Genomic DNA, 72089 nt, shown 5'->3' on the forward strand with positions numbered 1-72089 from the left:
TGGAAATTACGATTTCAATAAATGCAAAAGCCTAAAAAGAAATCTACTTTTTGATTTTGAGAACTGTCACAAAATATTTTTCTTAAAAGATAGATTTATACGTCTTTGTTTTTACTCTCCATTTTACAAGTCAGGGGGGTGACATGAGTACAAGGCTCCCATGACAGACATTCTTCTGCTATTTATTTATGACTCTACTGGTTTTCAATAGGGTAATTATGAGTTTTAAGTGGTTGGCAAGAAAATGAGGAAAACTTACAGTTGTTTCAGTTATAATAAGTGTATTAAAAAACTATGTAAGGTATATAAAATTGAATATCTTTAAAGCGATAGAACAAATATAAATTTTTAAAACAAATTAGTTCTTGCATATTTTCATTTTTGTGATAAATTCAAATAGTATGATAACTCAAAATGCCCTATCTTCTCTTATAAACATAAATTAAATGTCTCAATCAACCAATAAAATTATATAAAATAATTTGCATTTATGTATGTTTGGATGACATAATTTAATTTAATTTAGGAAAAGAAAAGGCATATTAAAAGCATATTACTTCAGGCTTACCAATTTTTATATCCTAATAAAGGTAAGGCTACTCTGGATGTTAGAACTGAAGAGTTGTCACAAATATATATTTCACCCATAGTAAGAAAGTAATCTAACTCAATATTTAACCAAGTGTAAAGATAATGACTCAAACTGCAGAGTTAGGTAAAATTGTAATAAAACCTCTTGACAGTCTATGTACAGAATAATAACCAAATAACCGAAGAAGGGCACTGATATATAATAAAATAACACAAAGCAAGAAAAACAGGTTCTAAGGATTAAAAATGTAGAAGGCCAGCAAGCTGTAGGTGTTGGAAAAAGAGTTCATCAAGTCACTAACTACAATTACTTATAATTTGTCCTCCCAAGTAAAATACAGCCTCCTTGCAATATAACATTAACTTTGCAGTGTGCAGCTGTCCTCCTACCCAAAGGACCTTTAAATATTAGTTCATGACTTCCAAATCTAGAGGCTCTAATTATCCTAGACATGGGGGAAAATATCTTCCAATGTCCACATCTTTTGATTTAAATTCTAGGAAAGTCTGACTCATTAAAAATGTTTTCTTTCTTCTTACAGGTATTTTATAACTTTTTGCCTTGCTGAAGTTTTCATCTATGATATACACCATGATTTTTTATTCTAGTATGTGTTTTATCAATTTGCCTAGGCAGTCAAATATTTACAACAGGGAGTTAGTGATCTCTAAATTCTAAGAACTTGAATTGATGATAAAACCAAATGTAGGAAATGTTGTTTTAGTTTTAGAGCAAAATATAAGAGATGTGAGAAGTAGTCTTTGAGTCTTTATTTCAAAGATCAATAGCTCTCTTATTTTTAAAAACAATAATAAAAAGGGTGGAGGGAGGGCAGTTGGATCTCTAACAAGTAACTAAGAGCTTTTCTTCATCCTGAGTAAGCATTTTCTGGACTGAACTACTGGTTTCGGGGTAGCTGAAGGTGAAGTACAGATTAGTAGAAACCCAGAAGCAATGCTCCAGGAAAAAGTTGAGGATAAGAGTCTCAGGTTTGAGAAGCAAATTCTTTAAGCATTTTATGGGTCTCAGATTCTGGAAAATATTTTTCTGGACTGGCTAAGCACTTTGATCTGTAAGCAAGAGACTTGGAATGAAGGCAAAAATATGTAAGAGAGGGATTAAAGGAGTTATAAATCTCCAGGTTTCCATATGCAAATGTCAACATTCATACTTGTGGTATAATTTTTAAATGGTTTATATAAAATATTTTATACTGTATACTCCCAAATACTTCTGCTAAGACCTCAACTATTGCATTCCAAGTATTCATGTACATTTCTTGCTTACCTATGTGTGTTCATAAACATTTTGATTCCAAAGACTTCACTCATCTCTACACCTACGAATTTAGCACCTGTGCTTGCCTAGATCAAGCACTCAGAGAAGATAAATGAATTAACAATAAGCAAATCTTCTTCAGAAAGCAACTGCTAGAATGGAAGATGCCATAGTCTTACAGTGAATGGGCTTTTGTCCAGAACTATAAAAGCATCAAACATAGAGAGGAACCCTAATAAATTGTAGTTTTTATTATCCATCTTAAAGTAAAAGCAGAACTGCAAAGATGGAGAAAATATTTTTTTTTAATTCTTAACATCAATTTCACAGTGCATTAAATAAAGTTAGTTACCATTCACTTACTTGAACATTATTTTATGTAATAATATTAAAATAAGTATATGTGAAGTAGCTGCATACTAATAAATTTTTATGAAAATTACTCAGAACAGATTTTATTTAATGGGCAATGCTAACTGGGCTCACAATATATTAATTTATAATACCTGAAACACAAACAATGCTTAAACATTTAATTTTCTCACTCACTGATCAGGAACATATACATAAACACACATGACTATACACATGTTTATGCACACATACAAATACATATATAGTGTATGCATGTGTGTATCCATATGTGTATATATGTATACATATATGCAAAAGAAAGAAAAAGTCTGGATCAAGGCATATTGCAATCTATGAGAATCTATGAGAATTATTCATTAATGTAACAAACTATGACTGAAAAGCAGGAATAAAATCTCATTATTCATTTGGCATTCAGCACATACATTAAATCTAGTCTTTATGGTTTATAGAGTTTCTAGTATTGGTAATGTGCTGATTTAAGAAGACACATATCTTTTTCAGTATGAATTCCTGTAACCTTCTTGTCTAAGAATTCCTGATTATAGCCCTGATATTGACATTTTGTGAAGTAGCAACTTACTTTTTGGAAATACCAGTATAGTAGTTCTAGAGTCATTAAGTTGACAGAGAACACTGTAAATTATAATATAGTGATTAATTATAACCCTGATTTTCCTGATAAATTAATTAATTTTAAATATGTTATAGGTTAATGACAGACAATTACAATTATAAGGCATTTTATGTGTTACACATATTAAATTTGTCCCTACGTAAATAAATTGACCTATATATGTGTATGTTTCTATATAGATACATATTATTTTTTAATAAAGTTATTTTTAATATTATTTGCTATATTTATCTTTTAAAACTGCAACTTAATATTTAATCTAGCATGATATACTTTTACTTAATTGTCAGAAAGGCCAGAGTTTAAATCTTGGCTCTGCCATTTGCTATCAGAATCCTATAATACACTCAGTAAAACTGTTGAATCATTCTTTTCAAATCAATTAATTTTTCTGTACCTTACAAAAGGCAGGCACACATTCTTCTCATGTACACATGAAGTATATAAAAATGATGTTCACCAAAATGGCAGAGTGGAAACAATCTGGCTTCACTCTTCCTCAAAGGAAACCAAAACCAAATATCCAGTGCCAACATTATCACCAGCGATATCCATGTCTAAAAGCTGAGGATCATAGAATCCCCAGGGCCACTGAGAAGTGAAAAACTCTGAGAGGATTTTAAGAGAAATCGACTTCTATGTCTATCATGCCCCTTTCCCAAGTTGTCAGGTACCACGTAAAAAATACCTCTTGGAATCATGGTTTCTACACTGGAAAAAGATTAAAGTGAATCGTCAACTTTCTCACCATTTTGGGTTCTTTCAGAGGAAAAATGTCCCTATTTCAACTCACAGGAAGCATGATGCGTGCCTGAAAATAGAGAAACTGCTGAGGCAGCTTGATACAAAGAGAGAAGGCAAGACTTGCAACCCTTGCCTGCTAAATGTGCTGTTTTTCTCAGCCAGAGGCGATGTCAAATCAGAGTGGCTGCTCGGTGACAACACACTGTAACAGGCGCATTCTATGAGCACCTGAGCATGAACTGTAGCCAGACTTCTCACTTAACCAATGTATCTCCTTTGTAATCCTGGCCATCTGGAATGGGCAGCGCTCCAAACAAACCTGTGCTTGAAATGCCATCTAGAGCTGAATAAGAAACAGTAACCTAGGGTAAAGAGGATTCAACCTATGAATTGCAAAACAACAACAACAACAACAACAAAACTAAGGAAACATACCCCAGTGTTACAGTAGGTAGCCAGTCAAAACATGAGTAGGGCAGGAGAGGGGCCCTTGACCTCCAACAGGAATGTCAGGCATTGATCAAGTGATTGTCAGGAGACTGCTAAACTTTCTCTACAAAATAATAATTAGTTCCATCTGGTGCCAGGGAAAGACTGTCTCCCAACAGGTAGAATAAAACTGAAACTGGTGATCAGCAGCCTCTTGATAAGATCTCAGAAATTGCGCGAGTGGACTCAAACATGCACACTACCTGGCAAAATGAAAGAGTTTTAAGTGGTATATGACCTTCCTGTAGCAATGCTAGACTAGTAAGGGAAGAAAGATTCAAGTGAGCATGTATACAACTCCAGTAAATACACTGCATTTGCGGCTCCTCCCAAGTGCTGGCAGGACACGGTGCATGCAGACAGTCCACCCCAAGTGAAGAATCAGGGGAAAAGGGACTCAAGACCCCGGAATAATGGACACATATAAAACCCAGAGTCAAAGGTCCAACAGTGCACTTGATATCTCAAGTCGCCTGCTTGGCCCTCTTCCAAGGGTCCTTCATTTCCTTTCATTGCTGCTCTAAAGCTTATTAATAAACTTTCACTTTTGCTTTAAAACCTGCCTCAGTCTTTCACTCTGTCTTATGCCTCTCGGTCAAATTCTTTCTTCTGAGGAGACAAGAATTGAGGTTGCTGAAGACCCATACAGATTCCACCATTAACCCTGGAAAGACCAAAACAAGTGGACAGAGAAGACGGAAATAAATAACTAATCCCTCAATGTGATGACACAGATGTATGTCCACAAGAAAAAGATGGCAAACAGGGAAACAGGACCTCCCCAAATGAACAAAGAAAGAAGCTAGTAACTGACCCTAATGAGACACTGACACATGAGTTCTGAAATCAAAATTCAAAATAGCCTTTTTAAGTAAACTCAGTGAACTACAAGGTAACACAGAAAAGCAGTTCAGAAATGTATCAGAGAAATTTAACAAAGACATTGGAACTTAAAAAAAAAGTGAAAATCATGAAACTGAGAAATACATTTGCTGAGCTGAAAAATGCATTAGGGACTCTTAATAGCAGAATGGTTCAAGCAAAAGTAAACAGACAGACTACTTGAAAATATGGTTAGTGTGAATTTGTTCTTGTCATCATGATGCTAGCTGGTTATTTTACAGATTTGTTGATGTAGTTGCTTCATAGTGTCATTAGTGTTTATACTTCATTGTGTTTTTGTAGTGGCTAGTAAGAGTTTTTACTTTCCATATTTAGTGCTTCCTTCAGGAGCTCTTCCAAGGCAGAGCTGGTGGTGACAGATTCCCTCAGCTTTTCTGAAAAATATTTTATTTCTCCTTCACTTATGAAGCTTAGTTTGGCCAGATATGAAGTTCTAGGTTGAGAATTATTTTCTTTAAGAATGTTGAATATTGTCCCTCAATCTCTTCTGGCTTGTAGGGTTTCTGCTGATAGGTCTGCTGTTAGTCTGAAGGGGTTCCCTTTATAGGTGACCTCGCCTTTCTCTCTGGCTGCTCTTAATATTTTTTCCTTCATTTCCACCTTGGAGAATCTGATGATTATGTGTCTTGGGGTTGGCCTCCTCATGGAATATCTTACTGGGGTTCTCTGGATTTCCTGAATTTGAATGTTTCCTGAATTTGAATATTCCTGTCTTACTAGGTCAGGGAAGTTCCCCTGGATAATATTCTGAAGTATGTTTTCCAACTTAGTTCCATTCTCCCTGCTTCTTTCAGGTACCCCTATCATCATAGGTTCAATCTTTTAACATAATCCCATAGTTCTTGGAGGTTTTGTTCACTCCTTTACATTCTTTTTTTCTCTCTAATCTTGTCTACCTACCTTATTTCATCAGAATACTCTTCAAACTCTGATATGCTTTCTTCTGCTTGGTCTATTTGGCTATTGATACTTGTGTTTGCATTGTGAAGTTCTCATGTTGTGTTTTTCGGATCCATCAGGTCATTTATGTTCCTCTCTATACTGGTTATTCTGATTGATAGCTCCGGTTATGTTTATCATGGTTCTTAGCTTCTTTGCAATGAGTTAGAACATAATTTTTTAGCTCAGCCAAGTTCATTATTACCCATCTTCTGAAGCCTACTTCTGTCAATTCATCCATCTCAGCTGCAGCTCAGTTCTGTGCTCTTGCTGGAGACATGCTGTGATCATTTGGAGGAGAAGAAGCACTCTTTTTGAGTTTTGACATTTTTGTTTTGATTCTTTCTCATCTTCATGGACTTATTTACCTTTGATCTTTGAAGCTGCTGATGTTTGGATAGGGTTTCTATGGAGTCTGTTTTGTTGATGTAGCTGTTGCTTTCTGATTGTTTTTCTTTTAACAGTCAGGCCCTTCTTTTGTAGAGCTGCTGCAGTTTGCTGGGGGTCCACTCTAGACCCTGAATAATTAAAGCAATCCTAAGCAAAAAGAACAAAGCCCCATTAAAAGATGGGCAAAGGAGATTAACACACACTTCTCAAAAGAGGACATTCATATGGCCAACAAACATGAAGAAAAACTCAACATCCCTGATCATTAGAGAAATGCAAATCAAAACCACAATGAGATACCATCTCACTCCAGTCAGAATGGCAGTTATTAAAAAATCAAGAAACAGCAGATGCTGGCAAGGTTGTAAAGAAATAGAAACACTTTTACACTGTTGGTGGGAATGTATATTAGTTAAACTATTGTGGAAGATGGTGGCGATTCCTCAAAGCTCTAGAACCAGAAATACCACTTGATCTGGCAATCCCATTACTGGGTATATTCCCAGAGGAATGTAAGTCATTCTATTACAAAGATACATGCATGCATATGTTCACTGCAGCATTATTCACAATAGCAAAGACATAGAATCAACCCAAATGCCTATCAGTGATAGACTGGATCTAGCAATCCCACGACTGAGTATATATTTAAAAAGAAAAGAAACAAATATATCAGAGAGATATCTGCATTTTTGTGTTTATGGCAGCACTAGTCACAATAGTCAAAATATGGAATCAACCCTTGTGTTCATCATCACATGAATATGTAAAGAAAATGTAGTATATTTAAGTACACGATGGAATATTATTTAGCCATAAAAATGAAATCCTTTTTTTTTAGAACAATGTGGGTGAAAGTAGGGTACATCATATTTAAGTGAAATACATAATTTCATCAAGGAAAGATAAATATTGCATATGCTGACTCGTATGTGGAAGCTAAAAAGTTTATCTCATGGAGATAGAGAATAGTATAATAAACATCAGAGGCTGGGAATGATATGTGAATAAGAAAGGATAGGGAGAAGTTGGTTAAGGGACACAAAAATGTAGTTAGATAGAAAGAACAAATTCCAGTATTTGATAGTACAGTAGATAAATTACAGTTAGTAATTTATTGTACATCTCAAAATAGCTAGAAGAGAACATTTTGAATGTTCGCAATGTGAAGAAAAGATAAATGTTTCAGGCAATAAATGTCCAATTACCCTGATTTGACACTGACACATTGTATGCATGCATCAAAATATCACATGTACCCTAAAATATGTACAATAATTTTGTATCAATTACAAAGCAAAAATGCAGGAAAATTCAAATAAAAATATTAGAATCAGCAGCAAGAAACAACAAACATGGATGAATATTACTGACATAATATTATGTGTTAAATATCTGGATAGTAAGCAAAGAATGTCAACATTATTATTAAATAGTACTTGATGAAAACATTAAAATATATAAACTATAGGTGGCAGTAAGTGTGCAAATTATGACAGTGGGTCATTAATCAAGACCATTAGTAATAAGTTCTATACAATTGCGGTTCAATTAGAACAAAGAAAGAATGAGAATTTTTGGGATGTAATGGGATGCAGAGATAAGTCTAAATGAAAAACAGAGACAAAGAGAAGTCACTATGGTTTCTGAATATACATGTGGAGGTATGCAATAGGTAGTTAATTCATATGGTATCATGAAATGATAAAATAATATTATTTCTGTTTCATACTGTATGACCACTGAACATGTCTAAATGTGTGTATGTTGGTGTTTGCCGATATAAATATATGCATTTAAAAGACTTAATGGATAGAGCGATATTATCCTACACATATGTAACAATTTCCAAATAGTGTAGAGAAAATATTAATGAAGTAATATTTGAAAACTCATTAGTTGAGAATTCTCCACGATTGAGGAAAAATATGTTTGTAGAACAAAATTATATTGTGACCTAAGGAAAAAAAGAAACATAAATTTATAGTCAGATACATTATAATGAAATGCAGAAAAACAATGAAAATTCTGCTTATCTAAAAATAAATGTTTAGTGAACTAATAGCACATAGGTTGCATCTATGAAGTTAGAAACACTATATATCTTGCAATTCTGAATAATATTATCACATTGGAATTTTACAAACAGATAAAACATCTTGAAAGATTGAGGCCAAAAGAAACACAGTTTTAGAAAAGTGATATGAGCATTTACCAGTCAAAAATACTTAAAAATTATTATTGTAAAACTCACTTAAGGAGACAACAGGTTAAAGATAAATTTGACACACCAAAACTGATGTAATTTATTTGTAAATTGCATTTATTATTGAAAGTAAAGTAAAACCAAAGGAAAAAAAAATAAAAACTAGGAAAATACAATTAATTTTCCATATATATGGGCTTCACACCCATGGAGTCAACCAAATGTGCATTAAAAAATTTGGAGGAAAAAAATGGATGGTTACATCTATGCTAATTATATACAGACTGATTTTTCTTGTCATTGTTTCCTAAACAGTACAATATTACATCTCTTTACAAAGCATTTACATTTTTAGGCATTATAAGTAATCTACAGATGATTTGAATTATACAGGAGGATATGCATAGGTTATATGAAAATACTATGCCATTTTACATGTGGGATTCGAGCATCCATTTTGATATCCACAGGGAATAGTCCTGGAAGCAATTTCCCACAGATACTGGGAGACAAGTGTACTTCAATATTGACATTTGTCATGAAAGAGATAAAAGTATAAAATAAAATCAGGACTGCTCTCAGATACCAGTAGTCAAATATACAATTCCATTGGCATATGTTTCTCCATCTTAATGCAACAAATTTAGATCACTTTTTGACAATATTATTTCATCCTCTCTCTTAATTTCATCTGTCAATATAATTTTATCACACATTTTTTACTTAAATCAGTATCAAATGTGAATATGTAAAAATTTAAATGTAAGGATCAAATAATGAACAATTATCGTATTCATATAATTTTGTCCTTAAATACATCAGTTGGCTAATTTTTTCATTGCTTTGACTTTTATATACCTATCACCATATATTTGGCATACTTCCATAAACAGATCTTGTCCAAATACTAACAGACCTCAGATATTCACTTTTTGTTCCTTCCTTTCCTCTTGGGGCTGCCTTTCTTGTTGTTACATTGGGTTATTCCTACATTGGATGAAATAACTCCCATCTGGTCCTTCCCTTTGACACTTTTCTGTATTAGATTACATATCTTCTTTCTTGTTTCCCACCCCCGCCTTACATTTCTGGAGAACAGCTTCCAGTAATTTTTTAAGAAAGAAGAAAGCGATTTGGTAGGTAAAATATTGAGCCCCGGTGTGCTTCAAAACAATCTAATCTTTTTCTTTGTATATATAACTTGCATATTTCCCTAGAACATGAAAGTATTTTCTTATTTCATCAATGTTGCTATTGAAAATCTGATACTGCCTCATTCCTGCGTGGGTGATTTATTGTGTTTCTCTGTGTATGTTTCTTTCTTTTCCTTTATGAGATGTTTAAAATCTTACTTTTACCTGGCATTCTAAAATTCCACAATGGTGTGTCCTGTTTTGTATCATTTATTTTATTGAAGTGGGCTCCCAGTGTATCTTTCCACTCAGAAAACTCATATCTTTACCAATAGATAAGTGTTTATTCATTTGTTTTAGTTACCACTCTCATGTTATAAATGAGTTGAGGGTTGATGATCTATGTAAAATACTTAATAATTAATAGTGAGAATTTTAAATAGCTGGTACTGTGCCCTTTGTGAACGGAGGAGGTTAATCAACCAGTTGACACTAATAGATAATCTGGTGATAGTTTGCCATGCTATTCAACTTGGAAACCTAAGGGACAGTGTCTGGAGCTTTTATTCTTCTAGGCCTATTGAGTTTTCCGGTGGTAATACATGAATCTATTATGGGGAAGGGTAGGATTGGGAAGACATGTATATTATCAGAAATCTGTGAACAACCTGACTGAATGTTCCTTGGGACTCTTTTCTTTAGTCACCTAAGTTACATTATGTCTATATTTGGCCAAATTAGGTCTTATGTTTTATTTTCCAAAAAGTGGAAAATCCCATCCATTATTGTCACTTTCCCTATTCTCTTTGTCCCTGTTAATTTACAGCTTTTTATATGTCATTTCTATCATCGCAACATGATTGCATTAAAGAAAGAAGATAAGTGTGAGTGGTCAATTGATGATATTTCATCATTCAGTTGGCATAAAGTGCAATTAGGTTCATATTTTCTTTTTCCTAATGGTGATATAAGCCTTGTTAGTGTATACAATCGACATCTAAATGTCTTTTGAAGTAATTAATTATTTGACTAAGCATGTATAGATATATTAGGTAAATTAAGTAAAAGTACTTAGGATTGACACTGAAAATTGTAATTGACAGGCCAATTTCAACCTAGAGGGCTGATATTATTAAACGGTTTTCAATTGAACTTTGTCTTAGCTCTGTCCTTTTCATATCTTATCAGTAGATGGGTTAAGATAAAAAGGCACAATAATAAAAACTCAGTATGACCTGAATGTAATGTAATGAAAATTTATATATCAACTGAAAGATCAAGTTGCAGAAAGACACACCATAAAGTAAAACAATGTGCCTAGACCATAAATATAAAATGTAATGAATTTAAAGTATTTCTTAATGTAAGTTAAATAATTGAAGAAATAAAGCACTTAAGATCAATGGATTGATAACAGTTCATGTAAAATGACATGAGGATTTTAATGGGCCTCTTTAAAAGGGAAGAGAAAATATTTCCACCACACGATAATAATAGAAACATATTTCTATTTCTCACTTTGATAAAATAACTTATACTGGAGTTGCCATTCCATACAACACAACTATAAAGCTAGATAAACTATATCAGGCACTTCTCACAGTCATTAGGCAATAAATAATATATGACTCTATTTTTTGAAAGAGGAGAAACACACAATTTAAGTTTTACACTTGACTTGAATTTCCACCCAGGACCTTTTTTTTCTGAACTGTGGTACTGGAAGGTGGAGCTAAGACAGAGGACAGCACACTTTTTTGAGATGGGTATGGGGGAGATCAGAATTTGAAGATAATAAAACACCTGGAATGAGAAGGATTGTTACAGGGTAGAAAGAAGTTGTACAGAGTGGTGGGTTAGCTGTTGATCCTTGACTACATGCAAAGGGTGATATTCCACATCTGAAAAGTCCTGCGATCCTTAGAACTGATCAGACATAGCTGACTAAAGCCCAAATTAAAATAGACTAGCTCTAACAAAGAATATAACCATCATTATTGGATCAAGTGAATTTGTAAAAATTAACTGTCTGCCAGAACAAATTAAACAACCCTTAAAAGAATGCAACATATTCTAGACTTTTCACAATATATAAACCATAATGTACAGCATACAATAAAATATGAGAAGAAGCAAAAAAAAAAAAAAAAAAAAAAGACCCGTAATCAAGATAAAAGAAGTCAATGTAAGAACCAAGATGATATACAGGTTCAAATTTTTAGGCAATTATGTAATACATGCATTATATGTATGTAAAAGCATTTAATATACAGATGAGAAAAATGAACTACCCGATGAAATATTTCAGTCTCAGCGAAGAATTGAAAGTGGGAAAAAAGAGTCTGGGCACAGTGTGGCTCATGCCTGTAATCCCAGCACTGTGGGAGGCCGAGGTGGGAAGATTACTGGAGCCTAAGATTTCAAAAGTAGCCTAGGCAACAGAGTGAGACCTCTTCTTTACAAAAAAATTTAAAAATAGCCAGGCATCGTGGTATGTTCTTGTGATCCCAGCTACTTGGGATGCTAAAGTGGGAGGATCATTCGAGCCGGGAAAGTCAAGCCTGCAGTGAACTATGATCCCATTATTGCACTCCAGCCCGAGCAACAGAGCAAGACCTTGTCTCTAAGAAAAAAATTTAAAAAGAAAAATCTAAAATTAAAAATTATAATATGTGACATTGATATATTAAAATGGAAATAGCAGAACTTTGAAGATGACAGAAGAAAATGTTAGTTAATGTGAAAAAAACTAATAGAAATTTCAAAATCTGAAGATCCAAAGAAAGGCTTAAATTAAAAAATAAAAAGAGAGAGCCAAAATGACATGTGAGACAACCTAAAACAGGCAAATATATATGTAAATGATTTTACCAAAAAAAGAGAAATAAGAGAATGATTTCTCTCATTTCAAAAATGCAATATTTTTTAAAATTTCAAAAATACAATATTTTTGAAAAAGTAAATGTTGGTGATGTCCCAAATGTAGTGTAGCATAAATTGCGCTATGGTTTGAATATTTATGCCATCCAAAACTCATGTTGAAATTTAATTTCCCTTGTAACAGTATTAAGAGGCGGGATCTTTAAGAGCTGATAGGTCATGAAAGCCCCACCCTCGTGGGTGGGATTATGAAAGGTACAGTTCGGCCCCTTTTTGCCTCTTTGCCCTTTGCCTTCTAACATGTGAAGATACAGTGTTCCTCTCCTCTGGAGGAGCAAGAAGGGGCTTGTCAGATCACAGTACCTTGATGTTGGACTTCCCAGCCTCTAGAACTGTGAGAAGATAAAAATTTGTTCTTTATAAATTATCCAGTCTCAGGTATTCTACTATAGCAGCACAAATGGACTAAGGCATCAACCTATTTATCTATTTATGTAACTTTTGTGAACTCAAAAAAAAAAAAAAAAAACTTAAAAAAACTCTAAAAAATGACAAGTCACAAACCCTAGATATATTATTATAAAATTGCTAATACCAAAATTAAAGTAAAATTATTACATGTAGCCAGAGAATAAAGATCTAATACGTCTAGGGTTTGTCCGCCATTTAAATGCATGACTATATCTTAATTAAAGAGAATGTAGCACTCTGAGAACTTTGCTAACAATCTCTACTACTATATTTTGTTTTCCACAATATCTACTTTAAGATTACTCTTCCTTGAGGCTCCTTTCTTCTGATACAGCAGGGATAATAGTGCTGGGTCACTCTTGCGTGATTCAGGACTTCTCTAATGAACAATCTTTGCTCACAAACTGCTTACCAAGCTAGTCAAGACTTTCTTAGAAATCTCCTGCTGTCTAACCTTCATCTTACCCAATTCTTTTTCTCTCTCTTTTCACATGTCAGACCTGTATTATGGTCTATAATAATACAGGTCTTCATCTATGAGCCACTAGGTCTTAAATTATTCTTCCTAGGCATTTCTCCCAAATAATCTCTTAAATGCCTATTTCCTCTTGACTTACGTTTTCCAGAGACCCAAACTGACACAGGAGAACAAACTGAATTTTCATTAGAAACAATGAAGATTGGAAGATAATTGAGTAATAGATCTAAGATGCTAGTATCTCTGAAATCAATTCATTCAGAATAAATTGTCTGAAATATTATTTAATAATTAAATTGATTTGGATTTTATACATTAAAAAACACAGCATACTAAAAAAAAAAAAAAAAGGACCGAGTAATCAGCAGAATTATATTAGAAGTATTGCTTAAGCAACACTCCTTAGAAGGAAAATGACATGATTTGAGAGACCAGATGTATAAGGACTGAAAAGCCTAATAAATCTTAAATGTGGTAATCAATACTAAAAATATTATGAAATATTGTCTTTATTTTAAAGATAATAAAAATTTTAAAAATAAATGAAATATAAAGCATACCTAAAATTAAGTCAAGTTAGTTTTTGAAGAGATTCATAAAATTTTTAAGCCCCCAAAAAATGTAATGAAAAATGACTAAAAAATAGCAAATAGTAGTAATGAAAGAAAGATATTGATATAGATTGTATGAATATTAAAGAATAAGGATAAATTATTAACTAATTTATGCTAATAATTTTAAAAACTCAGATGAAATGGACACAGTACTTGAAATGCAAGTTATAAAACTTGCAGAGGAAATAGAAAACATGAATAGCTTTATAATCTTGTGAAGAAATTGAGTCCATAACAAAAATCTTTCTCAGAAAGAAGGTCCCAATTCAAGCAGTTTTATTGCTTACTTTTTTCAAGCAATACTCCTAACGATAGACATAAAAATTATTAACACAATATTAGCAAAATGTATATAGTAATGTATAAAATGGATGACGCATCATAACCATGTGAGGGTAATTTCAATAGTATAATATTGGTTTCCAAATGTTCATTCTTGTAATAAAATGAAGAACATTATTTCAGAAAATACAGAAAAATAGATGACAAAATTCAGTGTCTAATCCTGGTTCTTTAATCTGAATTAAACAATCTGACAACTGTTTGGGTATCATCATGCACATAGCTAACTTAATACGCAAAGGTGAAATATTGAATTTCCCAGAGCAAGATGTCCATTCTTCGTTTATATTCAACTTGATCCTCAAAGTACTAGTCAGCACAAAAATGGCAATTAGCCCATCATGCAAGTTATAAAGGCTATAAATTAAGTAAAGTTTATTTATTCAGAGTGCAAAATTGTTTATCTAGAATAGTAATTTGAATATTAAGCTACTAGAATCAACACGTTAGCAACATTGTAGCATGCAAGATCATTATCCAAAAATAAATTGTATTTTACTATGTTGACGGTAACAATTGAAATATTACATTTAAAAATATAATTTACATATTCATAAAAACATAAATATATTAATAATAAATTTAATCAAATTGAAGTAAAAACTTTTCTTATTGATAAAAATTGAAAGACATTCCTAAGAGAAAATAGAAAGAGCATAGAATAAAAAGAAAACTATGTATGTAATGGTCATATTTGTGAAGGCCTAGTTTTGTTAAGATATCAGTTCTTCCCAAATTGTTTTGTAGTTTCAGTACAATCTCAACCAAATTCACATGGCACTATTTTTTAATAGAAAGTTAAACACTGATTTTAAAATATATATGGAAATGCATGTGACATATATTAGCAAGCATAATTATTGAAAATAAAAAAATATTGAGGAAATACACTCCCAGATTTCAAGGGACAAGAAAAAAATCAGTAATCAGTGATATATGGCATTACATTAGGATAGACAAATCAATGAAAGAAAATTTGACCCACAATATAAAATTATTTTTCTCAATTAAAAAAAAAGCCTCTCATCACGTATGCTGGAAACATTGAATAATATATTTTAAAATACAGCCCTCAGCTCCCACATATTCCCATATATATACTAGAATTAATTTAAGATGAGTCATCAACATGTATGTAAAAGTTAAAGCTATAGAGCTTCTGGAAAAAAATACAGGAGAAGAACGTTTTCAGGAATGGTTTTTTAAAGAAGATCAAAAACCACTTCATAGAAAAGAAAATGGGAAACGTAGCCTTCATCAAGATTAAAATGTCTTCTGATTAAACAATACTATTAAATAAATGAAAAATTAAGGCACAGACTGGGTGAAAATTCAATATCTACTAAAAAACTTGAATATATTAAAATCAAACGAATAAGAAATAAAAGCCTGATTACTCAATAGAAATTGACAAAAGATGTGACTAGGTTTTTCAATGAAGAGAACATAAAAATGACCAATAAGTACAAGAAATCTGCCCAACACAATTAAGTAACAGGAAAATATATGTTGAAATCACATAGAAGTATCCCTTTATATACACTAAAATGACCAAATTAAAAAGACCAACAATACCACAAGTTAGTAGGGGAAGTACACAATAGAATAACCAATTTGAAAATAGATATGGGAGTTTCTTTTACAGTTATACATACCGCATTACTCTATCATTCAGGATTTTCATTCCTAACTATGAATCCAAAAGGAAAAAACGTTAGTACCATGAAAATCTTGAAAAGGAAAATTTCCAGCATTTCTGTAAAGTCCCAAACTGGAGACAACCTGAATGTCCTAATAGAAGATGGTCTAATTGTGGTCTAATTAAATAATGGAATAGTAATAACTGATAACAGAAAAAAACTACTGATAACATTCAAAAACATGAAATAATCTCCAAAATATTATGTAGAACAAAATAAGTCAGACACAAAAGCATATACACTGTATAATTTTAATTATATGAGTGTCTGGAGAAATAAGCTGTGGTGGTAGGAAAGGGTTGCTTTCCTCAGTAGGGAGAATTGACTGGAAACCACCTAATGGGTTTCTGTAATAGATGCTTAACATCCACTTTTCAATTAAAACTGTAGATTTCATGGCAGCAGAGTTATATCAAGTGCTTATTTTGTCAGAACCTGTGCTAAATGCTTCAAATGCATCAATTTACTCTTCATAGTAACCCAATAATTTAAATGGTACAATTATCCTTATTTTAAGTAAGTGAGAACTGAATCTTAGAATTCTTAGGTAACTTGTCAATGACTATAGGGCTCACATTTGGCAGAGTCAGTTCTAGTTAACACAATCTAATTTAATAGTTTTGCTTTTGCTTTTATGACATTCTATCTCTTAATAAAGCACAGCCGGGCGCGGTGGCTCAAGCCTGTAATCCCAGCACTTTGGGAGGCCGAGACGGGCGGATCACGAGGTCAGGAGATCGAGACCATCCTAGCTAACTCGGTGAAACCCCGTCTCTACCAAAAAATACAAAAAACTAGCCGGGCGAGGTGGCGGGCGCCTGTAGTCCCAGCTACTCGGGAGGCTGAGGCAGGAGAATGGCGTAAGCCCGGGAGGCGGAGCTTGCAGTGAGCTGAGATCCGGCCACTGCACTCCAGCCTGAGCGACAAAGCAAGACTCCGTCTCAAAAAAAATAAATAAATAAAATAAATAAAAAAAATAAAGCACAGATGCTTTCCAGGAGTTTACAACTACATTATACATGTTTAAACCTTAAAGTGCCTATATTTGCTACTGTTTTCCAACACTTCAGTAAACAACTTTAGCAACTAGCTAAAACAGTGCCCAAGGTTTTCAAGTGTAAAGACCCTGAAGACCCTGAAGTTCCTCTTCACTGAGAGTGGAAAACATCCATACTATTCACTGACGTTGGTATCAGACTAACAGTATCGGAACCTGTTTTGATGTTACAAAGGCAATGACTTTTTCTGGCATATAGCTGGCCAGAAAATTAATCCTAGAGTTTTTGTTTTATTTTGTTTTGTGTTGTTTTTGGAGACAGGGACTCACTTTGTCTCCCAGGCTGGAGTGCAGTGTTGTGAACATGGCTCACTATACTCTGGACTTCCTGGGCCCAAGGGATCCTTCTGCCTCAGCCTCTTGAGTAGTTGGGGCTACTAGCATGGGCCAATTACAGCATTTAAAAACAAAAATCTAGGAGTTAAAATATCAATAGCAATTTTTGGTAAATATCCAATCATTTCCCATGGTATATTTTTCTGAAGCATATAAATGGACATTGCAATCTCAGTTTTGGAATAAATTTCTCAACTATGGTGGATTTGGAAAAAATGTAACATTATTTGCAAGGTACCAAATTGAAAAATTTGACAACACACCGTGGAAATAATGATTGATAACTCTTAACTAGATTCTTCTAAATTTGCTATTTCTAAATACGATAACTAAAATTTTTTAAATCCCTTAGCTACAATAAGCATTATCTTTTTTGTAGATTAGATAAATGTACAGGAAGCACTATAAAGGATTACTATGTGTTTGCCAGTCTAGTGAATTAAATTAAGGAATATGTAGCTCCCATTCTGGAGGGTACTCAGGAAGACAGTCATGAAAAGTTACCAGGACACTTAGACGCTTCTGTGATTTTACGTGTCATATGCTTTATCTTGACTTATTTCTTATAAACTGCGTAGTAACATGGAACTACACATTGGGTCCAGGCATATTAATCTATGTGTTCCATCTCTGCTTGTAATATAAGATCTTTGATTATTGATGACAGGTTGTGCCTCTGTGTTTTATAGTATTAGGTGCTTTTAAGTCAAAATGGCACCGAATCCCCTCTTAGTTTTGCAAATCCACATTTTGGTGATTCTTGGAGAGGAGAAAATTTTTCTTCAGAAAGAAAAGACTACATCTTAAAGCATTTGTAGAAAACATAAGCTAATGCTTGTAAGTATACTAAAGAAATAAGGAAAGTTACATCAAGTTAATATATTATTGAGTAAAAATTAGTCAACGTTTATATATTTGACACACTTCAAATATTTTAAAGAAATTTTGATAGCATAATTCCATAAAAACCAGTCATTTAAACACTAAATGAAATGCCTCACCAATTATGATAATAATTCAGTTGAGTTTACCAAATCATATTTTATTGGAAGTGACAGTAGTAAATCTCAAATCAAATCAAAATGTCAAAAACTGTCAATATCAAAAAATGTCAATATGTTTTAGGGATAATTAAAATTCTGGTGACAGCTAAATGTTTCTCACTGCAATTCATAAGCTTTTTGTACTATCATGAGGTCCCCTAACTGATTGTTCAACACCTTCATTTAATGCAAGCTATGCGAAGAGTCTAGATATTACCGTACTGTTGAAATTAAGAATTATATTTCTTGCCTTTATCTGAAGTGTGAAAAAACATTTAAAAGAATTTTATGATAGGACTTTTTAATGTCAGACCTATATAACTAAATTATCAACCCTTTACCGAGAGATTCTATACTGAGGTTATAACATCTCCACCAGAACGGAGTTATGACATGTAATATGAATGGTGTAGTTGAACTTACTAACTTTATCACATTTTGAAAAAGGGAGACAATTTAACAATGTTTCCAAATTTTGAAATTTTTATGAATACATTAGTAAATACTATTTATGTATCATTATTTTCAACTCCCCAAAAATAACTTTAAATTATGCATATATTGGGATATGACATATTTACCAGTGCTAATTCTACTCTTGTATAGTGATACATGGTTCTAATTATTAAAGTACTTGGATCAATTTGATTTTCTTAGAAATAGTGATCATATGTATTTTACTCTAATAATTTTATGACAATCTTTTAAAAATAATTTATTATATTTAAAAATGAATGTGTATAGCAATATTTAAAAATAATTTCTGGTATTCTGTGAAGAATTCAAATAATGTTTTAAATTTAATATTATAATGATTGTAATATATATTAAGAAAAAAATCATTAAAACTTTATGTTTACTCAGTTATTTAAAAATTCTAATTTAGGAGATATTGTCAGTGGCCACCTAATATGTTTATGCACCTACCTTCACAAACACCGGCAAAGAGCCTATTCAAGAAATTCATTCTCTGCCTCATAGAGCTAACTTGTTTTAGAAATAAACAAACAAAAATCAGACAAAAATACTCAAAACACAGAAGAATAGTTTAATTGTTGAAGGAACCCATGAAGATCAGAGTTTATATACATTTTTCACAAGGGAGTCACTAGATTCTTGCTTTTTCATCAAATCTTTGTGTCCCTTTAGTTTAATAGTCACTTGGATATAAAGATGAATAGGGATAGTCTATGTCCTACACGAGTTTATTAGCCAGTTGGAGAAAGAGACCTGTAATATAAGGGAAAAATATGTAAGGCAAATGGTAAAGAGAGCTTTGAATAAAACAGGGTGGATTACAAAGGAATGTGTTATTAATTATGCTCCAGAGATTAAGATAGAGCTTTCGGGGGAAAATATGTTTGAATATGGCCTTGAAAGAGAGGAGGAGTTAACCAGTCAAAAATAGGAAGGATGCCCTAGAAAGAGGCAAGTCACATTGCAACAGTTCACACATGTGAAACATCAGGAATAACCGGAGTACATGATCCAAAGAATTTCTACTACTAGACTTTATTTCTCTAGCAGTTTTAGGACATTTGTAAAAGCTCCTTGACTTAAACAACTGCTTCTAAAAGACTGACATTTTCCCAAGGCAAGTCTGAAGGAATATAATTTCTAAACACATATGTTAAATTACAGAACAATAATTCTCAGATAATTAAAGTTGTTTACTGAAATATAAAAATATATGGAAGGCACCTAAACAAAACTTTTGAAGAGTTTATTAAGAATAAGTTGGGAACACTACGGAAAGGAAGAGATAACAGGGAAGTTTTCAAAATTTTGATAAGTAATGATCTCTCTTTCTCTTCCTCCTCCTCCTCCTCCCCCTCTTCTCCTTTTTGTTTAAACTAATATTTACATCGTTGCATGGAATGGGGAGGAGTGGTATTATACCTATAGCGTCTTAAAAACATTGTGGTAGAAGAGCCCGCATCTCCAAGACAATCCTAAGTCAAAAGAACAAAGCTGGAGGCATCACGCTACCTGACTTCAAACTATACTACAAGGCTACAGTAACCAAAACAGCATGGTACTGGTACCAAAACAGAGATATAGACCAATGGAACAGAACAGAGTCCTCAGAAATAATACCACACATCTACAGCCATCTGATCTTTGACAAACCTGAGAGAAACAAGAAATGGGGAAAGGATTCCCTATTTAATAAATGGTGCTGGGAAAACTGGCTAGCCATAAGTAGAAAGCTGAAACTGGATCCTTTCCTTACTCCTTATACGAAAATTAATTCAAGATGGATTAGAGACTTAAATGTTAGACCTAATACCATAAAAATCCTAGAGGAAAACCTAGGTAGTACCATTCAGGACATAGGCATGGGCAAAGACTTCATGTCTAAAACACCAAAAGCAACAGCAGCAAAAGCCAAAATTGACAAATGGGATCTCATCAAACTAAAGAGCTTCTGCACAGCAAAAGAAACTACCATCAGAGTGAACAGGCAACCTACAGAATGGGAGAAAATTTTTGCAATCTACTCATCTGACAAAGGGCTAATATCCAGAACCTACAAAGAACTCAAACAAATTTACAAGAAAAAAACAAACAACCCCATCCAAAAGTGGGCAAAGGATATGAACAGACATTTCTCAAAAGAAGACATTCATACAGCCAACAGACACATGAAAAAATGCTCATCATCACTGGCCATCAGAGAAATGCAAATCAAAACCACAATGAGATACCATCTCACACCAGTTAGAATGGCGATCATTCAAAAGTCAGGAAACAACAGGTGCTGGAGAGGATGTGGAGAAATAGGAACACTTTTACACTGTTGGTGGGATTGTAAACTAGTTCAACCATTATGGAAAACAGTATGGCGATTCCGCAAGGATCTAGAACTAGATGTACCATATGACCCAGCCATCCCATTACTGGGTATATACCCAAAGGATTATAAATTATGCTGCTATAAGGACACATGCACACGTATGTTTATTGCAGCACTATTCACAATAGCAAAGACTTGGAATCAACCCAAATGTCCATCAGTGACAGATTGGATTAAGAAAATGTGGCACATATACACCATGGAATACTATGCAGCCATAAAAAAGGATGAGTTTGTGTCCTTTGTAGGGACATGGATGCAGCTGGAAACCATCATTCTTAGCAAACTATCACAAGAACAGAAAACCAAACACCGCATGTTCTCACTCGTAGGTGGGAACTGAACAATGAGATCACTTGGACTCGGGAAGGGGAACATCACACACCGGGGCCTATCATGGGGAGGGGGGAGGGGGGAGGGATTGCATTGGGAGTTATACCTGATGTAAATGACGAGTTGATGGGTGCAGCACACCAACATGGCACAAGTATACATATGTAGCAAACCTGCACGTTGTGCACATGTACCCTACAACTTGAAGTTTAATAATAATAAATAAATTAAAAAAAAAAAAAAAACAAAAAAAAAACATTGTGGTAGAATTTGACTGCCTCTTATTAATAAATTCCAGGATTATTTTTCAGGACCAGAAAACAGGATATGGAGAGGGAAATGGGGAGGAGGAGGTGAGGGATAGCTAAAAAGAGAAGGAAAATAAAGGAAAAAGAAAAGAAAAATAGTTAGATGGCTGAATTCTCTAGACAATGAATTTCTGGTTCAATAGAATGTATATGTCTTAACAAATTGAGTCACATCAAATGTCTTCATCTCAAAACTGTGTCAGAACTGAAGCTGTTGAATCAGAAACACATTTCTGGAGTGAAGTTGGGCAAGGTGATCTCATACATTCTTCTTGTTGTTGTTGTTGTTGTTAAGTTACATTGTTTCAAAAGGCCAGTTTGGAAACCATAACACATATAGCGTACATGGTGAACACACTTTCGGTGATTATGATTATAAATACTATTGGTCTTTTCCATTAAGTTTGATAAAAAATGTCTCTAAAAGAAAATAAGTGGGAAAACTGACTGGTGTGTTTGTTTGTTTTCATCCATAAGGATTCCATGCTTTAGGAATCTTAATTGCCTTCCTCCTATTTCTGTGATTTGAGAATGCAAGAGCTAAGTGAATTCTAGAGAGGAGTGCTTCTCCCCACTCTTTCCTGTTAATAGAAACTAAAAGAATATCATATAATTTCTTAAACTAACAGTTTTCTGAACTCGGGCACACTCTGAGCAAGATTTTAAGGCTCTTACGTTAAAATTCTTAACTCAAAAATATAATATCAATAGCTTGTATTTTGTAGGACTGAGGATTAGATATGGTAATACAAGTTAAGTGCCCTTTAGTATGCTTAGCATACAGTTAGGAAAACATTAGCAAAATGCCTTAATTATTGTGTTGTTGTTATTTTCATCCCCATATTCCCTTAATATGCTTAGATTATAATTTGAAGATAGATATAGATATAGATACACACACACACACACACACACACACACATACACACCCCTTCTTAACTTTAGGAATATAGCCTAATGTTTTGAATGTAATGTTAATTCAAATATATATGTGGTGTGTGTGTGGTTTATATTTATATACATTTCCACACACCCTCTATGGCATATGCACTAAATACTGTTGAAGGAAGACAAAATAATTGGTAGAGAACAGAGATTGCAAAGGTACTTCGACCTAACATCTATTTCCCATGAATGAATTAGAGAAAATCAATTGTTATGAAAAGCCAATCAAATAAGAAAAGCCATATTTATGTTTCACTGGACAGATGTATGGGAACAAAACATCATCCAACCGAATAACAATTCTTCACTCTTTTACTGGCATAATGGTGAATTTAGTTTAAACTAATTCAAAATGATATTATTTATAACTTCTGCCACATCTTATAGTCAACTTGAAACTTAAATTTCTATTCATTGTAGTTATTCCAGTCTCACAACACTTTTTTTCTCCCATTCTTTATGATACTGCTGTAAGGTTATTATTATTTTGGGTTTCCACAACATTTTTCAGAAAATTATGTTTTTCAAAGTCCTATGAAAAAGGTGAATGGAATCATTTCACAGGAAAATGAAATTAAAACATTGAAGCATTAAATAACAATAAAGTTTCACAGCTGTGACTCTTGATAAATAGTGTAGATTCTAGGTGACTTTTAAAATTCTGTTTTGGTATTGTTATCTCGATCATTTTCTATGCAGTATTGGGTCTCCAGAGCATTATGGTAATCTTTGTGGGCTTTTTCTGTTTTTTCTTTCCTTAACTACTTGTGAAAGATTTGGCTGGCTTTGCACTGCTTGCAGATTATATTCTGCACACAGGGACATACCATTAATTCCTGTTTTATTTGTCTATATTAAAGCCAACACCTGCATCTTGTTTAGCAATTAACCTGCAGAGCAGGATAAATTGAAGTGATTAAATGGATGTGTGAGATTTAGTCCACATTGTCTTTACATTTTCAGCTTCCTAATATCTCAAATCAATCAATTTTTTCTTAGTATCACTGATATTTGAGTGTAATGCATGCACAAAACTTTGCTGTGTTGGAGATTAGTGATACTGTTCTATTCAACAATGTCTATTTAGTTTCCACTATATGTTAGATGATTTCTACATTTTCCTGGAAGATAAGCAGTAGAATTCCATTATACAGATGAACAAACTGAATCTAATGCATATAAAATGCTGTGATCACATCTCTGTAGGCACAAAGTGATGAAGTTCCATTCTGTTTGAATTTCGTATACTCTTTCCATTAAAGCTAAATTTCGTGATTGGGATTGCATTAGTCAGGGTTCTCTAGAGGGACAGAACTAACAAGATTACATATACATATATATCTGGGAGTTCAGTATTAAGTATTTATATATATATATATAAAGTTACATATATATATATATGAATTAAATATTAACTCATACAATCAAAAGGTCCCTCAATAGACTGCCTGCAAGCTGAGGAGCAAGGAGAACAAGTCCGAGTCCCAAAACTGAAGAACTTGGAGTCTGATCTTCGAGGGCAGGAAGCATCCAGCACAGAAGAAAGATGTAGGTTGGGAGGCTAGGCCAGTCTTGTCTTTTCACATTTTTCTGCCTACTTTATATTCTAGCCACACAGACAGCTGATGAAATGGTACCCACCCAGATTAAGGATGGGTCTGCCTTTCCCAGTCCGCTGACTCACATGTTAATCTCCTTTGGCAACACCCTCACAGACACACCCAGGATCCATATTTTGCCTCCTTCAATTCAATCAAGTTGACACTTAGTATAAACCATTACAAGTCCACCCCTCCCTTGTCAACTTGAACCCATACACATCTCCTGAGATTATACGTAATCTTCAAATAAAAACAATAATAAAGTCATAATTACACCTAACATAAAAAAATTATCCTTCGTACAACTGGAAACACACCAATCCCCAAATCAAATACTATAGCATAAAGTTAATAATAAATGCTGATGTGAAGTCAATAAATCTTATGTCACATGATAAAGGAAAAGAAAATAAAATGAAGATATTTTCTTAATACAAGTGTATACTTGCACAAACATATTTTTAACAAAAGAAGGAGGAAATACTCATGACAATCACAGTTCTTGTTTCTGCCGCTGGTTACATGATCATAACTGGTATTGATGACTGCCTTCTTCTACTACCCATTCTATATTCCCTTTACCTTCAGCAAACACCTCAGCAGAGTGTGTGTGTGTGTGTGTGTGTGTGTGTGTGTGTGTGTTTCCTGGTGGAGTGACCCAAATCTTCATTCTAGAAGGATCTGGGCCATTTATAGTCCTGCCTGGTTGGACTGTTGTAGTTTCCCATCAACCTTAATCACAGGGCATGGTAATATTAAGAGATGCCCTAATGAATCTGTATTCCGTGCTTACTCTTCCTTACCTCTGTTGTGGAGCAGCAGACTGATTTCATCTTGATAGTGGGTCAATCACCTCAGCCAACACTGTAACTCCTTTCTTAGACTGTTGAATACACCAACAGCGATCAAGTGCAGAATCAAATCAAGAACTCAATCCCTTTACAATAGCTGCAAAAAATAAAATAAAATACTTAGGAATATACCTAATCAAGGAATTGAAATATCTCTACAAGAAAAACTACAAAACACTGCTGAAAGAAATCACAGATGACACAAACAAGTGGAAACACATTGCATGCTCATGGGTGGGTAGAATCAATACTGTGAAAATGACCATACTGTCAAAAGAAATCTACAAATTCAATTCAATTCCCATCAAAATACCACCATCATTCTTCACAGATTTAGCAAAAAATATAAAATTTGTATGGAATAAAAAAGAGCCCGCATGTCCAAAGTGAGACTAAGCAAGAAGAACAAATCTGGAGGCATCACACCCCCTGATTTCAAACTATACTATGAGGTCATAGTCACCAAAACAGCATGGTACTCATAAAAATAGGCACATATACCAATGGAATAGAATAGAGAACCCAGAAATAAATCCAAATACTTACAGGTTATCTTCGACAAACTGATCTTTGACAAAGGAAACAAAAACACAAAGTAGGGAAAGGACACCCTTTTCAACAAATGGGGCTGGGAAAATTGGCTAGCCACATGTAGGTGAATGATACTCTTGACTTAAAGGAATCAGGAGCCGGAAGTGTCCAGGTGGCACTCTTCCAGTTTAATAAAATTGTTATGTCTCCTGGTGGCAGTGTTCCTCCCTCTGAAACTAAGATCTCTAGACCAGCACAACAGTATGTCATGGGAACAGGAAGCAAGCATTTTGCCAGTGGATCACTAGGGGTGATGGTGAGGGGTGCCATTATCACTTCCACTCCTTGATTCCTGTACCTGTGAATCCTGACTATGGGAGAAACAATACCATATATTGGATGCTGATTCAGAGCATACACAACCTTCCGGAGAACTTTGCTGCAGCCCTGCAAAGTACTGTCACCAAATTGACGTTGTAATTGTGACTTTGAAATGACATTCCACAGTTCTATCAGTCCGGCTACTTTAGGATAATGGGGAACGTGGTAAGACCAGTGCATTCCATGAGGAGCATGAGCCCACTGCCACATTTCTTTAGCCGCAAAGTTGTAAAGGGAGAGCCTTCATCAAAGGTAATGCAATGTGGAATACCATGACAGTGGATAAGGCATTCCGTGAGTCCACTAACAGTAGTCTTGGCAGAAGCACTGCATGCAGGAAAGGCAGACCTATACTCAGAGTGTCTATTCCAGTGAGGACAAACTTCTGACCTTTCCGTGGTGGAAGGGGTTCAATATAATCAACCTGCCATTGGGTAGCTGACTGATCACCCCAAGGAATGGTGCCATATCGAGGGCTCAGTGTTGATTTCTGCTGCTGTCAAATTGGACACTCATCAGTGACCATAGCCATGTCAGCCTTGGTGAGTGGAAGTCCATGTTACTGAGCCCATGTGTAACCTCCATCCCTACTACCACAGTCACTTTGTTCATCGGCCCATTGGACAATGACATGGGTGGCTGGGAAAAGAGGTTGAGTGGTGTCCACAGAACAGGTCATCTTGTCCACTTGATTATTAAAATCTTCCTTTGCTGAAGTCATCCATTGGTGAACACTCACATAGGATACAAATATCATCACAGTTTTTGATCATTCAGAGAAGTCTATCCACATACTTCTACCCCAAATTAATTTGTCACCAATTTTCCAATCATGCTTCTTCCAAGTTCTTGATCATCCAGCCAAATCATTGGTTACAGCCCCTAAATCACTACATAATTGCACATCTGGGCATTTCTCCTTCCATACGAAGTGCACAGTCAGATGCACTTCTCAAAGTTCTGCCCACTAGGAAGATTCCCCATCACCACTGTCCTTCAGGGATGTCCTAGAAAGGGGCTGTAGTGCTGCAGCTGTCTGCTTTTGGGTGGTGCCTGCATATCATGCAGAGCCATCTGTGAACCAGGCCCTAGTCTTCTCTTCCTCTGTCAACTGATCATAGGGAACTCTCCATGAGGCCATCAGTGCAGACCGATGAGAAGGCAGAGTTGCAGAAGTGGAGACCATGGACATTTGAGCCACTTCCTCATGTAACTTACTTGTGCCTTCAGGACCTGCTCGAGCCTGATCATGTATACCCCACTTCCATGTGATGATGGAATGCTGCTGTGCATGACCCACTTTATGGCTAGATGGGTCAGAAAGTACCCAGTTCCTGACAGGCAGTTCAGGTCACATGGTGATTTGATGACCCATAGTCAAACATCCAGTTTCCACCAAAGCCCAGTAACAAGCCAAGAGCTGTGTCTCAAAAGGAGAGTAGTTTATCTGAGGAAGATGGCAGGGCCTTGCTCCAAAATTCTAGAGACTCTGCTGTGATTCACCAGTGGGGGCCTGCCAAAGGTTCCAAACAGCATCTCTTTCTGCCACTGACACCTGAAGCACCATTGGATCTGCTGGGTCATATGGTCCAAGTGGCAGAGCAGCTTGCACAGCAGCCTGGACCTGTTGCAGAGCCTTCTCCTCTCCTGGATCCCACAAAAAACTGGCAGCATTTTGGGTGACTCGATAAATGGACTGGAGAAACACGCCTAAATGAGGAATGTGTTGCCTCCAAAATCCAAATAGGCCCACTAGGCCTATTTTGTGCCTTTCTTGGTTGTAAGAGGGACCAAAGGCAGCAAATTATCCTTCACCTTAGAAGGAATATGTTGACAGGCCCCACACCACTGGACCCCTAGAAATTTTATGACACCTAGAAATTTTACTGAAGTAGAAAGTCTCTGAATCTTAGTCAGATTTTTTTTCCCATCCTCTGGCATTCAAATGTCTCAGCAATAAGTCCAGTGTGTTTGCCACCTCTTGCTCACTGGATCCAATTAGCATAATGTCATCAATGTAATGGATCAGTGTGATATCTTGTGGAAGCAAAAAGCAATCAAGTTCTCTCCAAATAAGATTATTACACAAAGCCAAAGCATTAATATACCCCTGAGGTAAGACAGTAAAAATATACTGCTGGCCTTGCCAGCTGAAGGCAAATTGCTTCTGGCGGGCCTTATGGACAAGAATGGAGAAAAAGGCATTTGCCAATCAATGGCTGCATACCGGGTACCAGGAGATGTGTTAATTTGCTCAAGCAATGAAACCACATCTGGTACAGCAGCTGCAATTGGAATCACCACTTGGTTAAGCTTATGATAATCCACTCTCATTCTCCAAGACCCATCTGTCTTCTGCACAGGCCAAATGGGAGGGTTGAACGGGGATGTGGTGGGAATCACCACCCCTTCATCTTTCAAGTCCTTGATGGTGGCGCTAATCTCTGCAGTTCCTCTAGAGATGCAATATTATTCTTGATTTACTATTTTTCTAGGTAGAGGAAGCTCTAACAGCTTCCATTTGGCCTCTCCCACCATAACAGTCCCCACTCCACCAGTCAGGGAGCCAACGTGGGGGTTTTTCCAGCTGCTGAGTAAGTCTGTGCCAATTATGCATTCTGGCACTGGGGAAATGACCACAGGATAATTCAGGGGACCCACTGGACCCACTGTAAGTCAAACCTGTACTAAACTGCATTAATTACCTGTCCTCCCTAAGCCCTTACTTTAACTGGAGGACCACAAGATCATTTTGGGTCCCCTGGAATCAAAGTCAGCTCAGAGCCAGTGTCCAGTAGTCCCCAAAATGTCTGCTCATTTCCCTTTCCCTAGTGCACAGTTACCATGGTAAAAGGCCAGAAGTCTCCTTGGAGAGGATGGGAGAAAAGTAACAGCATAAATTGTTGGTAGTGTGGTGGGGCCCTTCCTCAAGGAGACCCAGCTTCCTCTTCATTCAAGAGGTTCTGAGTCTGTATACTGGCTCAGGTCTGGAAATTGATTGAGAGGCTGTGATTCTCTGTTTTCATAACTTAAATTAGTTTTTTGTCCATATGACATGGAAGTTTTCTGCTTATACAAGGTAAGTAAGGATGCAGTAGGCTTCCAATCAATTTCACTTGTAGGAACAGAGTTATTGATTAGCCAATGCCAGAGCTCTACACAAGTCCGACTATTCTGACTGCTGCTTTGCCTCTTCTGTCCATTAGGTAGCTATGCCGACCTTGCCATTGATTGTTGAACAACACTCGGCCCCTGCCACCTCGGGATCTAATTATTCTCATTGTATTTAAATTTTGTAGTTGAGTGACTGTGATCTCCACCCACTGTTAGATCTGAAAAGAGCAATTACAGCATTCTTCAAAGATGCAGCTGCTGTCCTCACAAATCTGTTTTGCAAAGTACTGATCACGGGTATGTCTTCTGGACCCTCTCAGCTGGGATGAGTAAGTCTAAGGTGACTAATCCACTCTAATCCACTCCACCATCCCAATTTCCCTAAGCCTTTGGATCCCTTACTCTACATTAATCCAAGGGAGATCAGGCATTTCCAGCTCACTCATGGTGGGCCATCTTTTAATCCATATTTCAGCTAACAAAAGCAAATAAACTATTAGAACCTTTTTTTTTTTTTTTTTTTTTTTTTTAAACTCCCTGAGCTGCAACATTAAAAGCAGAGTTCCTACTTTGTGGGCCCAAATCAATAAATTCAACCTGATTCAACTCTATGTTCCTTCCACTTTTATCCCACACCCTTAATATCTATTCTCATGCCTGTTCTACAGATTTCTGTTCATATAAATTAGAAAACCCAAGCAGTTCTTTTCAAGTGTAGCTCACCTCCTCATGGGTCACACTCTCAACCTCACCTCTAGGGGCCCACTGGGACTTTAGTTATAGGTCTAGAAGCAAATGAGAGGTGTTGGGGATGGCTCCTGAGGAGAATCAACATTATCTTGCCTGGCAACTGCCTCAGTGGAGGCCATCACTGTTGCCTTGGGTACTGTGGGTTTTATATCTTCAGACAAAGGTGGAAAGACTGATGGCAGCATGGGTCAGGGAGGGGATGTTGCTGCTAGTTGGGATATGGAAGCTGTTCCTTCTGGCAAAAAAAAAGCTCATCAGTCCCAGCTTCATCGGGGTCTTCCCACACATCCCCATTCCAAGTTGCAGGGTCCCATTCTTTTTCAATCAATGCCCTCACTTTAACAGTAGACACCTGGTGAGTCTGTGCATGCACCTTTTGTTGCAGGTTAACCACTTGCACAATTGTGTCTGTTATTCCACAATTCCAGCTCTTTCTGTACAGGAGATAAGATTCTCACTCAGGGCAGTCTTAGCAGATTTGAGGCTCAGTATCTGCTTCTGAAGCTGAGAGATAGTATCCCTGAGTTCATTATTTTCTTTCATCACTTTGTCCGCTGGTAGGAGCAACCAACTAGCTTCATTATGTTCCCTGGTTCTCCATATATGGTCAAAGGTAATATGTATAGAGTTACTAAACTCCTTATCTCTCATAAGTGATTAATCAGAAGTTTAAAATGCATTTATTTGCATAACTCTCTAAACAGTTCATGCCAAGGACTATCAGTGTTTGCCATACTATTAGAAGTAGATTCCTTAGCATTTTGGGGTCTAATCAAATTAAGCAGTCAACTCTAGAACCCCCAAACCAGTGAAGGAACTCCATCCTTAATATTCTGTTTCTCTAAAACCACTCCTGTTATCAACATCTGTATTAGTCAGGGTTCTCTAGAGGGACAGAACTAATAGAATACATATGAGAGTTTATTAAGTATTAACTCACATGATCACAAAGTCCCACAATAGGCCACCTGCAAGCTGAGGAGCAAGGAGAGTCACTCTGAGTCCCAAAACCGAAGAACTTGGAGTCAGATGTTTGAGGGAAGGAAGCACTAAGCTCGCAAGAAAGATATAAGCTGGGATGCTAGGCCAGTTTCATCTTTTCACATTTTTCTGCCGGCTTTATATTCTAGCCTCACTGGCAACTGATTAGATGGTGCCAGCACAAATTAATGGTGGGTCTGCCTTTCCCTGCCCACTGACTCAAATATTAATCTCCTTTGGCAATACCCTCACAGACACACCCAGGATCAATACTATGCATCCTTCAATCCAATCAGGTTGACGCTCAGTATTAACCATCACTGCGATAGCATTCTGTGTTTCTGTTTGCAGAAGTGCTTGAAAAGGACACTGTCACAAATCTATAAATATTTCTATCACCTTGAATTATTTTGTTTGTTTGTTTGTTTGTTTTTTGAGATGGAGTCTCTCAGTGTCACCAGGCTGGAGTACTGTGCTGCAAATTTGGCTCACTGCCACCTCCGCCTCCTGGATTCAAGTGATTCTCCTGCCTCAGCCTCCAGAGTGTCTGAGACTACAGGCACCCACCACCATGCCCGGCTAATTTTTGTATTTTTGGTAGAGACAGGGTTTCACCATGTTGGCCAGGATGGTCTCGATCTCTTCACATCGTGGTCTACCGCCTTGGCCTCCCAAAGTGCTGGGATTACAGGCGCGAGCCACCAGGCCCGGCCCATTGAATCACTTTTATATTGTTTTCTAAGAAACAAAAATTGAAATAACACCAAGGAAGTCTAAGTCTATGCCTGTTAGTCACTTACTGTCAAGTATACTGAACAAATCACTTTGACTTACTTGTTTCATTTATCTGTAAGTGCGGGATCCATTACAATTAGATCTTATTTTTGGTGAAATTGTGTATTTAAAAGAACACAAGATAGGGTAGACTAATTTATAATTCATAGTTTAGAGGTATCGGTGTGATATTAGGCTGTTTTTTATTCCCTAACAACAGAATGGAACAGAGTTGCAAAAAGAGAGTCAACAAAATTAAGCACATAAGTAAATAAGTAGGCTGTATTCTATTTAATAACTAATTACTTTTGACCAGCAGTGCTGTTTTTCTTCCCCCGTGACTTAAGAGAGCATAGTTGTGAAAAATGTAAATGTTGTTAAACTTCTAACATAGTGACTTAAAAAAAAAACTACCACAATTCTTGCGACTCTTCTGCTCTCACTGCTTTCATTTTTACCACTGCCATTCCTTTCCTAAACCATATCAATCCAGCTCTGTCTGCACCCCATTTGACTGAAACTGCTGTCACTTTGCTGATTCTTCCTATGTGCATGACTCTATTTTCGTTTTAGACTTGTATCATGGTTGCCACTTTTACCCTTTGGAACCTATTTTCTCATTGCATTTCCTATTTATTTTTCTTTGTTCTCTACATCTTTTGGATAATTCTTTCTCTGCTTTTTTTTTTCTCTCTCTCTCTATTCTTCTCCTTTAATTGTGTAGGTCTCCAGGTGCCCATTATAAATATTCTTGACAGTCTTTTGTCAATGATATGCTTGTTTTTTTCGAAATGGAGTATCCACCCAGCTGATTAGACACCTACTCAACGTCGAAATCAGCTTTTCCATCCCCTACTGCCATTAAAAAGAGCTGTGTTCTTGTTCAGTACTTTTTTTTTGCCATATCTAATTAGACCAAAAGCATATATACATCCAAGCTGAGAAAACGTGACTCTCTCTCTCTCTTTCTCTCTCTGTGTTTCTCTCTCTCCTTCTCAGCAAAATTTACACCCAGAGCTGGAAGACAGCCAGTCAGTTTTTGCTTTTTGACAAAATAGTAACAGGTAAATTTAGATAATGAGGGTTAACAAATGCTGGTAGGAGGATGGAGAGGCAGAAAAGCCTGGTGAGCAGTGATAGAAGCCATTTAGCAGATGCTAAAAAAAATAAATATGAGATATAGAAATAGAAAGTGCTTTTTATGTTTTTGATCTCTCTTCAAGTCCTGATTTCTTTCCTGGAATTTCGGGATAAACATTTTCTAATGTATGTATGTTCACGGTATTTTCTTAAACAACAGACTATTTGTTTTTATTAAATTCACTGAAAACAATCTTAACGTTGTAGTGTTTTCAACTATAGTTGACATATTTTCAGGCATGTATTTTCACACACACACACATACACACACATATTTATATATATATGGATATATAAAAGTAATTATATATATCACCTGGACTATAGGTTATTTCAAATGGAAATGTCAGCAATTCAAACTTAAGATGCTACTAAGATTTCTCATTTTTCTTTTTACCTTCATCTCTCTCTTTGTAACTACAATCCCTTCACCCTAAATGGTAATGCCTTTATTCAGCCCAATAGAAGAAAAGGTATGGCCATTTTCATATTAAGAAAGTGGCCCAAATGTTTTCATAGAATGTCAGAGAGAGGTGATGAAGCTGCAGATCTGTATCAGAAAAAAAGAACCCACTGCCAGGATTATTAGCAACTGACTGCATAGATTTTGCAAATAGTAGTTGTGGAAACATTATCTGAAATATAAAACTTATAAAGCGTGTACTTAAAGAGAAGTTGCAGCAAGGTCAAACAACAACAGAGTTTAGTATTTTCTGCAATTAATAGAAAAACAGATATCATCTATCTTTCCACTTTTCTTCTATAACCGCATCACATAAAAATGGAAAGAAGTGACATTTAAGATGGATTCACCTAAAATACACCTTCTGTGTACAGTTTACAAAGCTAATTTGGGTGCCCTGACGGAGGTGGCTTCCCAACAAGTTGGGAATATGGAGACTTTTACATGGGGGATTGAAGACTTTTACATGTATATCAGAAGAAAAAGCATATAGAGGGTCGTGGCTAACAGAAATGACTTTAATTCATGTCATTTTCCAGTAGGATTTCAAGGAAGAAGATTGCCATAGAATTGTGAACATGCCCTTCTTATATGTATATATGTTATGGCTCAAAGAAAGATAAATCCAACATATGAATGCCCTGTCTTTTGGGTAAAATGTAGGAGGCAGCAATTCCCAGTAGCGCTAACAAGGCTAACATAAAAGGGCATGTAGACTGATACAAAATGGAAAACTCTTCTGCTATCCTGCAAAGGAAGCTGGCATATTACCTTGGTTGGGTTTGTTCAAGAGAAGAAGCTTTTTCCCTGCTTGTGTTGTACCCTCCAATGTTCCTATAATGACCCATTAAGTTCAATGACAAAAGAGTAGAAGGAAAAGTTTAAAGGCTTCCAATTCAACCTCACTAAGGGACGCAGAAAGAACATTTACCAGTTTTTACAATTTTGTTCTTTGTCTCCTGGAGCTGGAGTCCCTTCCTGAACTCCCACTTCCTTTCCCATCATTTTTAATCTGAGCTCCATTTTTTCTTCTCATCAGTTTTAACCTCTAAACAGGTGACTTATGCTTCTTTTAAATTGTAAATCTGCCTTTTCTATCCTGGTGAATGCCTATGGTCTTGAGGTCTCCCCCTTTGTTTTTTTTTCTGGTCCACTTTATAGACTAGCAAATACTTGTTGAATAAATTGGTAATTTTACAGGGGGAAAAAGCATAGGCAGTTATCTTGCACAGTGGCTGAAAATATTCTAGGGCATGCTTATCAGGATCTGACTTAAGACAGACTTTATGTGACGTATACAAAATGAAGTTTGTGGAAAACTTGGAAGCACTTCACGAAGTTGACATTTGTCATCTAGGGTAGCCAACTGCCTGTGAGAGGTTCTTATGACATACTACATGCATTAGATGACTGTGATTCTGAATTTCAGATCCTGATGTGTTTAGGCTGCCTCAGACATGGATCACTCTAGTTAGAACACTACCGAGGGAACTGTAATAGAAATGTACTTACTCACTTATGGCTACCTATCTCCCAAGTCCAAAGTCATACTCATTAGAAATAAGTGTCTTGAGTGCAAAGCTAGCATTCTAGTTCAGAACCAGAACACAGGAGCTATACATAACTAGCCTACTTCGTTATATCTCTATATAAGCTACATACCTATTTATAATTTTAGTATTTTTTCATTACAAAAAAAAGTGTTTTAAGACATCTCAGACGAAACTAGAATGAAGACAATTAAGGGTTTCACAAGTTTCTTGTAATGAGAAACTCACTATATGTCATTCAGTATTTATTATATATATTTTATTTGTAAGTGTGTCTATGTTTACTATTTCTATGTTACACTGTTTTTAATATAAAATACATTTCTCAATGCTTTTTAATTGCTTTGATTAATATGTATATAATAATGCCATCTAAATATTAACATTCATTACAGCTAATACATAAAACTGAACTGATTGGGACCCACTAGAATGTCTATACCACGTAAGGACACTGTCCATATTGTTGTAATTAGGTTATATGTGTCTGCTCATACTACCTATTTTGATATATGAAAATTTGTTAATGGGACAAAAGCTCATAGAACTTGTTAGAAATGTTATATATTAGCAAGTAAATATTGGATGAAAGTTATTACAGCCAGTTTCAAAAACAATTGTAATTATTTTAGAGAATGTGTTTAAACATTTTGAAGTGTTTTCAGATAAAATGCTTCCAAAACTTTGTTTTCCATTTAACATTTATTAAGTATCTAAGTTACACTGACTTTCAAATTAATGTTTTTATTAATTAAAGGTCTCCAGAAAGCTTTCTATTATGAAGCTGTTTAGCTGCTTAGGAATCAAATGGGTATGGTTAAGTATAAGGAAGAGGCACAAATATCTATTGTTTTCTACATTTTACACTTTTCATATCTGCTCAGCATTTTCCTCTTTATCTAAAATATGCTACCAGTGATGAGATATACGGTATACATAACACATTTACAAAGAATCTTAGCTTTAGGAATATACCCTAGTGTTTTCAAATAATGATATTATTGGGTTCTATTGGTAGTTAAGAAAAAAATGTTTACTTATATCATATACATGGCTATAATTGGATAATTATAAACATTAATATTTGTCAGAATAAGATTAATCATAGGATTATTGGCCAGGCCCAGTGGCTCATGCCTGTAATCACAACACTTTGGGAGGCCGAGGCAGGCAGATCACGAGGTCGGGACATCTATACCATCCTGGTCAACATGGTGAAATCTCATCTCTAATAAAAATACAAAAAATTAGCTGGGCGTGGTGGCATGTGCCTGTAATCGCAGCTACTTGGGAGGCTGAGGCAGGACAATCGCTTGAACTGGGGAATCAGAGGCTGCAGTGAGCCGAGATCACACCACTGCACTCTAGCCTGGTGACAGAGTGAGACTCCATCTCAAAAAAAAAAAAAAAGTTATAGGATTATTGTATTTTATAAATTTTGTCTTTTTTGTCACCTTCACATTAAAAACAATGTTTTAGCTAATGTAATGTTATTTTAACTATAACATGCAACATTGTCAGTAATGTAGATGTGATTGTAGTTCATTTTTTCTTCTCCAATTATGGATGATATCAACAATAATAATTCTCTGGAGAGAAAAATGAAACCTTCTCAAAGTATTAAGTGGTAGTTGTTATTTAACTTTTTGACTGAGTAATGGGGTAGAGTATAATGTTTAATATCCAGCTATACCAATTTAAATTTTTCTCAAATGATGATGCACTACAGGGAGAGCCCTGACTTTTATCAGAGTTAACTTTTGCCCCATCCTTGTTTCAGAGATAGCTCTTTCTGTATGCAGTGCTAATTGCCTAATTAAATATTATGAGGACAAAATGTGGTGAAGTAAAAATTACACAGTATTTAGAACTCCAATATCTGAAATACAACTCAGCTTTATTATTTTTTCTAACAAACCCAAATGTTTCTAAGTCATAGCTTCTTGCTTTGTAATATAGGGGTACTGGGGCCTACCTTACCTGTTTGCTTTGGTTCTCAAATAAAATATTATCAATTCATAAATGTGTTTCTTTATTTTAAATTAGTTTATTCAATCTATCTTTATGAATACCTGTATTGTACCAAGCACCATATGAAGTTCCAGGAAAACTAATATGAGACATCTACTGAATAACCTAATATTAATTAATATTTTAAACTCAATCACATAGGTTATACATATTAAAAGGCCTAAATTTTTCCCACTTAGGGCAATGGAGAGCATACCAGCTATCATTAAATGGATTATCCTATGTTTGATATTATATAACCTAAAAATTTGAACTAATTGTATTTCTCTGGCTCCAAAAAAAAAAAAAAAAAAGAAAAGAAAATCACCTGAGAATTCCACGAAATACTTTCTGTTCTTTTATAATGTGTCAAAGAGTTTAGTGAAAGATTTGTAATGCACTTGAGATTTTGTTAAACAAATTTGTAACAATTGGGCAGCCATCCCACAAAAAGAAATTGGAATTAATATATAAAAATCGTATTCATCCTTTTTATGGTTTTCTAGATGGGGTTTGCATATAAATTACATTAAAGTTGATGCCTATTCATTTAAAAGCCAATATTCTAAAAGGTTCCACTATATATTAGAAATAGTAAGTATGGTATATTATAGCATCATCATAATGGAGATAGAAAATGTCATTTATTATGGTAATAAGTCAAATAATAAAATATAACCTATGTTGGAGCTTGAGGATTAAAATATATTTTATGTCAATTTAAAACAGTAAAATCCAGACATTTAAAGTTTATGCTAAACTAAGATAGAGAATTAACCTCACTAAGAATGAAGTGCAAAGTCCTGTCAGGAGTTCAGTAGAGCTAAGAGAGAGTTGAGCTGCCAGTTGTTGACGTTGCCAATTGAGCAAGCCAAAATGAAAGTAATGGTCAAGCTTTTAATCACTTACTGTATTAGTACAAGTGATAGTAAAAGAGACCAAATCAAAGAAAGTGCCAATTTCTCCCCCTTCCAGTTCCCCCCAACCCAGAACAGCACGAGGTTGAGGGTCAGGTGGATAAGCACCGTGGAAAAGTACTGAGTATACGGGCATATCCTGGAGATAGTGCAGGTTTTGTTTAGACTACTGCAATAAAGTGAATATCCCAATAAAGCAAGTCAGACAATTTTTGTAGTTTCCCAGTGCATATAAAAGTTATTATATGTTCACTATTCCAAAGTTTATTAACATGTAATAGCATTATGTTTAAAAAGCTATACATATCTATTTTTAAAATGTTGTTTAAAAAACTGACACAGAGACATGAGCACATGCTGTTGGAAAATGGCATCAGTGTAGGCTTGCCACAAAACCTTCAATTTGTAAAAAACACAATATCTGCAAAGCACAATAAAGCAAAACACAATAAAATGAGATGTGCTTATACTATCAGGGTGGAGGAAATTTCAAGGTTCCCTCTCTCACCCAGTAAGGTCTCCTCAGAGGCTCCCAAGGAAGGCCACGGCCAGCAGAAAGCTCCAGATACAAAGACCTCCGAACCCAGCCTCCTAATTTAGGAATGCAAATATGCATAAAAGCAAGGGCAGCCAGGGACACCTGAATCCTTGACTGCAACTCCCTTCTGAGACCGCAACGCATTGACTGGATCCTTTGGTGTGGGAAGGGCCAGTTCCCCCAAGAGCCCTGCCAGGTAAAGTATTTGTAATTGTCTGTTTGAGCCAGAAAAAAATCATATATAGGTTTATTCAAGCAAGGGCTGCTCAATTCTGTTCAATCCCTGGAGTCCTAGAGATTCATACATGTCACTGAGACTCGTTGCTTATATTTATACATACCATGCTATGGTTTGAACTTTTGTCTTCTCTGAAATACATGTTGAAACTTAAATCTTCAATGAAACAGTATTTTAATGAAACATGCAGGGGAATAATTAGGCCTTGAGGGCTCTGCCCTCCTAAATGGGATTAATGTCTAATAAAAGGCTTGAGGGAACTAGCTAGGCCTCTTTTGTCATTCCATCCCATCTGCCATGTGAGAATATCATGTCCAAGGCATCACTGTAGAAGCAGAGACCAGGTACTCACCAGAAACCAAAGCTACTGGCACCTTAATCTTGGACTTCCCAGCCTCCAGAATTGTGAGAAACATATTTCTACTGTATATACATTACAGTCTCTGTACAGCATACAAATGGACTAAGACATACCTAATTCTAATTGTCTTTCTTGTTTATAGCAGACATTTGTTGTCCGAAAGGGATATTTCTGCATATTTTCAGAGGGATATCATGACCCTTCTTCCTAATCTTGCATACCCATGAGAAAAGGTCGGTTTTGTGTGGCAAAATCACCTTGCTGTATTTCCATTCCACTTCTCACTTTTTCTACTGATTGTTTTGATTGTTTACAACGTATCTATTTATCTTTTTTTGGGGGGTGGTGTTAACCAAACAACTGACTTAATTTAGTCTAAAGTCCTCAGAGAGGTAACCATGAGCCTAGGATTGGTGTATTGAGGTCATGGTATGGCAATTGACAGAATGATAAATGAGATATAACTTAGTTTAAGTCTCGACATTCATCACACATTTCTCTAGTTCCTCTCATGGAAACTACTAAATAGTTTCATAGTTGGAAAAAAAAAGTCTATCTTTTCATATGAACCTTAAATGCTTTTGATCCATCAGTGACACTCCAATGTATTTAAAATAGAATTCCAAATTCTTAATATGCCCTACAAGGCAATATATTAAATGATCGTGACCAACCTACCTAAATCTTATCCCATTCTCAGCCTCTGTCCCTATACAACAACACTGGACTAGGAGCTAGTTAGCATTCAGTAGATCTATTATATGTTTAATGAAGAAATAAATAAAAGTAGCATAATTAGTGAAAAAATTCTGTGTGATATATGGAACATACCTTCATATATATTTATTAAATTTCATAGGGATGACTTCAAAGATACGTTACATTATTTGACAAAATCTTCAGACACTAAAATTACTATAAAATTAAGCAACTGAAGCTGAATTGTAAACATAATTGCAAAATTAAGGTTATTTTAATTAAGATTTTTAGTTTTAGATAATTTTGGATTTGCAAACAATTTAAAGAATTAATGCAGTGAGATCCTGTGTATATTTTACTCAGCTTCTGCAATGTAATGTCTTGAAAAACTGTGTATGATATTACAATCAGAATATTGACGCAGATGCAATCAAAATGAAAACATTTTCATTATGACAAGAATTTCTCCCATTTCTTTGTATAGAGACTCTCATCTCTCACGTGTTTCCAGCACCTTCTTAACCCATGGCAGTTACTAATATGTTCCCCAGTTGTATAATTTTATCATTTCAAGAATGTTATATAAATGGAACCATGCAATATGTAACCATTTGGGTTGCATTTTTTTGTTTCAAACAGCATGATTCTATGGAGATTCACTGAGGTTGTTGTGTATGTCAGTTGTTTATTATTCCTGAGTGGTGTTCCCTGGTATTGATATACTGCTGTTTGTTTAACCATCCACCATTAAAGGACATCTGGGTTGTTTGCAGTTTGAAGCTGTTATAAACAACGCTATAAACATTCATGAAAGGGTTTTTGTTTATCTTTATTTCTCTATAATAGAAGCACAGGAGTGCAATTGCTGGGTTCCATGGTAGATGCATGTCTTTTTGCTTGTTTATTGTTATTTTTGTCTTTGTTTAAATAAACTCTCAAGGCTGGTATGAAGGTGGTGAGTTATTTCAAGTGATTGTTCACAGTCAGTTACAGATTGAACTCCTTGTTCCACTCTTTCCCCTCGTCTTACTACTGCACTTGACTGGTCATGATAAATAAACAAATCAACTACCAAACTATTTTTTCCGTAGTAGCTGTATCATCTTACATTCCTACCAGCAAAGTATGAGAGATCCAGTTGTTCCATAGCCTCTTCAGAATTTCATGTCTCGCTATTTTTTATTTTAGAAATTCTCATAGGTATTTAGTGATAGCTCACGCATGGTATTAATTTGCATTTGCCTAATGGCTACTGAAGTTGAATATATTTTTATGTGGTAATCTGCCATTGTCTATATGCCTTCTTTGTTGAAATGTTTCTTCATGTCTTTTGTCAATATTCAAATTGCTTTGCTGGCTCCTACAATTTAGTTTTGAGAGTACTTTCTACCTTCTAGACACTAGTCTTTTGTGGATATGTGGTTTACAAGCATTTTCTTTCACTCAGTGGCTTGTCTTTTCATACTCTACAGGATCTTTTGCAGAGAAAAGTTTTTAATTTTGATGCAATCCAATTTATATTTTTTTCTTTTATGACACACAGTACTGATTTCACATCTAAGAATTTTCTGCCTAGCCCTACATACTGAAAATTTTATACTATTTTTTCTCACTTTTATGGATTTATATCTTACATTTAAGTCTGTGATACATTTCAAGTTACATTTTGCTTAATATGAGATTAAGGTTGGGTATTCTTTGCCTTCCTGTTTATTATTATTATTATTATAGATTTTCATTTACTCCAGCACCGTTTGTTGAAGAGGTTCTTTCCTCCATTGGATCACTTTTCACTTTTGTCAAAAATTGTTTGGTGATATTTGTGTGTTTATTTCTGGGTTCTCTAGTCTTTTCCACTGTTCTATGTGATATCTACCCCTCTGCCAATACCAAACATTCTTTATTACTTTAGTAATATAGGAACTCTTGAAATTGAAAGAATGACACTTCTTGAAATTGGAAGAATGACACTTTATTCTTCTCTTTCAAAATTGTTTAGCTATTCCAGTCCCTTGCTTTCCATATAAATTTTGTAATTTTCTTAATCACGTCTAAAATTCTTACTGGGATTTCCTGGAAATTGTGTTAAAACTATAAATCTGTATGTCAATTTTGGGAGGATTACTATCTTCACTATTTTGAGTTTTCCAATCCATGAAAATGCTAAGTTTCTACATTATTTAGATCTTTGATTTCTTTCATTGTGTGTAGTTCTCAGCATACATGTTCTGTGTATGTTTTACACCTAATTATTTCGTATACTTAAGTATTTCCTTTTTTCACATGATTGTGTTATTATGCTTTTAATTTTTCTTTTAGTATGTTCAGTGCTAATACATAAAAATGGAATTTATTTTTGTATGATCAACTTGTATCTGAATACTCATTTATTAGCAGTAGGAGAGGAGAATTTGTCAGTTTTTTGTTTTTTGTTTGTTTTGTATTCCTTGATATTCTCTACATACAAAATCATGTCATCTGTAATGAGGGGCAATTATATTTCTTTCTTCTGATCTATATAACATTTATTTTATTTTCTTGCTTTTGTGAACTAATTATAACTTCTAGCAGTGAATCGAATAGAATGGTAAGACTAGACATCATTGGCTGTTGATCATAGAGGAAATTTCAGTTTTTCACCATTAAGCACAAAGTTAACTGTAGTTTTATTGTATATTTTATCTATTGATAATTTTTAAATTTTTGATTAACTTAAGGAAGTTCCCTCTATTCAAGTTTGCTGAAAGGTTTTGGTTGTTTGATATTTGTTGTTGTTGCTGTGTTTGAGTGTGTCATTCCGTCGCCCAGGCTGGAGTGCAGTGGCACGATTAAGGCTCATTGCAGGCTAGGCCTCTCAGACTCACTTGATCCTCCTACCTCAACATCCCAAGTAGATGGCACTACCAGTGTGTGCCAACACACCCAGCTAATTGTTTCATTGTTGGTGATGGTGGTGTTATTGTTGTTCGCTTTGTTGTTGTTGCTGAGACAGAGTTTCACTATGTTGGCCAGGATGGTCTCCGACTCCTGGGTTCAAGTGATTCATCTGCCTTGGCATCCCAAAGTACTGGGATTATAAGGATGAAGCACCACTCCCAGCATTTTTTCTGGTATTTTTAAAATCATGAATGAGTGTTGAATTTTGTCAAATGCTATTTCTGAATTGATCGATATGATCATGGAATTTTTCTATCTTACTTAGACTATTACTCTGATGAATTGCATCACTGAAATAAACCTTTTACCCGTGAAATAAACCCTATTTGATCATGATGTATGACTTCTTATATATTGCTGAATTCTATTTTCTTATATTTTGTTATGGATGTCTGCATCCACGTCAATAAGGGATATTGGCCTGTGGTTTTCTCTTTTGCACTCTTAGTCGTTTTAAGGCACTGGGGTAAAACTTAGCTTCATAAAATGAATTGGAAAATGCCCTCTACTCTTCTATTTTTTTTAAATAGATAAAATAAAATTGATATTAATTCTGTCCTGTTTAAAAGAATTCCTAGTGAAACCATATGAGTTTGAAGAATCTGTTTTGAAAACTTTTAAATTATGAACTTAACTTCTTTAATAGTTATAGAAATATTCAAAGTACTTATTTCATATTGAGTTAAATGTGTTTTTTTGAGGAAGTAGTCCCTTTTGCTCAAGTTATCAAATTTGCATATGCAGACTTGTTTTATGTCATCATTATGCTTTCGAAATCTGCCAGAGTCAGTAATAGTAGCCATTTAAAAAATTACAGACATTAGTAATTTGTGTTCTCATTCATTTTTAAAATTAGTCTTGCTAGAAGTCTGTCAGTTTTATTGAACTTTATGGTGGACCATCTCTTCGTTTCATTAGCATTTTCCATTTATTTTTCTGTTCTTAATTTCATTGATTTTTTTGTTATTTTTTTATCTTCAAGATTTCTTTCCTTCTTCATGATTTGGGTTTAGTTTTCTCTTCTTTATTAGGCAGTTGTCTAAAAGTTGTCCAACTTACTACACTCCTTCTTTCCTGATCCTCTCAAGAGAGAACAGGCAGTCCTTGAGGCATTGATTTTCTCCTCCTTTTGGAATTTCCAGATTTCTGACTTCTTTAGCTGCGAGTCTGGTGCATGAGGAAAACAGAAAACTCACATCTGTCTTGTTATTTGAGGCCTGCACTTTTCAGTGTCTTCTTCTGTTTGTTTGACATATGATGTCGAGGTTTTATGTTTGTCCTTAGCAGGAGATGTAAGGAAAAGTATTTCTTTTCAAAAAATGACATCTTCTTTGAAATATCTTTGACATATCTTCTTCAAAGAAGTGTCTTCTATTTTCTGTTTAATAATAGAACATTTTGATCTTTGCTACATTTCATAGAACAAATGCAACAAATTAAGTACATTTCCCTTAGGTATGAAGTATGAAGTTAATTTACTATGCAGATAAAGAAGTAAATGGAACTGAATTATAATTTACAAGACACAAAGTCAGAGGGAATTTGTTTTTTACCAGTAGTTGTTTTTCATACATTAAAATACATATGTAAGCAAACTTGACTGGGGGAAAAAAGAAAGCTATCACCCAGGGAAGTAAGCTTACAAGTAAGCCTGCTAAAGCATTTTAAGAGAAACAAAATGGAAAATTATATTTAAATTCACCCTGTGGTAGTTAGACTGATGCACCTTTTTGTGCAAAAAGTTTATAAAGTTATTTGCCATGCAAGCATGTTTTATGAAAGACTTCATGTTTTCCCTACTACTTAAGAGATACCTTTGTATTCATCTTAGTGGTCATATTTCAGTTTTGAAAGCAGGAAGAATGTTAGAATCTGTTGGTGTCCATCTAAAAAAGTTTTACTTCTTATTTGTTCACATTCCTTTATATATCTTTGTCTTTCAACCATGGTACTTACCCATTTACGGTAGCAGTTTTAGTTATTAAAATATGTCTGTAAGGTGTTTATTTTAAAAATAATTTTCCTTTGTTTTTGTAGTATTCTTATTAAGTTTTCTAAAGTGGGTAGAGAAGGAACAAATGAATATAATGCTTGCTAAAAGACAACATAAATAGCAGGCACATAACTAAAGCATCTATGCCAACTGAATGAAAACCATATATATGTGTATGTATATCTATATCCAGATTTAATTATTTTACTTGAATCAGAGTAAGATTTGAGAGCTGATCTGGTTCAACATTCTCTCAAGAGGTTCTTCATTCTTTTTGGCTTCATCTCATCAAAATGCATCTTGGGAATGATATTAAAATGGCAAAAGGCCAGACCCTTTCCCCAACCAAAAATATCAGCATTAGTGTGGGCCTGTAGATAAAGGTACAATTTTATTTTTTCAAATGTCTACTGGTTGATAAGAATATTGCATACCTTTGGAATAACATTGTTTAAAAATTCAAATTCATGTTGGCAAGCAGTTTTGAAAGGTCTTATAATTAAAATTCCTCTCTATATTATATAATGATGGTCTCAGGTAATAGTGTACATGGAATACAGTAAAAGTATGCTAAACACTTGTCATGGTATCCAGGGAAGATAATAGACCAGGTAAGTCTCAGAGGGAAAATGATTGCCTGCAGTAGATAATTATGTGCAAAAGACTGCCTGTCACATAGATGATTACAAATGACAATGGAATTAGTAGACTCCTCAGGTCATGGAAAGTAGTCTGCCAATGGCTGGGCAGAGTCAGAAGGATAGTAGTATTGTTCTGAAATTCATGTATCTGCCTAAGCATATTCTTATTAATTCCCTCTTTTACTCAATATACATTAAAAATCTGTATACACAGGGTGTGGTTTCAGATATAAACAAAATTATAAGTGTTTCTCTGCCCTCAAATAGCTTAGAAACTTTCGTGACTTTGACTGTATGCCATATAGAATAGCAGATGGGAAGAGACCTAAGATTAAAAGAAAACACATAAATAATGTAGGCAAAAAAAAATTCTGAAAGGAAAATGAGACCTTCCTGGAGCCAGTAATATTTAGGATAAATGACAATTGCAATGCATAGAAGTCAGATGTGCAAAAAGAAGCAGGTAAGTAATCCAGGTAGTAGGGTTCTCAGCCTTGGCACTATTGAGGTAGTGGAAAATTAATTATTCATTGTGGGAACTGTTTTATGTCTCCAGACATTGAAAAACTGGCTCCCCATGTTAGAGTTGCCAGATTTTGCAAGTAAAGTTAAGTAGTTTAGCAAATAAAAAATAAAACACTACTTAAATTTGAAATTCAGAAAAACAAAAATAACTTAGCACAATTATGTCCCATATTAACTATTGTCTGAAAATCTAATTTAACTTGCCTGGCTGTAATTTATCTGGCAGTTCTAACTGGAGGATTAAGTCACCACTGGCTGCAAACCACTGAGTTAGAGGAAAAGCAAGACCAGATTTCACATGTGGGAATTCACTAGCTGTGTTTTAGGAACAATGAATTGACTAGGTTTCAGCATAACTTTTTAAATAAGTATGTATCTCCTATGTACTTGCCTAGGATTGTTCTTGGTAGAGGGCAAAGAGTAGGGAATAGAAAATGCAAAAATTTCCCTGTGTGGTGGAAATTATGTTAAAGTAAGGTGAAGACAGTAAAAACAAAGCTGAGTAAATTATGACTTACTGGCCAGTATAAACCAGATTTTGTTGCTACAGGATCAAACAACCCCCAAAATTTCTATGACTAAGAACAGCGAACATACATTTTGTTGTTGTTTGTGACATGCACGTCCGTGTGAAGAGACCACCAAACAGGCTTTGTGTGAGCAATAAAGCTTTTTAATCACCTGGGTGCAGGTGGGCTGAGTCCAAAAAAACAGTCAGCGAAGGGAGATAAGGGTGAGGAAATTACAGTCAAAGGGGGGTTGTTCTCTGGCAGGCAGGAATGGGGGTTACAAGGTGCTCAGTAGGGGAGCTTTTTGAGCCAGGATGAGCCAGGAAAAGCAATTTCACAAGGTAATGTCATTGCTTAAGGCAAAGACCGGCCATTTTCACTTCTTTTGTGGTGGAATGTCATCAGTTAAAGCAGGGCAGGGCCTTTTTCACTTCTTTTGTGATTCTTCAGTTACTTCAGGCCATCTGGGAGTATATGTGCAAGTCACAGGGGAAGTGGACTTACAAGTCACAGGGGATGTGATGGCTTGACTTGGGCTCAGAGGTCTGACAGTTTGCTTGCTTGTTTGCTTCTTCCCTATTCCTGTGTTTCATGTCCATCATGACGGTTGGCTGTAACCATGCTTCACATCGCCTTCACTCCAGCTCCAAGGTTGATAGAGAAGTCTCCATCTGCAACATTTCTGCTTTTCTTGGGTTAGGAAAATGAGAGTGCAGCAAAACATAGGCTGACTCTTCAAGATTTCACTCAGATTTCATTAACCAATGCAACCACATTGCCCTAAGTAGAGGGTGAATGTGTAACCCCCCCACCAGTAAATGTAAAAACTACAAAATGTTAAAAATATATGGTAAGGTAAGGATCACGGTATCTTGGATTTTTTTTCCCACAAAAAGGAGCATGAGATATGGAGTTGGATTTAGGTAGTTTTTATAATACGTCACTCTAGAAAATTAGAATCAGGCTGTGTGGAGAGTGAGACAGAGAAGGAGGAAAGAACTATCATGAGAACACCCTACAGAGTTCACTGTGCTGCTTTGGGCAAGGGGGGTTTGTACTGTCTTTGCTGGCACTTCCCGGGTAGCATCAAGAATATTTATTAGGCATTGTCTACTAAGAAAGAGAGAATGCTAGAGCATTTCTCCACTGGCTCTGCTCCCCAGTGAGTGACACCAAATAAGAGGGGAGGAATACCATCTACCATGTATGGAGTTTCTGATTCAGGCTGGTAAGTGATACTGAGATAAAGGGAAAACAAAACCAAGGAACAGAATAGGAATGAATATACAACAAAGGTAGTGGACATTTGATTTTGTTATGATATTTATTGGATGGTTAGGAGAGGTGACATTTGAGGAAAATTCTGAAACCAATGCAAGAGATCTTCACGGATATATCGGGGGAAAAAGAATCCAGGCAGAGCAATAGCAGTTACATGTGGGACATTCAGGCAACTGGAGCTGGAATGCTGCCAGGGAGAAGGACAGTTGTAAAATACTAGGTCAAAAGGACAGTAAGGGCCGAGAGATCATGAAGATCAATGTAGGCCATTGTAAAGATTCAGGATTTACTCCAAGTGAGATTGGGAGCCATTGGAAAATTTAAAGCAGAAGAGTGACATTATCTAACTAGTTTTTAAAGAATACTCTTGCTGCTGTGCTGAAATACACTGTAAAAGGGCAAGATCAAAAGCAGAGAAACTAGTTCAAAGGCAAGGACAATAACAGAAGTGAGGATCACACATTCAAAGAAGGTGGTAGCAACAGAAGCAGTGGAAAGTCTATAATCTGGATATATTATGAAAATACAACGTTTGGTTTTGCTGATGAATCTCTATGTGATGTCAGATTAAGAAAATAATCAACCTAAGTAATCCACAAGCTGAAGTTCCCATTGAATTTAAGAAGACCTCAGAAGATTTAGGAGTTGAGCCTAAGAAGCTTTTGTCCTGGTCATGCTGAGTTTGAGATGCTTACTAGACATCTAAAGGGAGAAGTTTTATAAACATTTGAAAATGAAGAGAGATTCAAGCTAGAAGTATAAAATGTAGAATTTCAGTGTGTTAATTGACTTTTAAATCATGAGATTCAGTGAAATGATAAAAAGAGTAAGGTAAGAAAGACATAAATACTTTTTTTTAATCTTTTAATTCCCCTGGAGAAACAAACTTTAATCTTGACTATTGTATGTGTCCACCAAAAGCTAAAAATAATTGTTTCTAGAAACACACAAAAATCGGCTGTTCCTATACCAGTACTATTCTGTATTATAATATTTGCTTCAGAGAATAGTGAAAGATATAACCTGTGTGAATTATGCCAAATATAAAAAGTGTGTTCACATAAATAACTGTGATTGATATTTTAAAACGTTACTTTTTATTTCAAATTTGCAATACTTTTATTATGGGGAGACAATTCTCCATAGATCTCTTACATTTTGGCACATCTTTTGAATGGACTGTCATTCTTTTGGTTTATCTTTTTTAATATGATTATGTAGCAAAAAATCTTGAAATTCTGCTATAGTGTGTTTCTCCTGAGCAAAGGTCAGGCATGCTTTGTTGCATGTTTTAATAGCTTCAGGCTCCTCAGATCTGAATTCCCCTCAGACAATGCAACCCACGCTAGGTCCAGGTTGAACCTGGCTCTTCTTGCATTGCCTTGCATAATCAGGGCCTTAGGAAACTAGACCAAAACAATCCTCATACATTGGCTATTGCTTTTACTGAGGACTAAAGTCCTTTATCTCTGACCCAGGATACTTGTGTCGTCTGCTAGTATCTATGAAACTGTGGCTGGTTACCTTGACAAGTTGTACTCTGAGTCGATATCTCATACTGTTTACAGTTCTAAATAGTTGCCCACTTTGCTTCTCAGTGATCTGATGTGTCTCTAAGAAGCTGCGGCAAAATGTCATATCCTCTTCACTTACCCTCAGGATTCAGACGCTTTGGAGATCTCTGCTATTGAGAATATGTATCTTTTGAGGCTCCAGAGCAGTAACTCTCAATAAAGTTAGGATTCTTCAGACCTCTCTAATCCCTGCCCTACATCCCTTCCCCCAGGGGTCAGGTTCTGTGACCCTGAGCTCTGCTACCATGCTACAAGATTATTCAAAAGCCCGTGAATATCCCCCGTCTTTCCTGTGGTTTACTTTTGACCTGCGGCACCAGAAGCAAAGAAGACATTGAGGTGCAGAAGGCCACCCATAGCTCAATCTTCTAAGCAGTTTTCTGTAGTAGAACACATTTTTAGCCACCTCATACCCATTAACATCTGGATCATGCTAGAAAACCTCTAAGGCTTCTGAAATTGACCTGCTATCCTGCCATATCTCTCAACAGTCTAAATATTACCATATGTGTATCCCTTCCTGGTTAGACGGAAGCTGCTTTTTTTCTGCCAAAGGACTGAGCTAATGGAATAGTAAATGTTATCAAAAATGAGGCTTCCACAAAGATACTTATGGTGGGGGTTTCTCTGAAATGGAATCAGTAGTGAGTAACCTCCTTCCAGCAGTGCACCAGGCCAAATGACCATCTCTGTAACACTGTGCAGAAGAACCATGCCTTGGTGGAAAATTGGATTAGAGGACCTCTGAGGCTTTGTATAATGTTTCTGAATTCTGAAAGCCTTTGTATGCACTTACACCCACACACAAAGCATACATATGAAAAAATACACTTCTACTCACAAAATCCAAACTGATTGTTCTTATAAATTGTGTGTGTTTTTGAGTGTGTGTTGATTTTGTTTCACCAATAACTTGAAATTCATGTCTTAGAATATTCTAGCATTTTATGAAAGTCACAAGCTTAAACACTAGTCCTGGCATCACTTATTAATAGCCATAAAGTTGATAAATGTTTTATTTTACCAAACCGTTTGCCAAAACTGTGATGTTTAAGATAAATAGTATTTACAGAGGTAGACACAAATATATCATTCTTACTGCAATAAGTTTAAGAGCAACAAACTATATCTAATTTATATTAATGTTTCAAAGTATCTAGAAATGTGAGAGTAACATCACAGGCTTGTTAATGTCTACTAAATTAATAGAATGTAGTTTAATCAAACAAGAAAAATAGTTTGTAAATAAAATTCAAAATAAAAATAATAAAAGAAAAATAACTGCAATAATAAAAGACATTAATAAAATAATGAAAATAAAATGAAGCAACTATGACAATGATAACAATAAAGATAAAGCAATCAAAATAAATATTATTTCAGTTATTTCCTATATTATTGTAAAACTAATAGGGCATTGATATCATAGATTAGACTATCAAGAGTTGTAATGAAGTACCCTTATTTTGTAAGTAATCATAAATAACTAGGTTATTTCCCCAATAACCTAGGCTGTTGGTTATAATAACCCAATAAACTAGGTTATTTTCCCCAATTACTAGGTTGTTTCCCCAGTGGGGAGATCCAAAGAATCTAAGGATCTAGAAACAACTTTAGTAGGTTGAATAGTGTCTCTCCAAAATTAAGGTACAGCAGGAACCTCAGAATATGATCTTATTTGTAAATAGTGTCTTGACAGGTATAATTAGTTAAGATGAGATTATACTGAATTAGAGTGGACACTAAGTGCAACAACTGGTATCCTTAGAAGAAGGTGATGTAAAGACACATGGAGATACATGGCGGAGATGCTATGAGGCTGAAGGCAAAGACCGTAGTGATCAATGTACAATCTAAGGAATACCAAGGATTGCTGGGAACCACCAGAAGCTAAGAGAGAAACAAGAAACAGATTTCCCTTCAGAGCCTTTGGAAAGAACCAACCCTACCAACATGTTCATTTCCAAATTTTTCCACTGCTGTGGATAGTTTGAGTTCCTCCAAAAGTCATTTGTTGAATTCCTGACCACCTACGGTTATGGTATTAGGAAGTGGGACATTTAGGAGTTAACTAGGTCATGAGGATGGAACTGTTAGGAAGGGAATTAGTGCCTTTATAGAAGGAAACCTAGAAAGCTCTATTGCTCTTTCTCCTGTGTGAGAATAAAATAAGAAGGCTGTAGTCTGTGACTCAAAAGAGGGAGCTCACCAGAAAGTAACCATGTTGGCACCATACTCAGGGACTTCCAGCCTCCTGAACTCTGAGAGAATAAATTTGTTTTTTGTTTGTTTTGTTTTGTTTTGATTAGGTTCATTTTTCATCATAAAATTAGTCCATATTCCTTTTTTGCAGTCTCTATTTTAATTTTTTTAATGTTTTATTTCAATAGTTTTGGAGGAACAGGTGGTTTTTGGTTACATGAATAAGTTCTGTAGTGGTAATGTCTTATATTTTGGTGCACAAAAGTTTCTGATATTTTAAGCCACACAGTTTGTAGCACTTCGTTCAAGAAGTCCTGGGAAACTAATATACAAACTAAAAGAAAAAAATAGAATTGGCATTTTGGAAAAATAGTCATTTTACTAACAATTTAACAAAATGACAAAAACTCTAGTAAGCAATATATATGTCATAATTTGAATTTTCTAATATAGACAGAACTGTACAGTGTTACATTTTCAATTACATAAACACTTATCATTGAAGAAGAGTCCATTCTCCTGTGTTTGAGCTTGTCATTTATTTTTATTCATTATCATCTTCATCATCAAATTTGCACTGTTATCATTATCATTGTATCCATTATAATCATCTTCAACAAAACTATAAACAAATATCGAACTATTTAAGCACTTCATTTAATTTAGCATAATTTTAGATGTATGATCCCTGTCATAAAGGACATAAAGAGGAACCAAATACGGAATACCCACATAAATAACGGAGAGTGCACTTTTCTTTTTTAAACCCATTTGTAGCAAACATCATTACAAAGAAATGTTCTTCTTAACCAAGTTATTTCTACCATAGGCAGATGGCCAATATTGACTGAACTACAATAATGTGATTGCATCGAACCTTCTACAATGAATCAAATTACAGTGCGGATAATTCCTATGGTCTCAATCCCAGAGACAGCCATTATCAAAACAGAATATAAGTGTCATTTGCATTACCAGAGTGAGTCAAGTGAGTCCAAGCCCAAAAAGTCTGAGACCAAAGAAGCTGAAATGGAGATATTATTTTTCTAATTTCTCCATTACCCATTTTCAACTTATATACTTCTAAATCTCAAATATTGTCATCCCGTTCCCCAAAGGCCTCCTACAACTTTAAACCACTCATTGAAACTAAATGTTCAGGATCTTGCTGAAAGAGAGAGAGAGAGAGAGAAAAAATGTGGCAGTGAAAGAAGGGAAAAATAAGAGAAGATGGAAGAAGAGTGAGAGGGAAAGTGTGACAAGAAAAGAATTAAATTATTTCTCCAGTTTATTGCATAGGGATATAAAGATGACAGTAAACATTTCCCTTTTTCCTCTGCTGAGTTCAAAGTATTTTTTTCTCACTAATGAATTAGAAAAACTGGGCATCAATTCAAATTTTACTCAAATTCTGCTGACTGGAAATTTGATATCAAATAAAAGATTCATTATGAGATAAGCCTATAACAACAAAACAGAGTGGAAGTACTGTATTTCATCATAATGGAATTTTACCTCTATCAGCCTCCTCAACATATTAATGAATTATAGAATAAAAGTACAAGTATTTGAAATTCAGAGAATTTTTATTTAAAATTATGTGATGATGACACATTTGTACCAGACAGTAAGCACTTACTGTATTTATAAAAACTGCATTACTATTATATATGATGTAATTGCCATAAATTATTTTTAATGTGAAACATGTAATTCTGTAGTCTAATCTAAAATACTTAGTGTTTATTAGTGAGTTGGTGTAAGGAGTGATGTTCATAATTTAGCTTTTTTTCAAGATAAGAAATGAGACATGTTCAGAACAAGTGATGCATAGAAGGCCCATTGAAGGATGAATTTCTGTCAGAAACTTACATTTTCAAAATTATTCTTATGAGATTTTTTTCTTCCCAGGATATCCAAGCAGGTCAAGACTAGTCACATTCTGGGATGGGAGACCTAAAGAGTCCTTTGAGACTCTTGAAACCTATTCGAGAATTAGGTAATGTTCTAGACTTCCTTTAAGTTCTGCTAAGGCAGCAATGATTAGAAATAAGGTCCCATCACAATTCCATTTATCATGATATATGTTCAATAGGCATGGTCTTTCCTGTTTTTGTGAGAACAGAGGTCTTTCACGAAAGCTTGGGAAGTGTAAATGTTCTGTTTCTTACAAAATGTGCAGTGTACTTTTTCCTAAAATGGACACACAAGAATCTTGATGTGATTTTGTAAAAATTATCATCAAAAGTTATAATTTTTATTTCTATTTTTATCTAGAAGTGAGGTGGCATTAAATACAGAGTGAGAGGAAGCTTTAGGCCTAAAAAGAATTGCATAAGGGTCTCCTAGCAGAATTAGAAACATATATCTTAGTCCGAACCTAAGAGGACACACAAATAATCATAATAACCATGTCTGATCAAGTAATTTTGGAGGTAACAGTAAATTTGTAAATCTATTTTTGTTTAATCAGCATAGCACCACTATTGACATAGGCATCATAATCAATATGTTACTTGTGAGAAAACTGACTTAAGTTCTCCTATCGAAATAAATAAAACTCATCATTTGTAATTACAAATTCTCAGTCTAAGTTCTTTGCTACATCCAAGAAATAAAAAAGGCCCATGGTACTAACATGAATTGCCTGTCCTACTGCAGACCCTGAACACTGAATATTCAAAAAATGATTTGCCAGTTTTAAGCTATAAAATACATTATTACTAACTGGTCATGATGCTGTCCAAAAAATCACTAAACTTATTCTTCCAGTCTAACCAAGACTTTGTACCCTTTGATCAACACTTTCCCTTTCTCCATCCCTCTTTCTCCTACCCAGCCTCTGGTAACCACCTTTCAGTTCTTTTTTATGAGATTGACTTTTGTACATTATACATATAAGTGAGGTCATATAGTATTTGTCATTTGTGTCTAGCATATTTAACTTAGCATAGTAGTTCAAAACCGCTAAAATAATAGATTTTTAATGTTCTCACCACAAAAATAAGTTGGTGAGATGGTGGATATGCTAATTAGCTTGACTGGATCTTTTTACAATCAAAACATCACATTGTACCCCATAAATATACACAACTAGTATTTGTCTATTGAAACGAACTAAGTAAATAAGCCACTGTCTAGTAAGGAGAGCAAATATCTGACAGTACAGTGAAATAAGCATATAATGCAAACACAAGTTCTATCGGAGCACAAAGGAGAGATGTTAAATCCAAACAAGAAGCTCACCGGAGAGAATGCAATTGGCTGAAGATTTGTGCTTCCCAAAAACTTCTATGGCGAAATCTTAACCACCCCCCCCCCAGGTGACGGTATTAGAAGGTGGGGAGTTGGGGCGGTAATTAACTCATGAGGGTAGATTCCTCATGAAAGGGAGGAGCACTCTTATCAAAGGGACTCTGAAGAATTCTCTTGCCCTCCTGCCACCACAAGAGAACACAACAATAAGCAGGCAGTCTACAAATAAGGAAGCAAGCCCTTACCAGACCCTGATTATATTTGCACTTAAATCTTGGACTTCCAGACCCAAAGCTGTGAGAAATATATTTCTGTTTATTAAAAAAAAAAAAAAAATCACCTGCCGTTATGGTGTGATTTCAGAAAAAAATTCTTTTGTGATTCTGTTCTCATTTTATCAGACTGAAAAAGGACTGTCACTGATCTTGCAATTGCTCAGATATTTAAAAGCAAGGTCATTAACGTGAAATTTTGCATTTCTGTAAAGTTCTTTAGACAAACCTATCTCAAAGTCTTATTTCCTCTCCTTTCATGCCCTGGTATTACCTGCGTAAATACTGTATCTCCTTGTCTAATTAGATAAGTGCCCTGAAAGTACAGTCTATTTTATTTCTTTTACATTCCTGCATCAATGCCTAGAGTAATACACATTTTTAAGAAGTCTTCTGAGAATAGTAGGGGGACTTTATATAGGGGGCTGCTCCTTTTTCTAACAAGTCTTCACATTTTGAGTAATAAAAGCATATACTTTTGCACAAGATTTTAGTGGTGCTTCCTTGGGCAACAATTGGGGGTTTTTCTAACAGAGGAGATTTCCTTCTACTGGCCATAGAGGCAAAGACATGACTCATTATGAAGAAAGATAATTAATACATACTGAGCACTTCTAGAAGGCAGAAATATGATTGGCAAACTCAACCCTCACAGCAATCCTAAAGTGTATTTTCTTACCTCCATTTTGTATATGAACATAACAGGGTTAATAAGGTTTGTGAAACTCTTCCAAATTACTCCCCTTTAAGTTGCAGAGACAAGACTAGAAACTAGTATTTTTTATTTCAAGTATCTGCTTTCATCCATTATAGTAAGGTGTATAAAGAGATCTTCAAACCAGAGGCTTCTGGCTTCCATGATTATCGTTTATAGATTGAAACTCACAGCAGTCTCTTGAAAGCAGCCGTGGCTTTGCAGCAATAGGGATTTGTACACGGGAACACACGCAGCAGTGAAAGCAATGAGTTATCAGACAAATCTGTAGGGAGCTGACTGAAAAATGGGAGTGAAGGTTGAGAGGACTTCTACTGAGCAGGCAATGGAGGACTTGCCCTCCAGGCAGAGATAATGCCATGAGCTAGGGCTTAGAACTTTCAAGTGTGTGTTGTGATGAAGCTAAACAAAGCAAGCAAAGGACAAAACACAAATTTCTCTTAGTGGTGAGAAGAGGAAAGTTTCAGAAAATCAACAAGGTCCAAGGAGTATGCTTCTGTTTCAGAAGGAAGATTGTATATTTGAGGAATTAAAAAAATGAAGAAGTAAAAGAGATGGAATACATTCTGGAGACGCTTTTATTGTATGGGGCTAGAAATTTAGCAGTGGCTTTATAGATAAAGTATCGTATTACTTGAATACAATAAGATGAATAATATGTTAACAGTTAAAATGATTAAATACTGAGTGTTAATAGATTTCTTTAGATGATTTTTCTCAGAATTGTGTAAGTTTAAATGCATGGTGCAAGTTAAACAACTGTACAGGAATAGATTTTGCTTTTGTAATTATATAAAGTTTTGAAAATGAAGGTTATAGCACAGAAATGTATAGAAACTAATTAACATAACAGCTCACCATCTAGAATGAACAAATATTCATTTGGCTTTTTAATTTTAGACTTTTTTTTAAACACAAGAAAAAGTACTACAGATAAGCTCATTGTTCCTTTTCTCTATTCTTTCATACCATTTCTCCTCTGTCCTTAGAGGCAGCTCTGGAACTTATATCGTTATCACTGAATGTGTCTGGGGTTTTTTTTTGTTGTTGTTGGTCTTTTAAAAAATTTATAATAATATTACACATGTGCATTAATACATAAAATATATTGTTGTTTTGTTACCTTAAAAATATGTGATAAACAAAGGATATTTACTTCTTCCCCTTTCATCTCTTTTCTACCAAATGCCTTTAAATCATAAACCAGCTTTTGATTTTTTTTGGAATAAAGAAAACTAGGGACAAGAAGATTTTCTGGCAATAAAGATACTTCCTTTAATTAAGGATTAAGAAAAAAAAATGTCAGAAAATACAGTGTGAAAGAAAAATGTTCTATATTTACAATGATATGAGTCAAACATATTTAGCTGACAACCAATCTTATGTAAGTTAAAGACCAAATTATGATATTCCCATGTTGAGTTAGGGTGAATCTAAAATATAATATGATTAAGGTCAAACCAAAATAAGATTATTCTTTTTCAAGTCTACCAAAGAAGTTAATTTATTAAAATATATTAATATGAGCTTTATAAACACCTGAAATCACATCTTTTTGAATTTAGAAAACACACATAGTTTTAAGGGAAGTGCCTGATTGCTGTGAGTATATACTGTAGTTAGCAAGAAGATAGAATTCAGAAATGTTTTTATAACCTGGAAATGACCTATTCATATTAATAGTCTCTTGTTCAAAACAAGCCTTTTAATTTTTTCATCATTCCCTCAAAGGAGTTCTATACTGTTGTTTAAACCCTTAAGTAAATAGTTTGAGGAAATTTCAGAATGTGAATAAAATTCCCAGAGCTCAGAATATCTGAGCTATTAATTTAACAACTTGGAGATGCAATTCAACAAGCCATGTATGAATACCCTTGTGTTCTGACATACTGAAACAGCATTTTCAATTAATTAAGGAATTATTAATTCCTTAATTCCTTCATTAGTACAGCTTATGGTATGTCTTTCAGGATTAAATCTCAGTGGAATTAATTTACTCCACAAATGTTTATCGGGTGCTTCCCAAGTTCTGGTCATTATTCAAGGTTTCAATGATACTACCAAAATAACAATAATAAAAACAAAAGCAATGACAATAAACACATTTCTGTCCTTGTGGAAGTCTAAATAAAAAGACAGAAGAACAAAAAATTAAACAAACCCTTTATGAAGTATTGCATAGTATATTCTTAATTGGAATACATGAACTTCTCAACCAGTTCTTTACTGTCTCACTCTAGGTTTCTTTTGTCTCATGTATGAGAAAATGTTTTCAATATTAGAATTTTAAAATTTTATTCTTTTTCATCTCTCTCTGCTATTTTGAGCTTATTATGTGTTTTTGTAAACAAATATTTTTATACTTTCATAAAGATTAATTCATTCACTCAAATTCCATGGGTATATACTGTAGCCAAAATGTGATGCTGAATAGTTGGAAGGAAAGTATATCTATAATGTTTCAAATAATATGAATAAGTCATTGAGATTAGGTATCATTAAAATAATATAAGTTACCGAGACGGGCGGATCACAAGGTCAGGAGATCGAGACTATCCTGGCTAACACGGTGAAACCCCGTCTCTACTTAAAAAAAATACAAAACACTAGCCAGGCTAGGTGGCGGGCGCCTGTAGTCCCAGCTACTCAGGAGGCTGAGGCAGGAGAATGGCGTAAACCCGGGAGGCGGAGCTTGCAGTGAACTGAGATCCGGCCACTGCACTCCAGCCTGGGCGACAGAACGAGACTCCGTCTCAAAAAAAAAAAAAAAAAAAAAATATATATATATATATATATATATGTTAATATATTATACAATATTTTCCAGTGTATTTTTTTCAGAACACTATTTTTGTTAAATCTTCCTCCAAAAAAATTTCTCATGAAAATGCTGCTCAAAATTCTACTGTATAAAAAAGGTTATAATGCACAATGGCAGATTAAATCTTTAAAGTAATCATGTAAAAAATGTACAGTTTTACACTAGTATTTTTAAAATATCTTACCCTAGGATATTTTACCCCCTTATTAGCAATTAATTTCCCAGGCAACCATTACACAACATAACATTTTGCTGCTTCTTTATATTAAACCAAACTTTAGGATCATTATGGCTTTAATGACAAATGTTATTTCCATGGACACTACTAATTTCCCACAATATCTATTTTTGCCATTTAAAAAAAGAAAAAAAAAATACTTGTTTTGTTGAGGAGCATCAGTGCTCAGAGGGAGACTATTATTTTGTTTAAAGACACATTTGCTTATCCTTCTCTTTCTCTTTTGATTCCTTCTGTTTGTGAAGTAGTAAAATGAATACCTCCCTTAGGTTCAGTGAGCTTGATAGAATTGTCCAGCTAAATGGGTTCCATTGACAACCTCATGGAAGAGAGAAGTAAACTCAATGTTATGTGAACCCTTGTATCTTTGTGTATCTTTGTTATAAAGATTAATATGTATCCTAAATATTACAGGAATAATATTTAGTTTTATGTTTCAGTTGGTTTCATTTTTTTTTCACTTTAACATTAAACTCAACCTTTCATGCTCAAATATGGTGTAGATTACTTAAAAATTAGCTAAAATAATTTTCCTTCCTATGTTCACACTCCCTTACAGTGTGACTTTGAAATTATTCCCATAAATGTCTTAATGCAGCTATATATTGCTCTTTGACAGTAAAATTACCTTTTAAATAAAAGTACATGTGGGTGAATAAAACATCATCTTTATTCTTCATGCAATCATATAACTTTAAATAAATTGTTGAAATTAGGATTTAAACAATACTATCCCTATATGCCAAGTACAAATAGCAGCATCCATGTACAAATATCTTTGTGAACATAAGATTTCATTTCACTGGGATAAATGCCTAAGAGTTCAACTTTGGGTCATGTAGTAAGTTCATTTTTAGATATATTTTTTTAAAACAGCCAAGCCCTTTTCCAGTGTGGCTATAATACATTCCTATCAGTTATGTATGAGTTATCAAGTTTCTGTACATTCTTGCTGTCATTTAAGTTTTTGTTGTATTTTAACCATTCTGATATGTGTGCTTTTAATTTGCATTGCATTGTGGTTTTAGCTGGAATTTCTATAATGACTAAAAATGTTGAATATCTTTTCATGTTCTTATTTGTCATCTCTGTAGTGTCTTCAGTGGATTGTATTTTTATGTCTTTTTCTCATTTTCTGATTGTATTATTGTTGCTGTCATTTAATTTGAGATTTAAGAGTTATTTAGAGGTTTGGATCACAACCCTAAAAGACACAGTCTCAAATGCCATAATTCTAAATGTTAAATTCCTGACAAATCAATATCCCTAAAGATCAAAATTCCTAATCTCTAAAACCTATAAATCACAATCCTGAAACATTAAAATCCCAAATGTTGAAGTCAAAAAGCCGAATGTTGGGAATGGAATTACTACATTTTCAGTTGTATGCAGGATGGTTACATCATGTTAACTGCATCATTTGTGGTGTAGCTATTACCTTGCTATTGCCTTTATTTGTATTTGGCAGAAAACTCAGTTGAGCTCAGTTGAGTGAGTTGGCCGTGTGATATGGCAATGACAAAAACTTCACTTTAAAAATTCATCATTTGCGGACATTGGCATTACTTCCAGCTGATGACATTCAGGACCTTTTAATGAATTAAAGTCTCATTTGCCTGAAGAATCCAGCGAAGTGACTGACTAGTTTGAAAGTAATTATGTGCATAGTAGGATATGAAAACATGCCATGATATTGCTGTTCAATCACCAGTATTGGTTCCACTAAATATGTGGCCTGAATATGTATGCACATGGAATGGAATGGAATAGGTACACAAAACAACATAGGACCATGGCACAGAAGATGAGAAATTTAAAAAGGAATCTTCATGTCGGTCAATGTCAAATTATAGAAGAATATCAAAAAGAGCAGTGCCACATAGAAAATATGTGTGGGCGCGAACTATAAAGGGAGTCATGTCCTAAATGTTTTTAAAGCTATTTAGCATGACACGAAGCTTCAACGTACAGTAAATGATTGTGAAAATCCATCAACTTTTATGTTCTATCATTGCACAACTGCCTGCAATCAATTCCTGCAGTACACTTTTTTGTATTTCAATTTTTAATTGATTAATTTTTTTTTACTATTATACATTGTCAGGACTATATTTTACAGTATACGATTCTATGTATTTTTATCTTCACATTATTTCTAATACGAGAAGTACAAATTGTGGAGAGACTTTTAGAGAGATCTAATTTGTTTTATGCATTTTTGCAAACTTAGCTCCAGGAAATTGCATGATCACAACATTGACTTTTTGTGTAAATATTGCACATGTACGTAAAAGGGCTGAAGCTTCTTCAATATATAAAGTGATGTCTATTTTGTTTATCTGGACTAGTGAAAGATGAAATATCTCGAGATCTTGGCTTTTTGGGTGACTTCCTATGTGGTGGTGACCCACTGCAGTATTTTATTGATCTCATCAAAAGGCTTAGGCTTTCATCACAGTATTTGAGATAGCCACAGTTTTAAAGCTGGGTACACACAATTAACAACCACAGTGAGGTCCATGTATACAATTCTCCTTTTGACTGATTTCTTTATGAACATGTTTAATTTGCTTGCAACTGAGCTACCATACCCATACTACTTTCATTAGTATACCTGAGTGCTTATGACTGCCAAAAATATGTATAATTGCCTATTTTATTGTGTAAAGTGGCCTAAGATGCATTCTGTTATGTTTTATGTTTTGCAAATAAATTATCTATTAAAAATGTAAATAAATATATTTTAAAGAACTTGTAATTATTTTTCCCAGAATTGTATTTTTAGGATTTTCATCTTTTATGATTCTGATTTTCAGGATTTTAGATTTTAAGAATTCTGTTTTTTCAGAATTTTAACACTCAGGACTATGGCATTCTGGATATATCTTTCAGGATTTTTTTTTTTTTCTTTTTGAGACCAAGTCTCGCTCTGTCGCTCAAGCTGGAGTGCAGTGGACCAATCTTGACTTACTGCAACCTCCACCTCCTGGGTTCAAGCGATTCTCCTGCCTCAGCCTCCTGAGTAGCTGGGATTACAGCCTGGTGCCATCATGTCCAGCTAATTTTTGTATTTTTAGTAGAGATGGGGTTTCACTGTGTTGGCCAGGCTGGTCTTGAACTCCTGACCTCAAGTGATGTGCCCGTCCCGGCCTCCCAAAGTGTTGAGATTACAAGCATGAGCCACTGCACCCGACTATCTTTCAGTATTATGAATGCCTCTTATTCTTTAAACACTCTAGATACAAAGCAAGACAGTGTGGTACTTGCAGAGTGATACATACGTAGATCAGTGAAACAGATATAGACTCACACAAATGTGTCCCCTTGAAAAAGGTGTAAAAGCAATTTAATGAAAGAGGGTTAGATTTTTCTACAAATTGTGCTGGAGCACCTTGACCTAAACTTCACATTTTACAAAAATTAACTCAAAGTGGTTCATGAACTTCAATATATATGTAAACCTACGTAACTTTTAGAAAATAAAAGCATAGAAAATTTTCAGAACTTAGGAGTAGACAAAGTTCTGACTTGACATTAAAAACATGGTTCATGCAACTATAAATTTATAAATCTGACCTACTATAAAATTTTGCTCTGTGAAAATTCTTGTTAGGAGGATGAATGGAGAAATGGGAGACTTGGAGAAAAATGTTGCAAATAATTCCAATATTTTTAAGAGCAGGAATTATGCTTAGGTCTTTTCCTCACAGTCTGCCTACAAAAAGTACTTAAGTATGCATAACACACGGTAAACTTGAGTATACTTGTTGAGAGAAAACTTGCAAGTTGACTCACAGAAATATCATCTTTCTACTTCAATGCCAAGGAGGGCAAGTTATTATGGAATGTAAAGAGAAAAGTTCAATTTGGTATTACATAATTCATGAAAGACAATGCAGAACTTTTTAAGCGCACTGATTTTCTGTGGATCTTTTTAATACGATGTTTCTGTGAAAACGATTTGCATTGTTTACCATGAATGGGTCATAGTCTAATGTCCTTGTTGACAAGTGCAATTGATTGCAATGGAACTTTTCTTGACAGGGCTCAGTCTCCTTGCTTTGCAGAATATGAGTGACCTACCCCAGGATTGCTCCAAGTCAATAGGGAAAAAGTACCAATCTCCCTGAAAAGTCCTTTTAGGTATAGCCTGGCTATCAAATGTCAATACAGCTGACAAAGTGGCCAACAAACTGCAAGTACTAGATATCACACAGTGATTATAAAAATGTACAGCTGTCAGCTAAAATGAGAATATCTCCCATGGGTGTGAAAGTAAAATGTGAGGATTAGCTGATAAAGCATTCTGCTCTGGCTTTTTCTTTCATGAACTAAGATCACAGAGATGTGAAAATGTCATCCACAAGGTTTAACAAAAATGTTCACCAAGATTTAGAACACAATATTGAATTTTTTGAAAATATCTTCCTTGTACAAGACAAAAATTTTTAACTACTTAGAAAGATAGATGAAGTTGTTAATTGGCAAGATAAACTCAGCAACTATTTAAATGCCCCTTTATTAAGCATCCTACATTTTAAACAAAAAGTCATCTTTCAAAGTAAATATTAATTGTGGCATAGGTATTTCTGTAATGTTAAGGATACTCCTAATTTAAAAATAAGAGTAGGGCCATTATCTTATCAATCATGTCTAGAGAAATTTAGGGCTTTTGAGAAAAGTCAGGCTATCACTAAATTTTGACCTAATACTTGCATTCCTCTAAAATAAAATTTTGTATTCAGTCAATGTATTCATATTATCATTTGGAGACATGTCTTTATCAAATACTATTGATGGATTCAATATTTTGTTATTAGAATTTTGCCTGAATATAGACAGACGCCTGTTTAAATAGAGAAGTGGTTAATTCAGCATGCTAAATGGATCAACAGAACATATAAAAACTTCCTAGAGGTGAAAAAGACAGCTAAGGAATGAGTAAGAGACACACACAATTTGTTCCCTGTAATTCAACATTTTTTCTTACTTCATCCTAGTACCACATTCGTGAAATCAAGCTATCTTCCTAGTACCCAACTTTCTAATCCAACTATTATCTCTAATTCAGCACTGTATTGTCTCTCTTGGATGTGTGCTGCCTCGATATCTCTATTCTCCTGATTCCACTTACATTACCAGGGAAACTTCTCTAAAGCACAGTTCTGATCACAGTATTTACACACTCACAAATGTCTGTTATTCACTTTTGGCTTTCAAGTTAAGCCGTACCAATTTCATATGGTGTTCAGAGCCAGTTGTTGGCTCTTTGGCTCCAATTTACCACTGCAGGAGTATTTCTCACTCTTTCTCCTCACTTATCCAAGTGAATTAGATAAACCATGTATCGTGCCCACTCTTACTGCATCCTCCCTTCACTGAAATTTTCCTGCTAGAATGCATCATTTCATTTCAAGCAAATTACACTTGGAATTAGTATAAAACGTTGGAGAAATCTATTCTTACAATTTACTAGGAAAATATGCAATGCATGTACTGGTACATGTGTAATGACTTGTTGAGGAAAGTAAATCTCTTAAAAACAAATTTTCTTTTTCAACAATTTGCGCAGGAAACAATCATTTGGATGAGTTGATTAGCAATGAGTATTGATGCTAGGATATGTGTATGTGGGAGCCTTGAAGTTTGATACATAAATCACTACCATACAATGGTGCATTCTCATTGCTTAAAAGTTGGATGCCCTCAGGCATGATCAAAATATGTTAATGCCGGCACCAGAGGCAAACTATGTAAGAATTCAGCAACTAGAATACTACAGAGCAGGAGTCATGAAGGTATTTTCAGTCAAAGGGAATTTTCCTTGACTCTAGTGCCCATAACACCCACTCAGAAGATAATGATACTGCATAACTGGGTTGAAGATTTCAATTCTGTTAGCTTTGTTGAGAAATTATTTTTTCTATTCCCACCGATCCTTCAATATGGTTCCAAAAATTCTGTCTAGATGTCTGCTTCCCATCAGGTTCCCATAAGTGGTAATGACCTCAGAGCATACCAAAGTGTATTCTGGGAGACTCGCTCATTTCCAAGGTCATGATTTCAATAGTAGTCCCAGAATTCATGCCATTATAAGCTTATTCCTAGAATAAATTTTAGAATGATTGCAATAGTTTCTACTCAGCAGGTTCAGAGCAGGTTTCATTTAGTAGGTTCAGATTTTTTCTTATGTTTATTTTTAAAATAACTTTTACAAATCAAGTACATGACAAACATCACGATTAATATAATTGCATTTTGAATTACTCAATTAAGAAAATGGAGTATATCAAGCAAGCCAAAGTCTTTATATTATTTTACTTTTTTTCATCCTTGGTTCAATAATCTTGGGATTATTCCAACTTAAAGATAACCCTCGTTAGCATCATATCAGCATCAATTAACTGACTAGAAAAATTAAATTCTTTATAAAAGATGATAAAGACTAGAAGGGATATATAATTAATAGAAAATAGCAACAGTAAAGACAACCCATACATATATTTTATGTTTACCTATATTCTCTTTTTTTTTTTTTTTTTTTTTTTTTTGAGACGGAGTCTCGCTCTGTGGCCCAGGCTGGAGTGCAGTGGCCGGATCTCAGCTCACTGCAAGCTCCGCCTCCCGGGTTCCCGCCATTCTCCTGCCTCAGCCTCCCAAGTAGCTGGGACTACAGGCGCCCGCCACCTCGCCCAGCTAGTTTTTTGTCTTTTTAGTAGAGACGGGGTTTCACCGTGTTAGCCAGGATGGTCTGGATCTCCTGACCTCGTGATCCGCCCGTCTCGGCCTCCCAAAGTGCTGGGATTACAGGCGTGAGCCACCGCGCTATTCTCTTTTTATTTATATGTATTTATTATTTTATCTTTAAACACCGGCAACAAATATTTTTACAATTACAGTTTTTCAAAATATTAATCTTCAGTATTACACCATTCTAAATTAAGAAAAATTAATTAAGACAGAAAGGTACAATGAAATTAATGCAGAAATCATCAATATTTTTAAAACATAATAAACAATTTCAAGTGAAATATGTTCTTGATATGTTTTCAAAATATTTTCTGGGATTTAAAAGTCAAGACTTAAAAGTCAAGTTTTGAATTAGATTATGACAACTTCCATTTACATATTTTATTTCTCTTACATTTGTATAGTGCCCCTCATACTTTCAAAAATAACTTTTAGCCATTTCATATCCATTTTCGCAAGTTTTGTTCTAACATCACAACAGATAATTCAGCAAGTGATAGCTACAGAATATTTCAAGTAAATAACTCTTGGGGGTTGATTACAAAGAAGCAACAGTTTATTTGAATGGTCTCTCATTGAGATTTGTAAAGCAAGGAGCAAAACTCTCCTGTTTACCTCTTATCTTTCTTATTTAAGAAACTATGGTTGTAAATCAATATATATATATTTAAGACTTAGACATGTTATGTTGAAGGAGCTAAATTGGACAGCCTGTTTCTCAAGTATTTCCATTGACTTGGGTACAGGAAGGAAAAAAATATGATCTCCATGAAAATAATGACTGTCATATACAATCTTTATAGTTGTAAGGATGATAGGGGAGTAATAATAGATATGTTTGGTGCAAGAGATCAACTGTAACAGTCAAAGGGCACATCACCTGACCCTTTACTGTAAGAAAACAATAATAATAATTGTATGAAAACAGTTCTTTATATTACTGCAAGATACCAACGTGGAGGGATATCTTGTCTGATATCCTCAAATATCTTTAAATATCTTCAAATTATATTACTGCACCCAGCTATGGAGGCATGATTGCCAAGAGATATCTCAAGAAAGTTTCAGCGTGTTCATTGTACCAGTCTTCTCTGGAGACTAGGACAGAATATGGGCTCTAGAATATAGTCCCTGCCTCCATTAATTTGCTTATCTTTGAAGTGACGTTGTCTGGATCTAACAAATATGTTCGTTCTTAAGAATATATTCTAATAAAATTTTTGTCTATCTATGTAAGCATGGAATAATCCCTCCTTTCCATTTTTTAAAATAAAAATAGCCAACAAGTATAAAATAAGGAAACACCTCAGTAATAGATTTAAGACACAAAATGTTGCTGTCTGTGTGCCTGACACAGTAAGAAATTTATTTTAGATGAATGCAGATGAAATTCAATAGGAGGCATTTAAAGCTCACAGCATATTCTTCTTTCAACAAAAAGAGGAGTGTACCTTAACAACAAATAGAGGACACATTTTCAACACACCATTAATAATTTTAACACCAATAGCCCATATGGTAAAGGGCTTTTTCCATAACAAACGTATGTCACAAGCAGAATCCTCCTGAAGAGGCAATTAAAATAATTAGACAAGTTTGTGTTTTGTTTTGTTTTTTCAGGATAGTGTATCTTTTGACTTAAATGGAGAAAATCCTCCATATTCCTCACCTGAACCATAGCATCTGGCATAACGTAGATTCTCAAAATGTCAACTGAACATATTTATTGAATAAAATCTGTTTAAAACTGTATGTCAATATAATTTTAATCTAATATTGTGAAATATTTTCAACATTGCAATAAGAGAATATAAACTAAATTAGCTATCATTAATTCTAAAAAAAAAAAAAAAAAGTATGATTTTTAAAATTCCATAGTATGAAATTAGAAGCAGGGATTTTGTTTTAAACACTGAGATAAACAAGTTGCATAGACCAAAGCATAAAATTTGATAGGAAATCTCTCTAAAAATTCTCATGGTAAATTAGAAAGCACTGCAATCAACCACCATCTGGTGATTGTTTATAAGATGAATTGTACAGGGATCTAGGCATTTCTGTTGGGATTTAATGAGTTAGTTAGAAGGAACAAGAATGCAAAAAAAAATTCTCTACAAATATTTTAACTAGGTAGTGTTCCAATTTCATACAATAAAGGTTACTGGCAGATGAAATGATATCACATATTCAATTCTTCCTTCAGTTTTGTTTTGCAACATGTATGACATTAATCATCATCATTCATGTTTCGTTTCCAAAGTCATTTCAGAATTTTTTGTATGTGTATATGAGAGTTGAGTGGGTGGGGCATTCAGAGGAATAGTTAAGAATTGTGAGATTCTACATTGAAAAATCCTGGTCAACATTAAGTGATAATTATGCTCTAGAAATTAAACACATTTGTTTTGGCAAAATGATAAATACGAGTTTTCAAATTTGAAAATTTTTTAATGTTAAAATAGTGGCAATTTAAGCAAATATTAATTTATGGAAATTTACATTTTATTCATTTTCCTTCTCTGTGTTAGAAAACAATTCCCCATTTTACTTATTTAAATAATTAACAGGATAGCAGTATATTTGACTGCCTCTTTGAGTGACTTGAGCCTCTTTAATTTTATTTTTTTATTCATATTAGAATCAGAAACTACATTTACCCAGAGAATAACTGGCAAAATAACAATGCTCTCTATCACTGCCTTTGTGAGTTAATGAGTCATTATAAAATGAAGAAAAGAATACATAAAATTTTTGACAAAGTATCACAGGACATCTTATGATTACTGGCATAAGATATATTGAGTTTCATGACAATATATCAGTCAAATACATTATGCCACCAGATAGATAGGTTGCTAGATAGACAGATAAGTAGATAGATGACTTAAATGGAGAAATATATATACATGATATGTGCGTGTGTGTGTGTATGTGTGTGTGTGTGTATATAGTGTGTGTATACATATCTATGCCTTAAATGGAGAAAACCCTCCATATTTCGTATCTGAAACATAGTGAGTGACATTACATAGATTCCTAAGATGGCTACTGAATATAGTTATTGAATAAAATCTATTTGAAATAATTTTATCTATATATATTATATATTATATATAGATAGGTATGCTGCCATAATGTATTTGATAGCTTGGCATGAAAGCTCACTACATATATATGTATTTATGTATATGTTTGTGAATAGTATAAAGGATCTAGTAATGTGATTATATATTACATGAAGAAACTGTTCAATTTTGAAACTCTGCTTCTTTTACAAACTTAGCCATTTTTACAAGTATATCTACGTAATTTTATGGGATAACAAGAAAATATGTATATAGGTCATAGGAGGATAATGGTTAATGAAATAACAGGTATATTGGAATTAAGATTTGTAGATAGAAATAATAATTTTATTATAAACTAATTGGTGATGTGAAAATATTAAATACCATTCTTTGTGTATGTGTTTATTTTATTCTTTCTATTTCATGATCATTGATTCACTAAATCTTAGTATTTGGCATATTGAGTGCCCTTATCCTCTCAGAAGCATCTTCCATTTCAACGATATGAATCATAGTGGAAAGATATCAGTATCACTGAGGCAAAATATTAAACTGGCAGTCTGGAATGAAGGTCTGAATTTGGACCAAGAAAAAGAAATGTCCAGGACTACGTCTCATAATGAAATATATTATTAACTGAAACTCATTACCTAAGATGTTTCCTTGGTCCAATCAAAAGTATTTGGAAATAATTTTTCTCTTGTACTATCTCGTAAGCCTTGTTTTTTCCTAAGTCTGTGTTGAAGGATGTTCATAAATGATATAATACATATTTATGACTAACAACTTCACTTGTTTTATATTTAAACAGGGATAAAAGATCTATTTCTACTTGTTTATTTTTGTAGTTACACTGGAAAAAGTCACATTTTATTTTAGGTAAATCTTATGCTTTGCTGAGCATCAATGTTTCCACTAAGCCATACATGTGCAAAACAAACAAATCTATGTGCATAGTTGCACTTGTCTGATTTTAGAATTAAAGATGAACAGAGTCAGCCTAAGGCAATTTCGTGATGAAAGAGATAAAGTTGAACATCAGCTCACCTACTTCCTTCTGTTTGCTTTCAGAATGTAACATCTCCTTTTCTAAGCTTTGAGAACTCTCTTATTCTTTTCTGTGCTCCCTGTCATGACGTATGCTGAAATATTTATGGCTAATCTGGTAATTTAATATTTGAAATGAAAGAACATAAGTAGAATAATGAATAGAGAATTTCTGTCAATCTATTCTGTCTCCTACATTGTACACTACTAACACAAGTAATCAAACTGAAAAATACTATGTAAAAGTCTGCCTTGGGAATGAGAGGTCATGAGAGTGGATTCTAGATTGTTACAAAGTTTGCATGTGTGCGTGTGAAATATTTGCTAAGGATGTCAAAGAGCCAAATTTTTCCTTCTCTTATCTTCTTACAAATTGCCCTGTGGTAAAAAGCATGATAACACCAGGTCTTTATGACTGTTACTGCCCAAACTAAGTCCCTATTATAACATATTTCTTCACTGAAGTGGGTCTTAAACTGTGGTCTCCCTAAAGCTGATGGTCCTAGAAACCTTTTCAAGATATCTAGAATCTCACCACTGTTTTTATAATAATACTAATGAGTTATTTGCCTTTTCCACTGTGTTGACATTTGCACTGACAGAGCAAAAACAATGGTGTATACAAATGCTAGTAGCTTAATAAAATCAAGTGAGTGCCTGAAACCGCACTCATTGCCATAATGTTCTTCACTGGCAGGCAATTGTGGTTAAAAATGAGGAAGAAGAATTGGAGTAAGATGGCCAACTAGATGCAGGTGGAAAGTGCCACTCCCACACAGAAAGACTGGGATTTCGACTAAATCAGCAACATTTGAACAGTTATTCGGACAGAAAATGCTGAATGTGGATGGAGAAAAGATACAAACAATGAGGCTTAAATGGGTGGCACCTGGGAGTGTCGCCTGGGGTGCCTGAATCTCAGGGCTGGTTCCTAGCCCTCAATAGTCCCTGAAAAAAGGGTGAATGAAAGGGCTGGGGGACTGCTTACGCTTGCCATGGACTTTTGATATCCTAGCTGCAGGCGACCCCACATCCCCATGGGCATCTGAGCTGGCAGGGGGATTTTCCCAGAAATTAGATGGAGATGGAGCTGTAGCAAGCATGGAGACAGGAAACTTTTAGTATGGCATAGCTTTGGTGGACCCTAGCTATAAGGGCCTACCCCGCTTCTCCAGGGCTGCCCATCTGCCTCTGAGAGGTTCTGGCCCCAACTAATCACCGTGGAGAGACCACGGCTGGCCTCCTTGCAGAACTGGGGAATGCCTGTCCTGCAGGCCCACCTGTCCATCAGTCCCATTCAGGGCATCTGCCTGGCCACCCCGCAGGAGAAGGCACACAACGCAGCCTCCACTGCTAACCTGGGCACTTTGTTTCTAGAGAGTGCATTCCATTAGCCTAGGAGTATCTGGGGTCACCCAGTGCACCTGGAACCCCACCCTGAGGGTCTGGAGGAAATAGTCATGAGCAGATCTTGGAGTTTGAGGGCCGTAGCCTGTGGTTCAGGGGTGCCAAGACAGGATCTGTGCCTGGCTCTCGATGGGGGGAAGAGCAGACACTCTTAGAAAAGGAGAGGGGTAAATGGCACAGGTCCATGGGTTGGTATGGGACCTGGACATACCCCCCTCCACAGGGTCTGTCCAGTAAATGTGTGGCTCATCTTCCTACTGGACCTCTCCCCAGGAGAGCCCTCTGGTCAGACAGACCTAACAACAACAACAACAACTTTGTGGGCATAGTGCCAGTGTTTAGAGATGGCTCCCCCAAAACCTAGGAGTGCGAGTATTGAGGGGATCACATCTCTCCCCCTCACATGGCAGTATATAGCTATGAAAGTGAGAATACACAAAAAGCCATGGCTGAGGAAGAGCTTATTTACTGCCCATTGCTTTCAAGTGCCATCTGCTGGCTGGCAGCCTAAACTACGACACCAAAAAGCTCCCATTCTCACCCCTGTGTAATCACGGGCAAGAATTCAATAACAAAGACCCTCTACAGAGCCTTAGCCCTCTGAAAATTTCCTAAACAAAGCCAACTGACTAAACTCAATTTACACCACAGTTAACGAAATAACAAACCTCCCAGATGAGAAAGCATCAGGGCAAGAACTGATTCAAAAAGCCAGTGTCCCCTTACCCCCAAACAAGCCCACTAGCTCCGCAGTAATGATCCATAACCAGTCTGAAATGTCTTAAATGGTAAACATGGAATTCAGAATCTGGATCACAAGAACACTCATCAAGATCCAGGAGAAAATAGAAACTCAATCCAAGGAAGCCAAGCAGTCCGGTAAAGTGAGTCAAGAGCTGAAAAAT

At 35.0% G+C, this 72089-nt stretch overlaps 1 pseudogene; it reads right to left on the reverse strand.

Annotated features, from left to right (window-relative positions):
• Positions 1–26143: 26143 nt before the first annotated feature.
• On the reverse strand, positions 26144–47153 carry LOC140712279 (uncharacterized; annotated as a pseudogene).
• Between the last annotated feature and the right edge of the window lie 24936 nt (positions 47154–72089).

Source organism: Chlorocebus sabaeus, chromosome 8 (genome assembly GCF_047675955.1).
Source record: "Chlorocebus sabaeus isolate Y175 chromosome 8, mChlSab1.0.hap1, whole genome shotgun sequence".
In the NCBI taxonomy this organism is placed as follows: Eukaryota; Metazoa; Chordata; class Mammalia; order Primates; family Cercopithecidae; genus Chlorocebus; species Chlorocebus sabaeus.